This window comes from Amborella trichopoda, chromosome 1 (assembly GCF_054954075.1).
Source record: "Amborella trichopoda isolate Santa Cruz 75 chromosome 1, AtrichopodaSantaCruz75HAP2 v2.0, whole genome shotgun sequence".
In the NCBI taxonomy this organism is placed as follows: domain Eukaryota; kingdom Viridiplantae; phylum Streptophyta; class Magnoliopsida; order Amborellales; family Amborellaceae; genus Amborella; species Amborella trichopoda.
In genome coordinates, this window is record NC_142336.1 from 56,076,524 (window position 1) to 56,148,612 (window position 72,089).

General features: G+C 34.9%; 3 protein-coding genes and 1 pseudogene across 6 annotated transcripts; all 4 read right to left on the reverse strand.

The window, feature by feature from the left end:
• Positions 1-6,666: 6,666 nt before the first annotated feature.
• Positions 6,667-13,317, reverse strand: LOC18440834 (coniferyl alcohol acyltransferase). Its single transcript, XM_020671232.2, has 2 exons — positions 12,831-13,317; positions 6,667-7,759 (listed from the first exon to the last, which is right to left on the reverse strand). The coding sequence occupies exons 1-2, from the start codon at positions 13,233-13,235 to the stop codon at positions 6,824-6,826; spliced, it is 1,341 nt and encodes a 446-aa protein (XP_020526891.2). The 5' UTR covers positions 13,236-13,317; the 3' UTR covers positions 6,667-6,823.
• Positions 13,318-19,083: 5,766 nt separating this feature from the next.
• On the reverse strand, positions 19,084-22,812 carry LOC18440831 (coniferyl alcohol acyltransferase). The gene is made up of 6 exons (XM_020671231.2): positions 22,738-22,812; positions 21,792-21,906; positions 21,542-21,709; positions 20,856-20,870; positions 20,181-20,254; positions 19,084-19,804 (listed from the first exon to the last, which is right to left on the reverse strand). Exons 1-6 carry the CDS (start codon positions 22,810-22,812, stop codon positions 19,439-19,441), a joined length of 813 nt encoding a protein of 270 aa, XP_020526890.1. The 3' UTR covers positions 19,084-19,438.
• Positions 22,813-27,785: 4,973 nt separating this feature from the next.
• Positions 27,786-32,322, reverse strand: LOC18440829 (coniferyl alcohol acyltransferase pseudogene; annotated as a pseudogene).
• A 6,214-nt stretch (positions 32,323-38,536) lies between these two features.
• Positions 38,537-43,307, reverse strand: LOC18440828 (malate dehydrogenase, chloroplastic). Of its 4 annotated transcripts, none has more exons than XM_006850965.4 (3): positions 43,282-43,307; positions 39,927-40,121; positions 38,537-39,851 (listed from the first exon to the last, which is right to left on the reverse strand). In XM_006850965.4, exons 2-3 carry the CDS (start codon positions 40,072-40,074, stop codon positions 38,764-38,766), a joined length of 1,236 nt encoding a protein of 411 aa, XP_006851028.1. In that variant the 5' UTR covers positions 40,075-40,121; positions 43,282-43,307; the 3' UTR covers positions 38,537-38,763. The 4 variants fall into 4 exon arrangements, with proteins under 4 accessions (XP_006851028.1, XP_088702794.1, XP_011625799.1 ...); XM_088846668.1 differs by having other exon boundaries at positions 43,191-43,307; XM_011627497.3 differs by having other exon boundaries at positions 43,125-43,307.
• Between the last annotated feature and the right edge of the window lie 28,782 nt (positions 43,308-72,089).

Genomic DNA, 72,089 nt, shown 5'->3' on the forward strand with positions numbered 1-72,089 from the left:
CTACAATCATAATTTATTTGTTTATTTTTCTATTACATCGAAACATGATTACAAATTCAGTCTTTGGACCATAATGCGAAACCAACCGGTTTGCGGGATTTTGAGAAATCATGTTTAACAAAATTTATGATTTTCTGAATAAATGTGGGGCTTTTTAAGCGTATAGTTTATTGATGCATATTGTGTGTGGTTCAATCTTTTTCTTATTCTTTCTCAAAATTTATGTTATTATTTTCCATTTTCTTAGTGAAAATATTGTTTCTTTGAAGAGTTTGTTTTTAATGTCATAACAAGGGGTTTTACATTTATTTTAAAAGGAAGTGATTTCTAATAATTTTTTTGAGTCATTTTTTTACTAATGTTATAATATAATAATTAATAATCATACATTAATAATCAAATATTATATTTTATTTATTAATTTATTTATATTTAAATTACATGATATATTATTTTTTGTTATAGTTGTAAATAATGTGTTTTTAAAATTAGATGTCATTACAAGACATTTTAAATATAATAAAATAATTATGAATATAAAGTAATAATTCCAATCTAAGTGTATAATATTAGAAAAAAGTTTATATAAGGTTGCAACCCTGTAATTGATCATCTCGGCGGCAAGAAAATTAATTTAAAAAAAAAAAAAAAGATTTCGAGTCCTAAAAATATTGTATCTTGTAACACATTATTTGGACTGTCTATTTTCAAGATTTCAAGCATATATATCTACTTGATTTGTAACATTTTTGGAGTTTAATATTTTATAATTAGAGATGAAAATAAATTCTCAAGCCATCCTAAGAATCTTTGATACTAAGATTATATTTATAACAAAATTTGGAGGAGCGCCTTAATTTGATTGTTTAAGGTTGCAACCTAATACAAACCGTACCCACAGTATTATAGTTGGTTAATTGTGATAATTTTGGTTGAGTAGAGAGAATTAACAAATGTTTGATTGGATATTAATTTTACTTTATAAGGGGGTTTTGTTTTTTAAATATTATATATGAAAGTATTGTTTAGTATTTTTTAATCAAGTCTAATGTAATGTAATATAATATTATATTATAATTAATAATTATGCAGATATTCAAATAAAAAAACAACGTTTCAATATTCATGTATTTGTGAAAAATAATGAAAGTACATAATATAACTACTACAATTGTTTTGAAACTAAAAAACCTATTTTTAGTGATTTTTTTAATTTTATTTTAAAGTCAAAACCGGTCGATTCTCCGATTCAGATTGCCAATGTACCGATCCGACACGATTTTTAGATAGTCGATCCGGATCACCAATCCGTTTTCCTTTTAGCCTTGCTCATACGTAACATCTATCGTTCATCCTTACTTCAAAGTTCAAACATAGGGAGATGAGTCGCTTCCTATTTCCAGTCACTAGTTTTAAGTAAAAACAATTTACTTATATCCACCATTAGAGGGTGAAAATGAACAATGGATGTGCGCACTCAATATCACACACTTTTAAGTATAATATCTGGAATAGGATGTTGCATGATATATAGCATGGTTTTAATAAAAACCAGTTTAACTTGGAAGAGCCCAAGTTGAACCGGGACCGGGAGCCACCTAGTCTGCGTCCCGTTATGAATCGGGAATAGCACCTAAGGATTTATAAACAACGTTAGAGAGAGTTTTATTATAATAAAACTAAAGTTTTTAGAAAAATTTGAATTTTCTATTCCTTCTTTAAACATTTAAGTTCTTTAAATTTTTTTACATTTTTTGTTTGATCGAGTCAATTGAACCAACTCTCTGACTCAGCCATTTTGAGTAGAGCCAACAAGTTCAACCACCAAAGTTTTTAAACACTGGTGTGTACACAAATATTACTTGCTATATATAAAGGCATGATTAGATGTTACATGTAAATACTTCATGCATTACACTCTCTTGCAATAATTATTAACCTAAAAGTCACTGCATATGCCTGTCTTGCAAAAATTATTAACCTAAAAGTCCTTAAAAAAGCGTGTGGGCACTTCTCACTCGGAAAGTGGGGCTTAATTCGTGGTCCAAACCAACTCCAAATTTGGACCTTGCATTTGTTGTTGGAAAATCGGTTGGGTGGAAAAGGGGCAAAAAGATATTATAGGAAAAAAGAAGATTGAATCTTTCTTGTTTTTGGAACGCAAAAGATAATATTTGCCCCTTTGCAATATTGTAATAGGTGTGCATAAGAAACAAAAAAAGTCACTTTTGATGTTCCAAAGCTCTATGCACCCGAACTTGAAGCCCACAATAGACATCAGAGTCTTGTGTTTTTTTCGAGAGAGAAAGAGAGGAAAGCAAGTAGAGATAGAGATGAGTGCTCTATTATGCTACCTAGAATATCGCAGAAAATGGTGTGAGAAAAAGTATAAGAAAAGAGTTGTCGGAGTCTTAATCCTAAGGGAAAAGGGACCGATGTCCAAGATGCTGCCCATTTACCGTATGAGTGGTTATATGCGCCACCAACAATCACAAGTTACATGGCCAAAATTTAAAAAACATTTTTTCTTGAACTTTATTACACCGAATTTCATAGTTAACGATTAAGGGCGACTATGACCATCAATGTTCACATAGTATAGGATCCAGTTTTAATTGGGTTTAAGAAAGTTCTATTAAATATTTAAAATAACAATCAATGGTCACTGGTTACTATAAGAGTGATGAGCACATCTGATACAGGCTCTCATAATTCTCAACTACAGATTAAATAAGAGTGGAGCAGTGTTCTATACTGTTCATTTTAGTTAGAAGTTATAAGTTTAGCACTTTTTAAGATAATCTCGAATATATATGCTCTAATTAAATTGGATAGAAGTTATAACAACCTAACTTCCATTTATGCTTTTTATAAACTATTATTGGGTAGCAATTCGATGTTATCGCTTAAATTGATTTGAATTAAATTTTGCAGCTCAAAACCATGTGAACAAATATTGGGGTACGAACCTTACTCTTTTAGAGCCAACCCAAATAGTTGCGAAAAGACTGCAAAGATGATGATAATGAACCTTACTTATAGATAACGTTTCCTGTTGACATTTGCAAAATCATACTCATAATTTCACGTGCCAAGGATAAATCATGAGGAGGTATAATTGCTTGACCTAATATGAGATTAATTGGGCACATTCATATTCCATAGCTTCCTAAGCTGTGAATTTTGAAATTTTGGACACCACTACCTTTGGTGGAAATTTATGGTCCTGATGCACTTGGGCATAGGATCATTCCCCCCCTGATTTTTCAATAATAAATTTATAAGTTTACACTAATTATTAAGCAAGATGAATTCAGTAAATGTCTGTCCACCTCAATAAATACTTTAAGAATCCAGTCCATCGCATTCGAACAATTTTAATTATTTTATTGACTTAAAATGGGACCCTCCAACACACTATTTGCAAGCTCCAAGACGGCTAGTTGGTTCTTTAGGGTTTTTTTTCTAGGGAAAATTACTGAAAACCCTTAAGATATACTTTCTAAACACTCTACCCCACCCTAAACTTTTTTCAATTTTTTTTCTTAAAAACCATCTTTTCTAACTAATACCCCCAACTTAAAAAAAATAAAAATAAAAATAAAATTATCCCCCCTTTTTAACTTCTACATTAAAAAAGGCATTTGCGTAGGCAGTTCGGCGTTTGCGTAGGCAGTCCGGCATCTGCGTAGGCAGTCCGGTATTTTGTGACCGTCGATTCGAAGTTTGCATAGGTCGTCCGGCATTTTGTGGGTGCGGTCTGGCATTTTGCGAACTGTAAGAAAATCACTCCGGCGTTTTGATGCAGTTGTCCGACAGTGTATGTGCGCGATCCGGCGACATGTTTACTATAATGTGGGCAGTCTGGCGATTTGAAGTAGTACTCCGGCAATTTACTTATTGGAATGGGGTCAGTCCGGCGTTTACAATGTGTGGTTTGGCATGTGTTTCTGAAATGATGTTAAGTCCGGCATTTCACAGCTTCGCTCCAACGTTATGGTCGATCTATCCAACGCTGGGAAGATGCAGTGTGGCAATATCTTACTTGCGGTCCGACGTTACAAAACTTCGCTTCAGTGATTTTACTACTGGAGACGTAAGTCAGGCATTTCATGGTCTCGGTCCGGCATTTTAGATGCATGAGTAGGGGGGTCCGGTGTTAGTAGTCTACGGTCTAGCGTATCACTGCCTAAATTAGCAGTCCGGTATTATAGAAATGCAATTCGGCATAAGTCGTAAGTCTAGCAAATAACAACCGCGGTCCGGTGAAAGTATTATTGCGGTCTGTCCGGCCAAATGATTTGTTCGTATGGTGAAGATATGAGAAAGGGTATTTTCATCAAAAAAGATATCGCTTTTTGAGTTGGAGGTATTAGTTAGAAAAGATGGTTTTTGAGAAAAAAAATTAAAACAAATTTAGGGTAGGGATAGAGTATCTAAAAAATATATTTTAAAAGTTTTCCCAAAAAAAATGAAAGACAGCGGTTGAGCTGGTGAAAACTGGTAGGAAATTGGGAGTTTTAGACATAGAGTGTGTTCCAACTATGATTGAACCAAAAATTAAAAAATTGTTGAGCCGATTTTGTAGGTCATCACATTGAGCCTCCTCTAGACTCGATCGTATTGGCTTGGAAAGCCATCGTTTCACCTGAAGAATTGCTAATTTTTTTTGGGTAGTTTTGGCGAGCTTTAAATTTGGACCATCCAGCCAATAAATGACGGATTTTGAAGAATTGCTAATTTTTTTTGGGTAGTTTTGGCGAGCTTTAAATTTGGACCATCCAGCCAATAAATGACGGATTTTGGGTGTTTATAAGTTCAAATATTAGGGGGTGGTAATGGAACTGGACTCAACCCGGGACCCGTTGGGAAGACCCGCCTCGGGTCCGGGTATGGGTCTAGCATTTGGACCCAGTGGGTAGGGTCTTGGTCCATCTCTAAGACCCCAAATAGATGTGGGTTATGTACGGGTTTCAGTGGATCGGACCCGAAATTATTATAAAAATATATGTATATATTAATTTTATAGTTCTTTTCACACACTTTCTCTCTTCCTAACCCTATTTCACTCTCTCTCTTCCAAATCCTATTTCACTCTATCGCTCTTCCAAACCCTATTTCTCTACCATGTGAAAGCCCATTTTGGATTTTTCTCTCTCTATTTTCCCTTGCAAAACCCCACCTCTGAGTCTCTCTCCCCAGCGACTGTGAGAGCTCAACTCTCTCTCTCTCTCTCCCCCTATTTATCTTCTCTTAGGCTTGCCAAACCTTATTTTTCTTCCAAGCTCGATGTTTGATCACCAAAAGGGCAAAGTTTAATTTTATAGAGTTTTTCTACCTAAAACTTGAATTTTGAGATAGTTTTTCTCTCTCTTAAAAAGTTCATAGAGTTTCTTGTTTAAAAAACTTGAAATTTATGGTAATAATTGTTTTTTAAAATGATATCTCTCTAGGAATTTTGAGATAATCTGTCTCTGACAATTCAAATTTCAAGTTTTTAGAGAGAGAATCGCGAGTTTATACAAGGGCTATTTTTGTCCAAAACGAAGCTATTGTCTTCAAGGGTTGCAAAAATGAATAGCAGTTAGGTTAGTTATGTGATTTAAAGAAGTATTGTCCAAGGAATATATAATTTGTCCAGGGAGGTATATATGAGCAATGATTTCATGTAACCGTTGTATAGTAATATGATGTAATAATATTTAAAAACCATCTTATGATCATTTGTTTGATCCAAAAGTTGAAATATACACTATTTTCATTTTAATGAACAAACGTAAAAAAATAAAAAATTGAAAACACAACCTAGAAAGTATTTTTTTAGCCCAATTAACATAGACCGTTCATTTTGGTGAGATGCTTAGATCTAAGCCTTAGAATGACTTGTTCATTTCCAATTTTTTTGGATGGCTTTATTATCATTAGATGAACAATGTTAAAAAAATAAAAAAATGATATTGGATTTATAAAGGCTAAGATCTTGAAATTTACAAAATGAATGGTCTAGATTCATTTTTGGAAGGGATTTATTTTGACAATATCTAGGGTTCAAATTGAACTATTTTTTTTTGGATGATTGATTATTGAGATGAAGAGAGTATGTGCAAAATTTGGGGTCTTACAAATACCACAAACATGATTTTCTAAAAATGTCGTTGCATTATACTATGATACAACCGTTGTATTGGATCATTGCTCGGTATATATAATTTCCACTTACAACATAAATGCGTTGTGTGATCTAAAAAAGTGACATTGAGTGTAAAATATAAAATCTAGGAGTCTACTATAAATTTTGAAAATAAAAGACTATTTTTTCATAAATTTCCCTTATGTTGGATATTCAAATAACCAAAACCCCAAATTAATCGATTCCAGATTATCACACTCTCAAAGTTGAAATATGTGACATCGATAATCCAATAACAAACTCAAATAATCAGCTTGCAATAAAATTGGAAAAAATACATAAGGAATGGAATACCCCAATCTTTTTTTTCTCTTTTTTTAAGAGGAATACCCCAATCTCAAGATGAAATCAACCACTACCAAATTTGACATAAACGACAGTTTGCCCATGGTGATTTCCTATCACCCATAGCATCATAGACATGTGATTATGGTCAGCTCTGGAAAAAAGAAAAGAAAAGATGGAAGTAACGGACATTAGAAGAAGGATGTAAAAACGTTGATTAAGCTGGTGTCTGCATCAAGGCCAGATCTCGCCTTTACAATCTTAATTTTTAAACATCGAGCAATAAAATGTTTGAGACATGCCATGATATTCCTAACATCAATTAGTAAAATGAGATTTTCTGGTTCTTCAATCAATCAACTTCAGATAACTTGCGGTCATGGGGTGAAGGACTTCACCAAGTTCTGCCTCAACCACCTCCATTTGGCCCTCAGGCAAGTGCATAAACACAACCCAGTCGCCGTCGCCGAGTGCGCTCATCACAGGCATAACGTATCCCGATGTTCCCCCCCACGGGAAATGGATTGACGCAAAAACTGGCCCCCCCCAACTGAAATCAACATCACTCACAGGAAATCGAAGCCCTGAAGAAAGCAGCACCGCAGGCACCTCAGCCTCATTCTTGAAGTAAACTGCTGGTAACATAGGCTTTGGCCAGTGCATCTCGACCCAATCCACCAAACCTTTAAAAAAATCATTATTTGTAACACCGATCAAGAATTCATGCACGAGACCAGCCACTTGGTTAAATGGCATGGCTCTCAGCTCTGAGGCCTCTGCTTCCATAAAAGGTGATGCTAACACATTGCCAAAATAACCAGACATGCCTGGTCCTAGCCTGGACCGACCATCCACCATTATCCCCAACCCACACTTTTTGTTTGAATTTCCAGCAAGTTTGGGTTTTGCCGCAAGGATTTGCCAAAGTAAGGTGGCAAAGGACTCGAGTTTTGTTCTATGTTGCCCATTAGAGCTGGCCCTGGCTTGGAGAAGATGGATATCCTTGGCTTTGATGTAGTATATGCGACTACATCGACGGTCATTAGAGAGTGTGGAGATTGGTTGGAAGGATTCCTCCATGAACATGCAATCGTGGGACACAGTATACGATCCTTGACGTCGGGGACTGAGGAGGGATCTTTCGAAACTTGGAAGCATGGAGGGGGGATTGGATTGAGCAGTTTGAGCCCATGAGATGAGGAACATGTTGGCCGAGTAAGCGTCTGCTACACGGTGATCGAAAGTGCAAGCCACCACTATGCTCCCACATTTGAGTTTTGTCAACTAAATGAGAAAAATCTTATGCGTTAGCCTGTAAGTGGAACTTTTTACATGAAGGTTGGATTGTGGAATATGTTTTGGTGAAGTTCATCAATGTGATTAAGGAAAATTTTAAAAGAAATCTGATTGGTTTGGACTCATTATCACCCCACACAGTATAAATCGACAAAGGCACACCTGAACCATCAACTATTTAACAGTTCAGTGCAGTTTGTATAGAGCCTAGGCTCTAAACATTCAAATTAGAGCCTACCTTTAAATAGTGTCGAGAAATATGTTTCACTACTGAAAATCTTTGTGATAGCCTTAAAATATATTTTCATCTGAAATTATAAAGTTTAAAGCTTCAAAAATAGTTTAGATTAAAAGATCTATGAAAACTTGAAAATTGACCATAAGAAAATGTGTTACAAAATACGCTATTACCAAAACTTGAAATCCATTTTTTTCTCATGTTCATGGATCTTGATGCCGAGATGATCAATTTGAAGATATTTGTGCAAAAAAACAACCTTGAAATTTTTGAGGCAGGCTCCAATTTGATAGTTTAGAGCCTCCGCTATATATAAAATTTACCCTTTACTTATTGGGTGTGGTTTGTATAGAGCCCAAGCTATTTTCCATCAAATTAGAGCCTACCTTTAAGTAGTGTTGAGAAATATGATTTTAATATTGAAAATCATTGTGATAGACTTAGAATATATTTTTATCTTTATTTATAAAGTTTAAAGCTTCAAAAATAGCGTAGATCCACAAATATATAAAAGCTTGGAAATCTTGAAAATTGACAGTCCAAAAATACATTACAAAATACATTATTTTCAAATTTTGAAATCCATTTTTTTCTCATGTCCATGCATTTTGATGTCATGATGATCAATTTGAAGATATTTGAGCATCAAAACAACATCTTCTAATGAAAGTTTTGAGGTGGGCTTGTTTAGAGCCTACGTTCGATATAAACTTTTCCCATACTTATTTATGAAGACACATCTCAAATAACAACCATTATAACTCGCAATCATGTCTCCTTTGATTGGCCCGGGTAGTTTTCGTCATTTGCCTAAGGTATCGAAAACAGACCGTGGATGCCTTTATTTGGTAAGCATGTACCAAACACATGGTGTACGATAAGTGTGCGCAAAATCGAACCGGAACGGAACAGTTAGAACCAGAATCGTACTAACCGGTTAAACGGACTAACCGGTCTGGTGGATTTTTATTTTTATTTTTTTAAAAAAAGGTAAAAAACCAAAAAAAGTAAAAATAAAATTTAGATTAAATGTATATTACCTTATTACCTACATTTATCCTACAAAAAACAAAAAAATTGAAACAACTTTTTACAAAAATTAATATATGTATACTATGGAGATATGCAAAACAATTTATAATTTGATATTAATTTAATTGATGGAGTTACAAAGTCCAACTAATAATGGCTAGTAGTAAGGAGGGTCTGGGTACTTTTTGTGTTTTTCCAATGTATTTTCTTTGTTTCTTTATTCAAATAAAAGGTTTGAAGCAATGGTTTAAAAACCGGATCGGGCTTTTCAAAAACCGATCCGGATCGGTGAATCGGCGATCCGGATCGGCGAATCGGCGATCCGGATCGGAATCGGGTGAATCGGTCAGAATAAAGCTTAAAAAAAATCCGAAAAAATTATTAAAATTCATTATAAATATTGGTTTTTAGGAATTCAATAAAAAATGAGGGTACTCCATTAAGAATTTTCATGTTTTTGAATGAATATGCGAATATTGATATGTTCTTTCCCTGCATGAACCGCCATTCAGCATTTAATTTACAGTATTTCGTGCTCATCCCTACACTGTTGCTGTTGGGACTCGATATGTGAATAATATGGCTGGGATAGGGTGGCCTCAGAATCATCATCTCTCTCGTTTTCTCTTTGAATAATATGGATTAAAAAAAAAAAAAAACAAATTTTCAAAAAAATCTATCATGGATTAAAAAAAAAATCACAAATTTTCAAAAAATTCTATCATGGATTACAAAAAAAAATTCGATCATGGATTAAACAAAAAAAATCACAAATTTTCAAAAAATTCAATCATGGATTACATAAAATTCGATCATGGATTACATAAAATTCGATCATGGATTACAAAAAAAAACAAACAAAAAAAACAAAAAATTCAATCGTGGATTACAAAAAAAGAAAAAAATAGTTCGATCATGGATTACAAAAAATTCAATCATGGATTACAAAAAACTCTATCATGGGTTACAAAAAAAGCAAAAAACAAAAAATTCAATCATGGATTAAAAAAAAACAAACAAACATTTCAATCATGGATTACAAAAAAAAAACAAATATTTCGATCATATATTACAAAACATTCGATCATGGATTACAAAAAATTCTATCATGGGTTGCGAAAAAAAAAAAAAAAACAAAAAAATCGATCATGGATTACAAGAAAAGAAAACAAACATTTCGATCATGGATTACAAAAAATTCTATTATGGGTTACAAAAAACCAAAAAATTCGATCATGGATTACAAAAAAAATCTATCATGGATTACCAAAAAAAAAAAAAAAAAAAAAAAAAAAAAAAAAAAAAAAAAAAAAAAAAAAAAAAAATTCCGTACGTAATCGCCGATTCACTGTTCGGACTCGCCGATTCCGTACAGAGAATCGCGATTCACTGTTCGGACTAGCCGATTCCGTACAGTGAATCGCGATTCACTGTACAGAATCGTCCGGTTCTCTCTAGAACGGACGATTTCCGATTTTCGGGCGATCCGGTTCCTTTTTCACTATTTCCGAGTCGAACCGGGCGACTCGGCGTTTTTTAAAACGCTGGTTTGAAGTAATCATATTAATACTTCATGATTACATTTATCAATTGAGCAGCAAAGTAAACTACTATATCAACGGTCCTTATGACAAAATAAGAAAATGGTAAGAAGTAACTAGTATTATCGATCCTATGTAAATATCATAATCCAAGACAGTTATTTAAAAGCAAGATCAATTTTTTTTGATAATAAAAACATTTAAAATTATGAATGCCTCTGCCAACACAATTATAATCCCATTGCCATTACACAATTACAATCCCGATTCCATTATTACAACAATTATAATTACAATCCCAGTTCTATTATTACAAATATAACTATATCATGCACTTAAAACTAGAAAGAAAAAAAATCGAACAAAAAAATTGAAGCAAAAGTAAGACTGACAGTATCATGCACTTGTTTTTTTGTTTGGAAGAAAAAATATAACATTTAAAAAAGAAGAATCGATTTTTTTTGTCATATTCATCAAAAAACATATTTTTATCATAAAAACATAATTTTATCAAAATAAAATATAATTGTAGTAAGCAAAATAGAAAAACACTCCCCATATTCATCATAAAAAATAATTTTATTAACTTAACAATATTAAGTGAAATTAATTTTTTTTGAAAAATCGGTTTCTCAAAAACCCCTAACATCGAGCAACATTTTAAGAAAAAATGACCCTCAATGTTTGGAAAATCAAACAAATCAATACAAAAGCTTTGTAAAGGCTTCCATCATATTCAAACACACCAAATCTAATAAAAAACATTTAGTATTTTTTATTTTATTTCAAAAGTCGTAGAAAATTTAGACCTATGAAATTTTCATGATGTCAATCAAGAAATAAATGCATATAAAAAAATTTACTCAATTATAAATGAACGTACCTATTTTATATGACGAATGAAGCCTTGATGATAAAAATCCATCAATCAATTTGATAAAAAAGACTATTAAATTGATCCAAAATCTGTTTTTTGGATCGAACGCAAGTTCTTCGAGCAATAAATTTTGAGACCAAAATCAACCCCAAATATCTTGGTTTTTGAACAAATTGAAAAATGGATATGGTAACCAATTCGATTATGATTCAAATTGAAAAATTGAAAAATGGTTTACAACACTAAAGCACCAAAAACGTCAAAAAATAGCAAGAAAATTGAATAAAAAAAGAAAAGAAAATTTGATTCACAGGTCTGCTGCAAATAACGGGCTCCATTTAAAATAAACGGCCGTTATTTCGTTTTGCTCGTTTTTGCCAAAAATTCAAAACCCACCGGTTAGACATAAATACGGCTGTTTCGACCCCTAACCGGCTGGTTTTGGTCTGGACATTTTATGGGGTAATAACCTAGGTCCTTTGAACCCTAGCGGTTCCGAGCTAACCGGCAGGTTCCGGTTTTAACCAACCGATTATTCAAACAATGTTTATGAATTATTTTCCATAGTAAAGGACTCTGGGAATAGGTGCCAGGGTCGTGGGTATCACAACATGGGGTTCCATGGATTCACCCAGAAAAAGTAGGATATACTTTCTATGTGAACGAGAAACATCTAGCCGCCTGTGATTTTTGTCGTTTATTTACTATTTTTTTTTGGAAATAATGGGAATGCAACTGATGCATTTTTTTATTAAATTACTTTTTACCACATTGGACACATGTACCATCCAATTTGACATTCATGTGGAAGCAAACTATATACTTATTCCCTTGGTTACAAGGCACACTCAGGAGTATTTTCCCCAATCTAAAATTTTGCAGTCCACCATATATGCATTTTTAAAATGAAAAGAAAATGGCATTTGAATTCTAAAATTAGGTCTCTGTTCAATTTTAAAACGCTATTTCTAATAAATATATGATAATTTTTTAAAGGTTTAGTCTCCCAAAAACAATCACGAGAGCATGTAATCTCTTAGCTTGAGTTATACATCTACCTTGCTGTACATGCATCCAAATATTTGACTTGTTTTTTGAACATTTCACAAGGGAAACCTCCCATTCTTGAAAGTGAGTGATTTATGAAAAAAAAACGGAAAGGAAACAACACTGCTAATCTGAATGCCACTCCCTAACACATTTCAGTATTGTTACGGTCAAGATTTAAAAACAAGGTTAGTAGAACCCAAACTGGTGTATTTTTTTAACAAAGTTAAATATATATTTGACTAAAAGGCCCAAAGTAGTGACCCACAAAATAGGAAAGAAACAATGTTTGGAGTTTGGGAGTGAGAGTGAATGAAGGATCACCTGAACACAAAAGACTCCCCATTTCTTAGTAGGAATTATCTTCCCTTCAACGCTTTCATCGGGTTTATGCAAATCTAAATCTTTAAGCTCAATCTCAGCACTTGCCTCCAAGAACTCCACACCCCTGCTACCGCATAGGATCTCAGGCTTCCCACCATTGTTCACCACAATTTCACCTGACAACACATAGTAACTTACTAAAACCTCGGACAGAGACTTTTTAAGCTTACCCGTAATCTCGCTGTACCCATGCTTCAGTAGTGGTTGTTTATAACAAAAGAAGACCCCAAAATCAACAGGAGGAATGAATAAGTCTAGGTTAGAGAGGGGAACCCGAGATTCTTCGAGGGGCAATGCCGGAACCACGGTATCCTGTTGAATTATTTCCACCTGAAAATTGGCCATGGCGATGGGGAGATCCACTGTTTAAGTCCACACAAGTTTCAAATGTTTGTTGTTCTATGTCTATGTATTCATCATGCAATGGAATTGGTTTAAACAAGCATCAGAGCATATTTTTGACATTCTTGGCAGATGTGCATCTGTCTCTGAGTGAGAGACAGAGATTCAAAGAAGAAAGAGGGACAGCCATGTCGATACAAAAACAAATAGGAAAATATGAAATGGGTCAATTTTAGGCCAAAATCACATAAAAGGTCTTTCAACTCCATAGTCAGCAAGTCCCCATTTTAAATACGACTTGTTTAAAAAAACTGAGTGTTTTAGAAAAATATTTTAATCTGCGCATATTTCAATAAATCGTAAAAAAAAAAAATAGTGTTTTTTATGAAAAAGTTTTAAACGTGTTTTTTTAAAGCTTTATAAAAAAATTGGTTAAATTTTTTTGCCCCTTTGTTGCCTATATATATTTTCTTTTTTCTGAATGATGAATATTTTTTTTCTTATTTTATGAAACTTCTATTTTTCATACCTTTTTTTTCAAAAGATAAATACTTTTTTCTTATTTTGTGTTAACTTCTATTTTCATACTTTTTTTCTATTTTTCGCTTTTCCACTTTATAACTTCCACCCATTAATATTAAGCAAGAAGTGAGACTTTTAATTCCCACTTCAAAAAAAACTTCGAATCATGAAACATGCCCTTAGAGCCTTCATGTAGAACCTCATCTCCACGTGCTTCGCGTGAGGGTGGCGTCGTGGGCCACCAACTCATGTCCGTCACTTGTTGCAGGCTTGCTCTTTCCTAGTATGGCTGACGTGGTGGTTAATATTTATACAGCGTATACCGGGTGTAAGTGTGAGTGTGAGTGTATGTGTGAGTGTTATGGAAGCTTCGTAAGTTTGATGTAAACAAATTTTCCTTCTTTTTGTATGGATTGAATAATTGGGGCGTCCCTACTCTCACCTACTTCCACGTAGGTGCATAAATGAGGCCAATAGATGAATAAATATTGATGTAACTGACACCAACCCACGGAAAATTTTTTTAAAAAATTTGACAACTGTATCATGGAGCACCTTTCGTCTATGTGCCTATTTCATAATTCATTTTCAAGTTAGCTCTATCTATTATTCACCATCATCATAGGATTTTTTTCATTTAATTGGGATCCATACCCATTGTGAGGCCATAAGTCTATGTATATTTTTGGAGAACTTCTGACCATGTCTTTTTGGGCTCACCCCTTACCCTTTTCTTCCTTTCACTTGAAACCTTCTAACATGTGTTGTATTGGGCCGACGCCATACATAGCCAGCCTACTTAAGTCTATTCGTCTCTACTCCTATTATTACTAAACTTACATTCCATATACTTTGTCTTAGTCTGGTTAATTTTAAAACCTTTAAATTTTAAACTATCCATCCAAAGTTCTAACTTTGTGTTGATGCCGCTTTAGGTCTCATTTATCAAAATTATGTCATCTACAAACAACATATACCATAGTACCTCATCCTGTAGGTGCCTAGTTAAGGCGTCTATAACTAAGACAAATATGTACGAGCTCAATGCTGATCCTTGATGTAGACCTATGATCACTAAAACTCACTCGTCTCTCCACTAGTTGCTCGCAAGTTAGTTAGCGCTCCATTGTACATATCTCTCACTAAGTCGATGAAGTGTTTGGAGATTCCTTTCTTTTTCAACACTCTCCAAATAAAATATCTAGGTACTCTATCATAAGCTTTCTTAAGGTCAATAAAGACCACGTGGAAATCTTTTCCCTTCGCCCTAAACTTCTCGATCAGTTACCTAAGTAAAAAAATAACATTGGTTGTTGACCTTTTTGGCATGAAACTAAATTGGTTTTAAGATAAACTCGTTTCATGCTTTAGTCGTTGCTCAAAATCACTCTCACCCAGAGCTTCATAGTATGACTCCTAAGTTTGATCCCTCGATTGCACAATTCTGTATGTCTCATTTGTTCTTGTAAATAGGTATTACAATATTTTTCCTACATTCGTCTAGCATTTTCTTTATTCTCATCACCTTGTTAAACAGTTTCGTTAGTGCCAATCTCCTCCATGCACTTCCAAGCCTCTATAGGGATACCATCTAGTCCTAAAGCCTTTCCTATCTTCATTATTTTCAAAGCTATCTTCAAACTTTTCAAAGCTTCTTTCACTTCTGAATTCTTAATCCAACTTCTAATCCTACAAATGTATGTATGATATACCATCCTATCTTCATCCTTTTCAAAGCTTCTTTCACTTCTGAATTCCTCATCGTACAAATGTATGTATGACATACCATCCTATCTTCATCCTTTTTAAAGCTTCTTTTTCGGTTTTTTCTTTTTTGATACGTAAATGACTCAAGATAATTCTTATGCCCTGTCATTTTGCTGGGTAGAAGGGATAGAAAGTTGATAAGAACATTTGTGGAGAGAAGGGAATGGTATAGGGCGTCGCTGTGGAAACCTCATCTCCACGGGCTTCGTTGCGAGCCACGAACTCATACCTTCCACTTGCTTGGCTTATATGTCGCCATTGACTGCGATATGGGACCAGTCTTCCTTCTTCCCACCACGATTTCTTGGAAACCTCGTCTCCACGGGCTTCGTTGCGAGCCACGAACTTCTATAAAAGCCCCACATTTATATTTAAATTACATAATGTATTTTTTTATTTATAAATATGATTTTTTAAATTTATATGACAATATAAGAAAAAGTTTAAATTTATTCTTATTTGTTCCTATGATTAGAATTTCACTATATAGTATTATAGTTGGTTACATTGTAATAATTTTGGATGAGTAGAGAGAACTAACAAATATTTGATGTGATACTAATTTCACTTAATGAGGGGTATTATTCTTTTAAAAATCTTATAATAGGGAAGTATTTTTTTAAAGGAAAAAATTATATAAGTGGGAGGCACTAAACAATCAAATTAGGCGCACCTCAAAAATTTCGTTAAAAGAGGTTGTTTTGATGCCCAAGTATCTTCAAATTGATCATCTTGACCTCAAAATGCATGGACATGATAAACAAATAGATTTTAAGTTTTTAAAATAGAGCATCTTTTTATACATTTTTGGACCGTCACTTTTCAAGATTTGAAGTTTTCATAGACAATGCTCAATCTACACTATTTTTGAAGCTTTAAATGTTATAATTAGAGATGAAAATATCTTTTAAGGCTATCACAAAGATTTTCAGTATTGAAACCCCATTTCTTGACACTATTTGAAGGTATACTTTATTTTGATGGTTTAGAACCTCGGCTTTATACAAACCACGTCCTTTTTTTTAATCATGTTCAATGCAATATTATAATTAATAATTGTATTGATATTTAGACTTGGGAACAGTTCTCTTATTGTTTTTATGTGAAAAATAAAGTTTTCCCGTCCAAATCACCGAATTTTGAAACACTCGGCTGTATACCGTCTCCAAAAATCTGCCGAAAGTTTCGGACACGAACATTATTGAAAGTTTCGGACGCTGGGAGTACAGCACATTGAATTAAAGTTTTTTTTTAAGTAATTCAATAGGGAAGACAGGCCCTTTCCCTTTTGGAAAAGAAAGTTTATGTAGTAAGCGTGCTCATGCTCTAGGATTGCAGTGTCGCTATTCTTGCTGTTTGTGCCTCTTTTTGGTACTTGCATATTTTTCAGCCGCTACCCTTGTAGCTTTGTTTTGTGCACCTTGTTTTTTGAAGTCTGCGTATCATTTGTGTGTTATTGTTGTTGCTTTTCACTTTCTCTCTATGCTATTCTTTTTTCCCTTTGAAATATTTTTCAGCCGCTACCCTTGTAGCTTTGTTTTGTGCACCTTGTTTTTTGAAGTCTGCGTATCATTTGTGTGTTATTGTTGTTGCTTTTCACTTTCTCTCTATGCTATTCTTTTTTCCCTTTGAAATATAAAAATCAAAATTTAAAATTGCCTCCGGTTGATTTGGGAGACACAAGCAACAATAATGTGCTGGGTTACCTAATAATTTTATTTTTGGTTCTCATAGAACCTGTCAAATTTTCCACCTAAAATGTCTTTTTTTAGAGATGAGGTTTCCACTGATATTTAAAGAAAAAAAATCAGACCGGTGGGTTGAACTGGCCTCCATCTGGTTTCAAACTTGTTTAGCTCATTATGTGGGTCATCGCATTGAACCTCCTCCAAACTTGATTGTGGTGGTTTAGAAACTCATTGTTTCACATGAAAACTTGCTATTTTTTTGGATAGTTAAGTGGGGATGAGGTCTTATACCAATGGTAGGAATGAAACTCAAGACGTCATATTTTTGCAAGCTTTAAATTTGGACTATCCTGCCATTAAATATTAAATTCTGGGTTTTTATAAGCTCAAATATTGGTATGCATACTTCTCACTATCATATACCGAAATACAAAATATTAATTTGAAGGATATAAAATTACCAAAACAACCTTGAATCTTGGGTATTTTAGTTATTTTTTTATCATTTAATTACCTTCTTATATTTTGTTCAAGTATGCGAGGGCATGAACTCGGAAATATTGGACGCCCCAAATTTTAACTTACAATGCCCTACAAAAAAGAAAAAACTAAGATTAGGGAAAATTATGTATACCCCTTGGACCATATTTTTCAAGCATTGGTCCCTAATACTTTTTTAACCACATAACTAACCCAATTACTATTTTATCCATCCCTTTCAAGTATTTCAAAATTTTATAGAGTTTTTCTCCCTAGAACATGAATATTGAGGCAATTTCTCCATTTAAATTTTTTGATAGAGTATCTCTTTCCTAAAGAAAAAAAAGAAGAAGATAATACATCTCTAAATTTTTTGAGGAAGTCTCTTTCTAAGATTTTAAATTTCAAATTTTTAAAGAGAGAATCATGAGTTTATACAAGGGCTATTTTTGTCCAAAGCAAAGCTATGCCCGTCCATGGTTACAAAAATAAATAGCAATTAGGTTAGTAGTGTGATTTAAAAAAGTATTATCTAGGGAGGTATATATAATTTTGGATAAATTATGGAAATCTCCAAAATGAACTTTGTAGACATTCTATCCCCTATACTTTTAATATCACACTTATGACCCAATTACTGTAAAAAATTTATTACTTCAATGACTACACTATCCTTCCCCTTCTTTACCTTACCCATTAAATCTCTCTCTCTCTCTACCTACCCTCTCTCTCGACCCACCCTCTCTCTTTCTCTCTCTACCCGCTCTCTCTCTCATTTTCTCTACCCGTTCTTTCTCTCTATCCACATTCTCTCTTTCTCTACCCTCCCTCTCTCTCTCTAACCACACTCTATATTTCTCGCTCGACCTATCCTCTCTTTTTCTCTCTCTACCCAAGTGAGAGAGGGCAGGTAGAGAGGAGGTAGAGAGAGAAAGAGAGAGTGAAGGTGGAGAGAGAGAGTGAAGGCAGAGAGAGAGAAGGAGAGAGTGAAGGTGGAGAGAGAGAGAAAGAGAGAGTGAAGGTGGAGAGAGAGAGATTAAATGGTTACGTTAAAGGAGGGGCAGGGTAGTTTAGTTTTTTGAAACAATGACTTTTTAACTCGGGGTAAAAGCAAGAAAAAATAATAACATATTTATGGGTGTGAAACAATAAGTATTGGGAGTAGAATGTCTATAAAGGATATCCATAATTTTTTCATTTTTACCTTTACGATCAAAACATATTGTGTGATCTAAAGAAGTGACATTGAGTGTAAATATGAAATCTAGGAGGCTACTATAATATTTTAAAAATAAATGATCGTTTTTCTATAAATGTCCCATGTTAGAGATTCAAACCCGAAATATGTAACATTTTCCATTAACAAGCCCAACTAATGGTTTGCAATAGAGTTCTGAAAAATAAATACGTGATGGAATTACCCCAACCGCCACCAAATTTTACATAAAAGGCAATTTGCCCTATGGTGATTTTCTATCACCGTTAACACAATAGACATAATATTATGGTCAGCTTTAAAAAAGAAAAAAATGAAAATAAGGGACATTAAAGAAGGATGTAATAACGTTGATTAAGCTGGCGATTGGATCAAGGCCAGATCGCCTTGACAAAGCTTATTTTTAAACATGAAGCAATAAAATGCTTTAGACATGCCATGATATTCAAAATAGCAATTAGCAAAATGATATTATGCAGGTTCTTCAATGAGAACCCCATTCAGATAACTTGCGGTCATGGGGTGAAGGAGTTCTACCTCAACCACCTCCATTTGGGCCTCAGGCAACACAACCCAGTCGCCATCGTCCAGCGCACTCGGCATAGGATGTTCCGCCCGGCCCCACCGGAAATTATATGACCCAAAAACCGGCCTCCCCCAACTGAAATCAATATCACTCGAAGCCCTGAAGAAACTAGCACTGCCGCCTCCTCAGCCTCATTCTTGCAGTAAATTGTTGCTAACACAGGCTTTGGCCTTTGCATCTCAACCCAATCGACCAAACCTCGAAAAAATTCATTATTTGTAACACCTGTCAAGCATTCATGCACGAGAGCAGCCACTTGGTTAAATGCCATGGCTCTCAGCTCTGAAGCCTCTGCTTCCTTAAAAAGGCAATGCTAACCCACTGCCAAAATAATCAGACCTGTTTGGTCCTAGCCTAGACCGACCATCCACCGCAATCACCATACTACATTTTTTTGGTTCTTTTTCCGCAAGGATTTGCCAAAGTAAGGTAGAAAAGGACTCTAGTTTTGTTCTATGTTGGCCATTAGAGCTGGCCCTGGCTTGGAGAAGATGGATATCCTGGGCTTTCATGTAGTATATGCGACAACAGAGACGGTCATTAGAGAGTATGGAGATCGGCAGCAAGGATGTCTCCATGAACATTGGATCGTGGGACACGGTATAAGATCCCGGATGTCAGGGATTAAGGAGGGATCTTCGGAAACTTGGAAGCATGGAGGAGGGTTTGGATTGAGCAGTTTGAGCTCATGAGATGAGGAACATGTTGGCCGAGTAAGCGTCTGCTACACGGTGATCGAAAGTGCAAGCCACCACTATGCTCCTCAGCCTTATATAAACTTTTGTCATAAATATATAATGAAATTTTCTTTTTTTTAAGGTTGTTAGTCTCTAGATTGAACTCAAAATTTGGTTTCCCAAAAACAATCATAATAGCATGTATTCTTTTAGCTTGAGTTATACATCTGTCCATGCATCCAAATATTTGACTTTATTTCTTACCCTTTCACAAGGGAAACTTCCAACCATCCCTTCCTTACGCACTTTATCAAATAAGAAAGGGAACATTTTCCCTATACCCCATTTAGATTACACTACTAATCTGAATATCACTTCATTGACCCCAATCGCCTCTCTCGATTTTCGATCTGTCGGTAGATTCTGGATCCCAAACCAGTCATTTAAAAGTTTTAAATAAAAGTTTTAAAATTTTGAAAAATAAAAGTTAGGCTGTTCTATTAGAGAAAGGGCCAGATTTAATGGGATCCGATTAATTTATGGGGAGAACCAACCAGTTCTCGATATTCTAAAGAATCAGAATCAATCAGACATATTCTCAAACCATATCAGCTGATTTGGTTCCTGATCAGCAACTTGGTTAGAGTGGCTTTTTTTTTATGCGACAACTAATTTGTGATATTAGGGCGCATTTGAATTTCGCTTTTGAACCTCATTGAAGTGTGTACGCCTTCAAAAGACACCATCTTGTTTGAGTGAGATGACAACAGAAAACAAGGCAAATGTGCCAAGTTGAACCTTGCCCTGACATGTCAACCCAACCTAGGTCCGGAACTAGACGCAGATATTGGATCCGATCGATTGTCCCCACTCCATTTGACCTAGACCGTTGGGTTGGTCCAGGTCCAATTGGATAGGGTCCACATATATCTATCCGGACCCATTTACAACCCTAATAAAAATACAAATTTTCATATCAGTTGCAAGTTTTGGAAATAGTGTATTTTGTAATGCATTTTTGGACAGTCAATTTTCTAGATTTTTAATATTTCATAGATCTCTCGATTGACACTGTTTTTGAAGCTTTAAAGATGAAAATATATTTAAGGCTATCAAAAAGATTTCCAATATTAAAACCACATTTCTCGACACTATTTGAATGTAGGCTCTAATTTGATTGTTTAGAGCCTAGGCTATGTACAAACCACACCCTAAAAATATATTTATTGCGGGCACGTATTTTTACAATATGGGGCACTAGCCGCATGCTAACCGCAACCTTGACTAAAACCCGCGTTGTAGGCCAACTACTGACCCCCAAAAATAGAAATGACAAAAATCTTTTGAGTTTGGGAGTGAGAGTGAATGAGGGCTCACCTGAACACACAAGACTCCCCATTTCTTAGTGGGAATTATCTTCCCTTCAACGCTTTCATCAGGCTTATGCAAATCTAAATCTTTAAGCTCAATCTCAGCACTTGCCTCCAAAAACTCCGCACCCTTGTTACCACATAGAATCCCAGGCTCCCCACACATAGTAACTTACTAAAACCTCAGACAGAGAACTTTTAAGCCTACCCCTAATCTCACAGTACCCATGCTTGAGAAGGGGTTATTTATAACAAAAGAAGACCTCAAAATCAACAGGAGGAATGAATAAGTCTAGGTTAGAGAGGGGAACCCGAGATTCTTGCAGGGACAATGCCGGAACGACGGCATCCTGTTGAGTTATTTCCACCTGAAAATTGGCCAAGGAGATAGGGGGAGGGGGAGCAACTGTTTTAAGTCCACACCAGCTTCTATGTCTATGTATTCATCATGCAATGGATCAGAGCACATCTTTGGCACATATGGACATGCACATGTTAACTTTTATGTCGCGCCTCAGGTATCATTGATGAGTGTGTGTGCTATTGGGTATAGTGAAGCCATGGTGGGAAAGGATTTGTATAAATCATTATTTCCTTATTTTAAGGAAGTTGATACATTCTATTACATATACTACTTCATGGTGGATGTAAATCTTTTAAATTTGGATAGTGCGTGATCACTAGTGGAGAAGGAAACCTTTCCTAAACCTAAAAAGTACAAAGTGAAACGAATATAACAAACGGCAATCACGTGGACGAACATACGGTTGGCAACAGGCCGGGTTCGACTGGACCCAAATCTTTATTCGAATAGTATTTGAGTCCAAGTTTTAGACCCGGACATGACCCATAATACCAGTTGGGTCTCGGGTCTATTCTATCGGGCCTGGATATGGTCAGGTCCATTGCCACATGAGTTTTTTTTTTTTTTCCCTTGTAATTACCATCATAAAACCATATATATTATTGGCAACAATGTTACAATCGCCTACCATTATATTTCAAGCTGACTGATTTATCTTTTAATAACTAAATATGATTACGATTTCTTATTGTATATGTTCCTTAATACACGTAGTTGAATAGGGCTTGAAGTATTTTATCTCCAATAGTTTACGGGTGCATGTCGGGTCTTATCGGACCCGGACCAGGACCCAAATAGTGTTCGGGTCCAGGTTTTGGATTCGGACCCGACTCACTGGGTCCAAATGTTGACCTATACCCGGACCCATGTCGGGTATACCTGGCGGATCCCGCGTAAGGTATGGGTCCATTGCCACCCGTAGATGGACATGGATTCTACTCTTTATAAAGGAGTTCATAGTTTCATTAAAGGGCTTGGCTTAAATTTGCTTTTCCGGTTGAGATTGAAGGTTGATAGTTGATCTCGTGCCATCAGATGGTAGTAACTCGGTGTGGGATGTAATAAGCCCGGTTGAGGTAATATCTGACACTCTCTTTTTGTTTCTTATCATATTTAATTATATTGTTTTTAGATTCTCATGCATAAGAATTGGGGATATTTTATTTGTTTAAAGAAAGTTGGTTTAATGGAATAAGATTTTTAAGATATTAGATTTGTTAGTTTTATTTTCTTTGAAGTAAGAGTTATTGTAATAAGATTACTTGTAAGTGATCTTTGTCAAAAAGAAAAGAAAAAGAAAATAAAATAGACGAAAAGAAGAAAAAGAAAAAAATATATCCCCCGGCAATATCGTATTAGTCTTTCTTTCAGCGATCACTTATCAGTAGTTACTATAAGAGTGACGAGCATATCTGATACAAACTCTCATAATTATCAACTACAATTTAAATAAGGGGCAAATTTGTAGCATCCAAATAAAATTGATGATACAAATTACAATAACCTAACTTCTATTTTTGCCTTTTATAAACTTTTATCGGCTAGCAATTTGATATTAGCTCTTATTTATTTGACATAAATTTTGCAGCTCAAGACCGTGTGAGCATATGTTTGGGTATGAACTGTGTGAGCATATGTTGGAAAAAAGCTTTGATGATGATGAAGAAGAACATTTACTTTTAAGATTTTGAAAAGCATAATCGTAATTTCACGTCACAAGGATAAATCATCAGGAGGTATAATTGCTCGACCCCCAATAGATGATTAAGTGAGCACATTCATAGTCCATAAACTCCAAATGCTATCTTTGGGGGAAATTAATGGTCCTGATGCACTTGTGAATAGGATCATTCCCGATGATTAGTTTATATTTTACACTAATTATTATGCAAGATGGATTCAGTAAATATCTCTCCACCTTTAAAAATCCAGTCCATTGCCTTTGAGCAATTTTAATTATTCTTTGAACAATTGTTTCATGCGGGCTGGACCGCATTTGTACAATATGTGGTCCAATTTAAAGCATTCATTTTAAAAATGGATGCAAATAGGTGGTCCATTTAAAAACAATTGTAACTAATGGTTCAAATGTTTGAAAATATAATTATTATTTCTAATTTACAAAATTTATGTATTTTTTCATATTCATGATCTCCATGGACTCACAAAAACGGCGTCCGTCTGCATATCAAGCTGCAGTTATTGTGTTAACATTGTTCCTTTTCATTTTCTCTCTGTCAATTCTCTTTCCTTTGAAATATGAACATCAAGATTAAAAATTGACGCTCGTTGATTTTGGGGACACAAGCAACAACAATGCGCTGGGTTAGCTAATAATTCCATATTTGGTACGCATGCGTTTCATGTCAAAATTTTCCACCTAAAATGCCGCTACTTTTATATCTGAGTTTTCAATTGATGTTTAACGAAATCAGACTGGTGGGTTGAATTGGTCACCATATGTTTCAAGTTTGGAACCGTCTAGACTCGAGTGTTTAAAGAAATCCAACGGACGTTGAAAGAAATTACTCAAAGTTTTTTTCTATTGAATTGAAAAAAAAGGAAAAGAAGAAATAGCATTTGAGTTGGTCAAAGCTAGTATGAAGTTGGCGGGGGGGCGGGGGCGGGGGGCGGCGGCAGGGGGGGGGGGATACAGACGCCTCAGCCTCCGTCGGCCTCCGTAGGTGTAGAGGTTCGGTGTTTTTCAAATTTTATCATGGTATATAATTTTGATATAAAATGTGATTAGGATTATCTCAAAATCTATTTTTATTTCTAATTATAAAATTTTAAATTTTAAAAATAGTTAAAATCAAGTAGATCTATAAACATATGAAAATCTTGAAAATAGACGGTATAGATAATATGTTGTAAAATGTACTATTTCTAAGACTTAAAATCTTTTTATTTTTCATAATCATACATCTCGATGTCGAGATGCTCAATGAAAGGGTTTTTCAATATTAGAACTATCTTTTCCGATGGATTTTTGAGGGGCATCCATTGTTCTATATTATAAGGTAGCATCCTCATATAAACTTTTTCCATTAGACAGCGTTTCAACTACATTTGAACCAAGGATTAAAAAATTGATGAGCCGATTTTGTGGGTCATCACGTAGAGCGTCCTCTAGACTCGAGTGTGTTGGTATGCAAATCCATTGTTTCAACTGAAAAACTGCTATTTTTTTGGGAGTTTAGTGGGGATAGAGTTACCTACTTGTGATAAGAATAGAATTCAAGACATCATGTTCTGGTTAGCTAGAAATTTGGACTATCCAGCTAATAATTACTATTTTTCAGTTTTTAGAAGCTCAAATATGGGTGTCCATACTTCTCCCTATCATATACTTGTAGAAATACAAAATGATTAGTTTGAAAGACATAAAATTTCCAAAATAGCTTAAATATTGAAGTATTTTGTTCAATTTTTATTATTTCATTACTTTTTTATATTTTGTTAACTACGTGATAGTAGGAACTGGTAAATATTGGACTCCCCAAAATTTAACTTAAAATGCCCTGCACAAACTTAAAATTAAATAAAATTATGTATAACCTTGGACAATACTTTTCAGGCATTGGTCTCTAATACTTTTTAAATCCCACAACTAACCCAATTATTATATATATCCTTGTAGTCAACTTGCAAAGAGGGAAATAGCTTTGTTTTAGATGAAAATATCCCTCATGTATAGACCCAATGTTCTTTTCCAATCCTTTTAAGGATTTCCCCCAATGTTATTTTCCAATCCTTTTAAGGATTTCCAAATTTTATAGAGTTTCTCTCCCTGAAACTTGAATTTTGAGTTAGTTTCTAGCTCTTAAAAATTTGAGAGAGTTTCTCGATCAAAAAATTTGACATTCGAGACAATTCTTCTCTATTTAAAAATTTTGATATGGTTTCTTTCTCTTAAGTACATAAATTTTAAAACAAAATTTTTGAGAGAATCTATCTTTAAAATTTAAATTTCAAATTTTTAGAAAGAGAATAGTGTGTTTCTACATGGGCTAATTTTGTCCCAAACAAAGCTATGTTCTTCCATCGTTGCAAAAATAAATAGCAATTGGGTTAATTGTGTGATTTAGAAAAGTATTGTCCAAGGACGTATATATAATTTGGGATTGTCTACAAATAAACCATTTATCTTTCGTATATGAAGGTCATAATCATTCTCACTCATTAGATGTCAAATTGGATGGGTTTGTGTCAGCGTTTTAAAAAACGCCGAGTCGAACCGGACTCGCCCGGTTCGACTCGGAAATCGTGAAAAGGGACCGGATCGCCCAAAAAATTGGAAATCGTCCGGTTCTAGAGAGAACCGGACGATTTTGTACAGTGAATCGCCGATTCACTGTACGGAATCGGCGAGTCCGAACAGTGAATCTGCGATTCCGTACGGATTTTTTTTTTTTTTTTTTTTTTTTTTGTTTTTGTAATCCATGATAGATTTTTTTGTAATACTTGATCGATTTTTTTGTAATCCATGATCGAATTTTTTTTGTAATCCATGATCGAATTTTTTGGTTTTTTGTAACCCATAATAGAATTTTTTGTAATCCATGATCGAAATGTTTGTTTTCTTTTCTTATAATCCATGATCGATTTTTTTGTTTTTTTTTTTTTTTTTGTAACCCATGATAGAATTTTTTGTAATCCATGATCAAATGTTTTGTAATACATGATCGAAATGTTTTTTTTTTTTGTTGTAATCCATGATCGAAATGTTTGTTTTTTTTTTTGTAATCCATGATTGAATTTTTTGTTTTTTGCTTTTTTTGTAACCCATGATAGAGTTTTTTGTAATTCATGATTGAATTTTTTGTAATCCATGATCGAACTATTTTTTTCTTTTTTTGTAATCCACGATTGAATTTTTTGTTTTTTTTTGTTTGTTTTTTTTGTTTGTTTTTTTTTGTAATCCATGATCGAATTTTATGTAATCCATGATCGAATTTTATGTAATCCATGATTGAATTTTTTGAAAATTTGTGATTTTTTTTGTTTAATCCATGATCGAATTTTTTTTTGTAATCCATGATAGAATTTTTTGAAAATTTGTGATTTTTTTTTTAATCCATGATCGATTTTTTTGAAAATTTGTTTTTTTTTTTTTTAATCCATATTATTCAAAGAGAAAACGAGAGAGATGATGATTCTGAGGCCACCCTATCCCAGCCATATTATTCACATATCGAGTCCCAACAGCAACAGTGTAGGAATGAGCACGAAATACTGTAAATTAAATGCTGAATGGCGGTTCATGCAGGGAAAGAACATATCAATATTCGCATATTCATTCAAAAACATGAAAATTCTTAATGGAGTACCCTCATTTTTTATTGAATTCCTAAAAAACAATATTTATAATGAATTTTAATAATTTTTTCGAATTTTTTTTAAGCTTTATTCTGACCGATTCACCCGATTCCCGATCCGGATCGCCGATTCGCCGATCCGAATCGGTTTTTTGGAAGCCCGATCCGGGTCACCGATCCGTTTTTTAAACCATTGGTTTGTGTTTATTCAAGACACTCTTACAACCACCCATTTTAAAATTTAAAGGACAAGAATGATGGTGACCTCCTCATACAAATGGCTTCTTTGTAGACAATACCATATAATTTTCCCTTAAAATCAAAGTATACCGTGTGATATAAATAAGTGACATTAAATGTAAAATATAAAATCTAGGACGCTATTATAAAATTTTGAAAATAAAAGACTACTTTTTTAAAAAAATTTCTTTATGTTGGAGATTCAAATAATCAAAACCCCAAACCTGAAATATGTTACATCGATAATCCAATAAAATGCTTGAGACATGCCATGATATACATAACATCAACTGTGAAAATGATATTATGTAGATTTTCTGGTTCTTCATTGAACAAAATTCAGGTAACTTGCGGTCATGGGATGAAGGACTTGACCGAGTTCTACCTCAACCACCTCCCTTTGGACCCCAGGCAAGTGCATATACACAACCCAGTCGCCATCCCATCGCCCAGCGCACTCGCCATAGGCATTACGTATCCTGATGTTCCGCCCCGCCCACGGGCCTCCCCCAACTGAAATCAACATCACTCACCGGAAATTGAACCATTGCGGGCTCCTCAGCCTCATTCTTGCAGTAAATTGTTGCTAACACAGGCTTTGGCCTGTGCATCTCGACCCAATCGACCAAACCTCGAAAAAACTCATGGTCTGTAATACCGATCAAGCATTCGTGCACGAGACCGGCCACATGGTTAAATGGCATGGCTTTCAGTTCTGAGGCCTCTGCTTCCTTGAAAGGCATTGCTAACACATTGCCAAAATAACCAGACATGCTTGGCCCTAACCTGGACGGACCATCCACAACAATCCCCAACCTAGATTTCTTGGTGGGTTTTCCGGCAAATTCGAGTTTTGCAGCAAGGGTTTGCCAAAGTAAAGCGGCAAAGGACTTGAATTTTGTTCTATGTTGTCCATTAGAGCTGGCCCTGGCTTGGAGAAGACGGATATCCTTGGCTTTCATGTTGTATATGTGACTACAGAGACGGTCATTGGAGAGTGTGGAGATTGGCAGGGTCCATGAACATGCGATTGTGGGACACAGCATAAGATCCCGGACATCGGGAGCTCTGGAAACTTGGAAGAATGGAGGAGGGTTTGGATTGAGCAGTTTGAGCCCATGAGATGAGGAACATGTTGGCCCAGTAAGCGTCTGCTACCCGGTGATCGAAAGTGCAAGCTCAGACTTGAGTTTTGTCAACTAAATGAGAAAAATCTTATGCGTTAGCCTGAGAGACGAACTTTTTACATGAAACTTGGATTTTGGGATGTGTTTTGGTGAAGTTCATAAATGTGATTTAAGGAAAATTTAAAAAGAAATCTGATCGGTTTGGACTCATCATGGTCACACACATACATTATAAATCCACAATTGTGGAAGCACACCTGAAATATCAACTATTTAACATTTTACCACACACCTGAAATATCAAACTTTTATAACTCACAATCATGTCTCCTTTGATGGGCCCAGGTAATTTTCATCATTCATCCAAGGTTCCAACAAGTTCAAGAATACCATATTTATAGTTGTGTCTAGCTCACATTTTATTGATGGACGGCAGAGATTAATTGTACCCGATGGTGTAATCTTTACTGTTCACGTGGTTTATGATGTATTTTCCATAGTAATGTACTCAAGACATAGTGGCCAAAGTGGTGGGTGCATCATGACATATTGAATTTCATGACTACTACAGGTATCTCTATGATTTAGGCAGAAAATTATAATATACTTTCCGTGTAATGCATTTTGAATGAGAAACTTTTAGCCGTTATTGATTTTGGTTCTTGATTTATTAATATATATTTTTGAAATAATGGGTATGCGACTTATGTATTTTTTTTATTAAAGTAATTTTTACCACGTTTGACTTTGAAGAGACCATCATTCAATTTCACATTCATGTGGGAGCAAACTATGTATTTATTCCCTTGGGTTCAACCTAAACTTTAGAATCACTCTTTTTCTAACCCGTCCTTACCGTACCTTTACTTCTCTTTCTTTTTACCTATTAATATCCGACTTTTTCTAATCAATAGTTCTTCAGCCTATTTAATCTGTCCAATGTAAACTTTTTATTTGATTTTCGAATTGCTTAGTTTTAATTATTAAAAAACTAGAGAGGTGGGTAGAGATATAGGAGAAAGCACCCCTATTTATAGTGAAATTTAGGTTTAGGGTTTCTTTAGGGTTTCTCATAGTTTGTCTCTTTTTTTAAATTGAATATGGACTGTTGATCAAGGTGATTTATGGGGTGAAAGATCTGAGCCATCCATTCCATAAATGGGCTATCAACATTATGGAAAGTGTTTGAACCATTATCCCCCTTTCCTTAAACCATTTTCCCATCAATATATTTAAATCAAATAAATACCATGCATTCCATAAAATTGTATGATCCTTGTCACATATTCCATAAGGATATGTCAAATATTATCAAGTAAATAAATACTACCAAATATAAATAAGATAAGATCAATATTTATTATCTATTCAAATTGACCATATCTCTTTAAAACAAACTTGCTATAAAACAAATAAAGCCATGGTCAATATTTCCCTTCTAAGATTTGACTACATGCCACAAATCAAACTTACCTTAACTTAAAAACTTGAACATAAATCAAACAAGATAATCCAAAGAGGGTGGGGCGTGCCACCCTTTTGTAACACATGTGGGCCCACACCCACATGCCACATGGTGGGCCCATGTGAACTTTGGGCCCCTCATGAAATTTAATAAAAATGATTAAAATTAAATTAAAATGAATTAATATATATTTGAATTTTTTTATGACTTTGTAAAATCAATAACTGTATTTTTATAAAACTAAAAATTACAAATAAAATATTGAGAGAAACTAAATTCATTTTAATAATAAAATGAACACAATTAAATTAATATGATGGAAAAAAGATCCATGCGGTTTTAGTAATTCAATATGTAAATATGGGGTACTCCACCTCCAACTATGGACTATAGACCACACTAGCTTTATCGAACCAACCCAGTGTTTCCCATGACTCACAGTCCAAGCAAGGCTCATTAGCGGGTCACCAAAGTCATGTTGATGAATCAAGGGGTCGCAATCACAATATGTGGATTACAGGTCCTCCCCTAGAGACAAGTTAAGGTCACAACGACCTGATGCGACCACAGCTCTATGGCGCATAGGGGTATCTCTCGCACATGCATACGTTTCACCCAAAGGTGGATATCTGGCTTTCCCTAACGATCTATCAATATGCATGCCGTGTGATGGAACATGGATGAGGTTTTGGCACACGTTTCAGTAGGCCTATCATCACAAACAAGGGTCACACGGTTCCTCGGTTAACTCATCTAGGCATATGCTCCGACCTCATCAAAGGCTAACTCAAAACCCTCCTCGGTTAGTTCTTTATGCCCTGGTACCTTGGGTTTTCCAACCGACTGGCCTAGATCGATAAGCACAGTTCAGTATAAGTAAACATCATTCACTTAGTATAGTCCTCGAGGAACCACACTCCCACTGAGTTTATGTTTCACTATAATAAAAAATTTCAATACACACTCACAAGTCCTTTAAAGTTCACATAAACTCAACATTTTCCAGCAACATTTTGTAAAGTGAGAGAAAGAGAGATAGAGAGAGGGTGGATAGAGAGAGAGCGAGAGAGAGAAGGTGGGTAGAGAGAGTGAGAGAGAGAGAGAGGGGTAGAGAGAAAGAGAGAGGGCAGGAGAGTGACGAAGGAGATGGGCATTTTAGTCCTAAATATTTTGAATTTTTGACTGAGATAAAAGTAATAAAAATGGTGTTTGCTTTCTATAAATTTTAGGCGGTATTTATAATTTTCCCTAAAACTTACACGGCTATACTGAATATGGTGTTAAAACTTTCTATAAAAGCAATTAAAATGGTGTTAAAACTTTCTATAAGTTTTAGGCGGTATCTATAATTTTCCGTAAAATTTACACGGCTAATCTGAATACCGCTCCATAATACACTTTCCTATTGTTAGAGTCAAGGTTTAAAAACACGATTTGTTGACCCCAGTCACCTCTTTGGATTTTCGATGCGATTCGGTAGATTTGCAATCCAGATCCAGCACTAGTCATAAAAAAAATTGAAAAAATAAAGTGGGGACGGTTATAACCGGCATCGGTTGATTATGTTCCAGATCATCAATTGTTCAAACGTTGGTTAGATTGGCTTTTTAAGCGACATCTAATTTGTGATATTTCACTTTTGAAACTCATTGAGGTGTGTTGGCATTGAAAAGAAGATGTTTAGAAAATTAAAAGTATATAGACTAAAACATTGTAGCGAAAATACTAACACCCCCACAATAGGAAAGAAAAAAATCTTTTGACTTTGGGAGTGAGTGTCCATGAAGGCTCACCTAAACTCATAAGACACCCCATTTCTTAATAGGAACTATCTTCCCTTCCACGCTTTCATCAGGCTTATGCAAATCTAAATCTTTGAGCTCAAGTTCAGCACTTGCCTCCAAAAACTCCACACCCTTGCTACCGCATAGAATCTCAGGCTTCCCACCATTGTTCACCACAATTTGACCTGACAACACATAGTAACTTACCAAAACCTCAGACAGAGACTTTTTGAGCCCACCCCTAATATCACTGTACCCATGCTTCAGAAGGGGATGTTTATAACAAAAGAAGACCCCAAATTCAACAGGAGGAAGAAGTAAGTCTAGGTTAGAGAGGGGACTTGTAGGGGCAATGCCGGAACGACGGCATCCTGTTGGATGATTTCGACATGAAAATTGGCCATGGAGATAAGGGAGAGCAACTTTCTTGGTCTCTGTCTTGATGAAGCAATGGAATGGGCAGAGCATGTTTTTCACATGCATTTCTGTGTGGGTGTGATGAGAGAGTTTCAAATTGTCATTTCTTGAGAGATTCACGCATACCCAACCCCATCTCCACGGTCTGGTCTGGCCGGCCACATGACCCAGTAACTCATGTACTCCACTTGCTTTTTCCTCACGCCCATATTCCCTACTTTTAACTTTATCTCGCGCATTACTGTCTTCGCATGTGCGATATTACCCCACGGGTAGATCTGATTTGAGTCTTGGACCCGAATACTATTCAAGTCAGGGATCGATTGGGTCCGAATCCGGGTCTGGGTCCGGCAATATTTTTTGAGTCTCAATTTATACAATATATTTAAATATCGTTAAAAACATAGATATTTATTTTTTGGGGTCAGGTCCAATCAGGCTTGCTTTCGGGTTCGGGTCTGGGTCCGATCTGGTCGGATCCTAGACCCTGATCCAACCCAACCCGTTGCCACCCTTATTTCTCACTACGACCTCTATAGGGTAAAAGACATAAAATATAGGTGTGCATATTTCTCACTATCATATACATATAGAAATAAAAAAAAATTAATTTAAAAAATATAAAATTACCAAAATTGTCCTAAATCTTGAAGTATTTTGCTCAATTTTTACTTAAATTATATTTTGTTCAAGTACGTAGTGGCAAGAACTGGGAAGTATTGGACACCCCAACTTTCAACTTAAAATACCCTTAAAAAAATTAAAGTTAGATAAAATTATGTCTATCCGCTAGACCACATTTTTCAAACATATTTCCCCAATACCTTTTAAATTACACAATTACTATTTATCATTGGAGTCACCTTGCAAGGAGGAATATTTTGTTTTAGATGCAAATGCGCTCCTTTAAAAACCCACGTTGCTTGTCCATCCCTTCAATAGATTTCAAAGTTTATGTACAAATACGTACAGTGAGTCCTTCCTTTATTGGGAGGAAAAAGTTTATATAGTGTTGAGGCTCTAAACAATCAAATTAGAGCCCACATCAAAAATTTCACTAGAAGAAATGGTTTTGATGCTCAAATATCTTGCGATTGATCATCTCAACATAGAAATGCATGGACATGAGAAAAAAATAGATTTCAAGTTTTGAAAATAGTGCATCTTGTAACGTATTTTTTGACTGTCAATTTTCCAGACTTTCAAGTTTTCATAGATCCCTTTGATCTACTCTATTTTTTAAGCTTTAAATTTTATAATTAAATATTAAAATATATATATTAAGACTATCACAAAGATTTCCAATATTAAAGCCATATTTCTTGATATTATTTGAACATGCGCTTTACTTTGATTGTTAAGAGCCTCAACTCCATACAAACGGCATTAACAAAACATTGTAGCCCACATTAACCATCATTGCTGTAATTTCCTAATGAAAAGTGACCATCACACATTATAAACCACTTGCTGCACTAAAAGTTAAGACAAACTTATCACAGTGATGGACAATCTCTTCCAATATCAGAATTGGAGATATTTAGGTTAGTACCTATTAGAAATTTTCCAAATAAACAGTGATGGTTAATGTGGGCCACAATGTTTTTGTTAACGTTTTTTTTTTAAAAAAAAAACTCTCAAAAGAAAATGTTTTGTTACTTTGCATACCGGAATGACGTCAAATTTTGAACCTTGCATTTGGGATTATTTTCAGAGGGCATAAGTACACCATTACACCAATGGTGTACGGTGTATGGTACATGATAGAGGAATCTGCTGTCCATTCTTGTGATGAACGGTGGAGATTACCCATACTTGTGTGGTTTTCCTTGTGTGCATTATTGTGGTTGATATCCACCATTCATCGTAGAGAAAGTAGACAAATACATGGTCCTTTACTATATCATATCTAGTGTAGACCTTTATTACAGTAACTGTAGTTCACTTACCTTCTCGAGGGAGATGCCAATGTCGCATTTATTGCCATTCATTTCCTCTACAGTCACATTCGTTTAGGAGCACAGTCATTTGTTGTTATGTTTATAGATAAACTTTTAAAATTTTGGATAACGGGAAAGAGAGTACTTGGACTTTTAAGATTATATATGAAGAGACTATTACTTTTGATACAAAGAGATCACAACTAACTAAAAAAATTTGATAGCTTCAATATGTCATAATGTTCAAAATTTTTTTTTTTGAACTTTGTGCTCAATCAATGCAATAAATGTAGGCGTCCAATTTCACTTCCAATAGTTAAGATTAATTGGGGCCACCATTTTGTACCAAAGATAAATGGTCTCATTGTATACTTTTCTTAGGGTCCCACTTTAATTGATAAAAGTTAATATTGAACTTTTGGGACTATATTCATCCACTAATTATTAAAGTATAGAATAAGATTTTTTATCTAGAAGAAGGCCACAATAGTTAGAATTTGGTGGACAAATTTGAGATGTACATCCGAAGTTTTATGTGATTACTGCATACCATTGGAATTGAAGATGAAGTTCTATAGGTTAACTGTAAGACTAATTATACTTTATGGGAAGAAATTTTGGGTAGTTAAGAAACAAGATCTTCATAGGATAAGCACATTTGAGATAAAGTTGTTGAGATGAATACATACGAGAGAAATTAGATGCGGCTTCAATCAACGATAAGATGATAACAAGTAGACTTATGTAGGCTAGTCATGTGCAATACAAACCCCATACAGTACCGATTAAGACGTTCGATTTGAAGGCCCCAAAAAAGCAAAATAAATGCCCAAAAGGACATTGATAGAAGTAGTGAGAAAAGTTATGATAATCTTTTATCTTATTGAAGGTATGACCCTTGATAGAAAAAATAAAAATACATGATTCATGTAGCCGACCTCAAATAATTGAGATAAGGATGTTGATGAGATGTGAAATCGAGTGACTAAAGGTGTGTTACTGACTAGGCTCAAACTCCAAAACAAAATTTATTGGACTTTGTAGCATTGATTTTGACATCTGATGATTAAGAGCCCCGGCTAAAGGGTCTTAAAATATACGATCCCATTTTAGTTAGGTCACGAAAAAGAAAAGTTTTAGGGAAAATATCAAAATACTTATAGGAAATGTTTCTTTAATACTTTAAATTTCGTTGTCACTTGTCACTATAAGAGTGATGAGCATATCTAAGACAAGCTCACACAATTGTCAACCACAGTGTTAAATTAGGGTGCGGTTCATGCAAGATGGCACCCATACTTGTAGAACTAAGGTCATGGTATTCTACACTATTTATTTGAATTTTGATTTCCCACTCCTTCAGAGACAATGTCAAATCTCATTGTCAAAGCTTTTTTCCAACTAGTTGGGGTCGGTTAAACAAATCTTAATATGTCATTTTGCTCTGTTAAGGGTCATACCATCAATGAAATCATAAATCCCTATATTTTTCTCAATACTTTTAATCATATCCTTTTGGGTTTAACCCTTGCCATTTTTTAGCCTTCCACTTGAACTAACTCGCACCTCCTAACAAGTGTTGTACTAGGACTACGTCATACATGACCAACCTACCTACGTCTATTTTTTCTTATGTTATTTTACAACTAAATTTTCTCAAATGTATTCATTTTGAATTCTATATTTTCTTATCTTGCCACTCATTCTTCTCAACATCATCATCTCCACTACACTCATTCTATGGGTATATTATTTTTTGATCGCCCAACATTCCATCCCATAGAGCAACACTACTTTCACATTTGTCTTATAAAATTTTCCCTTCAACTTCATTAATATGCAGCAATCACATAAAATTCTGGGAACATATCTCTACATCACCCACCCAACTCTAATTTCATGTGCGGCAACTTCCTCAATCACTTCATTTATTTAAGATTGTCAACAATGTTAAATCTACACCAACTATTGGTAAGTTACAATCACCTCACTTCTACAATGTTAAATCTACACCAGTTATTGGTAAGTTACAACCACCTCACTTCTACAGGTTGCCACCTTGTATAAACTTCATAGCAATTTGAGATTAGCCCTTGAATCGTTTTAACCAGATTTTGCAGCTCCAAATCGGTGTAGAAAAAGTTGAACCGGAACGGTTAGGACATGGGATCAGAAGCGGTTCAATCGGCCTAACCAAACAAGTGCCCGGTCGTTAAGAAAGTTTTAAAAAAAATACAAAAAAAATTAATAAAATATGAATCTTAAACATGATTAAACAAAACACATCCAAATATGGGAAAATATATTTTAAATAATGGATTTGTACCCACATGTATTTTTTAAATATTTGGGAAAATGTAAAAATATGTATTAATAGCCAAAACAATTTTCAATCTTTAACAAATTCGTGAAAAACATTTTAAAAAAATGTATTAGAAACAAAATCTCTTATTTTTTGAGATTTTATATAATTCTTTTGAATTTTTTTTTAAAATACATGACCAGTTCACCAAAACGGATCGAAACTAAAATCGACACAGTGATCAATTCCAATCTAAGCGGGTGGTTACGATTTGAACCGCCCAATTTTTCCTACACTGCTCCAAACCGTGTGATCATGTGTTGTGATATGCTCATTACGGTTAGAGCGTTCTCTGTTGAGATTTTCAAAAGAATATTCTTAATTTCACACGCCAAGGATAATTTTCTAGGAGCCCTAGGATTTCTTAATATCAGGTTAAAGTGATTAAATAAGCGTATTCAACATCTATAAACTCCAAATGCTCAGTACATTTTGAAATTGCGGATACCATTATCTTTCGTGGAAATCAATGGTCCTGATGCTCTCATGTACGGGATCACTCCCCCATGATTTACTTAAACTAATTATGAAGTAATATAAATTCACTAAACATCTCTCCAACTCAATAAATAATCTAACAAATCCAATCGTACCCCTTTAGATTGGGGTCATAAAGACGCTGTTTGCAAGGTCCAACAAGGTACATGGTGTATGCAATGTACACTATGTTCAAAAATAGTGTGGAGGCGGGCCCACATTTGTTCCTGGACGTCTAGAAACAAGGAAACCCAAGGAGCCTGCCTAGCCATTTTGGTTGTCCGGTCATCCGGGAACATTCACGGTTAGTTCCAGACAATAAAAAATGGAGATTAACTACATTGAACATCAGTATCCCAAGATAAGCTTTGTTTTATGGAGCCCAATGTTGGGCGGTCAAAAAAAAACATATCCATAGAATGATGTGTAGCTGAAGTGAAAATGTTGAGATAGATGAATAGTAAGACAATAAATGATAGAATTTGAAATGAACACGTTCAAAAGAACTTTGGTGTGGCTTCAATAGACGATAAGATAAGAGAAAATAGATTTAAGTGGGCTGCTCATGTGCAGCGGATACCCAATGCGCTACCCATTGAGAAGTATACTTTAGTTCAAGTGGAAGGCTCAAAAAAGTTAAAAAGCGGCCCTAAATAGATATGGTTGGAAATAGTAAAAAGATATTGGGATTTATGACCTCACTAAAAATATGGCCTTTAATAAAGCACAATAACGCATCAGGATTCATGTAGTCGACCTCAAATAATTGGAAAAATATTATTACCATCTTCGTTCAGCATGTATGGTATTGTTCTCTCCATTTTTAAGAATGGAAAGCGGATGTTCCAATGGTTTACCATATACAATCTACATATGTTTTTTGAAATTCGTCAAGTTGGCTCGAAACCACCCGACCAACTTTGAACAGTGGACCTCCAACCCCCATTTTTGCCAGGGTTCCCACCAAATCTTAGCATTTTTTTTCTATTTTAAATCATTTTCTATAAATAAAAAAAACTGTAAAACCTGTGGGCCGGCTCGAGACTAGTAGATGATTGGTTCAACCCACCAATTTGTTTTCAAAATCATTGATCTACACTATGAACATATGACATAACTTTCTTTATTACCGCATTAATCGGTTCCCATGGACATCCTTTCATCTTTATGTCTCGAACAACAGCGTGCTTTAGGGAGCCAACAGCCTTGAAGTGGAAATCATCATCATCATAGCCTTATCCCAACCATTTGGAGTTGGTTACACGAATTTTATTTCACCATTCCGTCCTATCAAGTGCAGCCTTGAACAGAAAATAAAAGAACAAACAAAAGAGGGAGAGCACTTGGGCCATTGAAGCCATGGATTAAAACCCAAAAATAAATACAAGCATCCGTTGTCTACGCAGCGATAGGTCCTGGGAGCCCTAAAAACATGTTTCTCCCGCAATTATTTCTATTGCATTATCAGAAGACATACCAAGCAAATTCAAAACCCACTTTCATGAGACACTGTAAAACACAGTAGCAATTTTATTCAAAGCATACCTCTGATACAGACACCTCGCAAAAATCTCAATCATCAAAACAAGATTACTGCATATTCTGAAACTCAAAATCAAGCTGTTGTTACTCTCTTTTAAGTCTCCCTTGCAGATAAAAATCTCTTTCTTACGCTACAAAAATGCTCGTATTATGCTAAAACCATGACTCTATTATCACCTCAGTTCAAGTCTATGCAGACACCACAGCTTGCTTCTCTACAAAGGCCAGACCCTTCTCAATACTAGCCCTCAACTCTGGCTTCAAAGCCTCCAAGGCCTTCTCCTCATACTCACTCAGCCCCTCAAGATCCGACTTCACAAAGGCCTCAATCCCTTTCCTCCCAAGCTTGACTCTCGAAGCAAAGAAAGGCAGCTCAGTAAGCTCTGATTGCACATATGAACACTCGTAGACATCCCCATCTCCATCCAAAGCCCGAAGAGACGACTCTACAAACCTAGCAGCTGCATAGGCCATCGAAAGAGTAGCTGACCCACCTCCTGCCTTTGCCTCCACAACCTCGGTCCCTGCATTTTGAATCCTAACAGTTAACTCTCCTATTTCTTCATCTGAGAATTTCACAGAGGGCTTTGCCCTTGAAAGCAGAGGCAAAATGGTAATTCCGGCATGCCCCCCAATTACTGGAACATCTACATCAATGAGTCTTAACCCTTTCTTCTCAGCCACAAATGTGTTTGCTCTCACTACATCTAAGGTGGTGACCCCAAATAGTTTCTTGGGGTTATAAACCCCTTTTTTCTTGAGAACCTCAGCAGCTATTGGAACAGTTGAATTTACAGGGTTGCTTATTATGTGTATGAAAGCTTCAGGGCAGTTATCTGCAACTGCCTCAACTGAACTTTTGACAATTCCTGCATTTATATTGAAGAGATCATCTCTTGTCATACCAGGCTTCCTTGGAACACCAGCTGGGATAACCACTACATCAACATCCTTTAAAGAGTTGGCTAACTCAGATGGGCCGGTGAAGCCCAAGACTTGAGCAGGGGTGTTACAGTGGCTCAGATCAGCTGCAACTCCCTTTACATTAGCTATATCGTAGAGGTGCAAGGCTGAGATGAGAGGTGACATCTTGATCAAGAGCGCCAAAGGTTGGCCAATTCCCCCTGCTGCTCCTATAACAGCTACTTTGAAGGAAGCCTGAGGTTGGAAATTGTGGTTTGAGCTTCGGAGTAGTATTTCTGGTCTCCGATTTGATGCGAGAAGAGTGGCATAGATTCCTTTACCCAAGAATGAAATCTCTGATTCAAGAGTTATACCTGTTTATATTTAGAGAATTAAAAACAATCTAAATATGTTATAATCATAATGGGTTACAGTTTCATGGCTTATACCTTTTGCTGCTTTTAGACCGCTATAACTCTTAATATGGTGCGCAGAATTGACTCTCATGCCATAGGACTTCAGTTTTGATCCTGAATGAGATACAGTTCCAAAAGAAGCAGCTGATCCTAGGGAAAAGGATGCTGTTGCCGCCGCCATTTCAGGATACAAGTGCTATGTAAAGCGTGGTGGCTTCTAATACCCAACTGCATGCAGAAAGAGATTAAGTTAGTTGAGAATATGCTGGCTTAGCTGATCACTCTCTAGCAACTATATGCAATGCCATACTATTTTGGATAATAAACTGAAAGTGCTAGCAATAAAAAACAAGAAGTGATGGCCTTAGTATGTAGCTTTTGAAAGAGAGAAGTAAAAGCAAAATGTTTCAGTTTTCTGAGAGGTTTTAGAAAATGAAACTTGGGATACGTTTAAGTAGTAGGCCGAGAATGGGTCGAATTGGGTCCGGATCCACCAGTATCCAGATTTGGATCCGAAAAGTATACATGGGATTCGGATCCAAAAAGTATACATGGGATTCGGATCGGGATCCACATCCACATACACATCCAAAAAATATATTTGGGATCCAGATCAGACCCAAACCTGATCGGATCCAAAAAAATTATTTTATACTTATTTTTATCTATAAAATAATATAACAAAAATACTTTAAAATAGCATATAATACATTAATAACTTGATCAGATCCACCTGTACCACGATCTGATCCGAATTACTATTCAGATCCAGATCCGACCTGATGGAGATCCGGATAGGATCTGAAATTCGAGTTCCCAATCAAAACCAGGTAAATTCTCAGCCCTAAGCAGAAGCCATATAGTAGGCTGCTTATGATATAATGGGAAATATGTACAGTGGATACTGCAACACGACAAATTTTTGTCTATCTGGTCATAGTTAATGATACAATAAAACCGTGACCCTATAATTCTAATTGTACTTTTCACTTTTTTTTAGCGTTCTGATAAAATTTCACTACTTAACAATCCAACAGCAATCCCCTACAAAGTAAGATACCAATAACATCAAAGCATATAACCATGATCTTAACCTAGTTTACCGCTTAATATACATGCAAAGACATAGAAGTGGAATTTCTACATAGCCTCAGTATAATGGTTTGCCGGGCATACACTTCTACATTCATAAAACCTTCTTTATGCTAGTGTGCAACAATATGTATGATAAAGGTCTTACACACACGTACTTATTTGTTTGGTAAGTAAAAGTTATTGCCTATGAAAAATTTCTTCAAAAAAATCCAATAAATGCTCTAACATACAAATAGCATTCAAGAATTGATAAAGTGCAGAGGATACATGTTTATGATGACTGCATATGTAAATTGGTGTTTACATGTGCTTGGTGAATGTGGACCATCGATCCATCAGTCTATATTCATGTGTACCAATCTGAATAGCAGGTGAGGAGCACAAATTTCTAAATAGCAGTCCAGCTGCTATTCAAATTGGGGGGCTCATGGTAAAAAATCTAAAACCTATTTGTATGGTGTGTATGAACAATCTCTAGATTCTATGTGCACCCATTCCCCGTAGAGCTTTTCTATGAGGTTGGATAATACTTACATTTAAAACATAGGGGAAATGCTTTTTAGAAATGATCCTATGCACCATTTATAGTCACATATTGATGCAATGAGTTGTATGCATACTAGTTTACGTGTGCCAGCCAATCCATACAGCAGGTGGGACCGCATGTATAGTGTGCAACTGAGCATCACCAGCTCTTTGATGTTTAGTAGGAACTGATGATGCATATTGGCTAGATACATGGATAAGTGCCATATATGTGGCCATAGAACCCCTTTCTAAAAACATTTGCACAATTGCATTCGCACAAGAAATCAATTTGTGCAATGTTACAAACACCTTGATACAATATGCCCATTCCATTGATTAACAACCATTCCTGACATTCCTCCTAAAGTGATAAAGCATTTTGAATATTTTCAACATAAAATGAAATTAAATATAGGCATGTAACCTTTATTAAAGGTACAAACATTAGTCCAGGCCCACAATATTAGAGAGGCCCTGCATGTGGGGCAGGGACCCCTTCCTCCTTCATGCCCTCTCCCCTCTCTACACGTCTGCATTTTTTTCTGTGCTTTTGAAAAACTTGATGTAATTGGTAGAAACTGTGAAAAAATCATAGGATTGGAAGAATTTTTTTTATTCTATTCTTTGTTAATATTATATCTATTTCTCAATATTTGGTGTACTTTCTAAATAAATGAACTATTTGGTAGAAAAACACATAATAACTAATCTTTGGCTTTAATCTTCCAAAGAATATAATCAACGAAAAACGTTATATTCAACAGCATCAAAAGATTTAAAACATATTAAAAAACATACACCATGCACATAGTTAATGTGAGATATTTCTAGTGGTGCAATGAGTTTATCTGATATCTCAAAAAATGGGAAGTTAGGAAGAAAATAGCATCGAAGATCACCTAACTAAGAAAGGATTATCATCAATTAGAGATGCACCAAAACTGAGTCTTCCATCATCAGTCAGATGCTCAATGTTTTCTCACCTCATGTTCTACTACTAAAACTTTCCATCAATTCTTTGTATTTAATTTTGTAAACTACAGTTAAGCCTAGAAATACCCAAATGTTTCCAAGATATAGAATATTCAATTTCATGAGATGGGTTCAGTTACATCACCGTCGAAATCATAGTCACCCAACCAACCAAATTGAGGATAAGCTTCAAGAAATCACAAAAAGAAAGAAAGAAAAGAACAAGCAACCCCATTTATGGCATCTCCAAACAACAGCATTCGTATCAAAAGACAATATACAACATTTGGGGAGAAAAAAAAACACTCCATAATTGACGGAATCGTCAGCACATTCAGCCTATTCCGTCCAATATTTCTAATGATCTTAAACAACAGTAATTTACTGGAAATATTATGAGACCTTAGCAAATTATTTTTCAAGAATAAATGGGTACCTGATAAAACTAACTTAAATTCAATACCTACAAAATACTAATGAAGATAACACGATACATGCCCAAATCCACAAATACCAAAAGCTATTTCCCAATAAAATAATCAAAACTGTAGCAGAAATGTCCCATCAATGAATAAAAACAACAAAACTGCAATGAAATGCATATCATAAAGAGAATTACAGGTTAGGGAGATAAACCTCTCATGTCAAGAACCCATATACTAAAAAAAACAGAGAACCATAGTCAGAGAGAGAAATTCACACATTTGTAAGAGATGAGCAGAGAATTAAAGCTGGAGAGAGAGGGTTAGAGAGAGAAACATAGAACCAGGGTACGGTTAGAGGAAATTCCCACCTGCTTTCTCAGAGCGCACAGAGATCTGAAAAATATGGAGGCGCAGAGACTTTAAAACCAGAGACTCTTGCCTCGACCCCTCTGTGTTGGTGGGGTTCCTTCGAGCAATCGTTGCCGCTCATTAACTTGGACGGTCCAGATCGCGTGGAGAGGGCGCTTTGATTTAATCGACGGCCGACAAAAGCGTCCACCAACTCCGTTGAAAGCGAGCGCTTTATTAATTGCGCACGTGAGGCAACAAATATCTCATTTTCTTCCCGACGAAAAAAAAGAAAAAAGTGGAGGTTTATACAAGGTGCCCATCTTATATTATATAAGTAAAATATGCCTTTAAAGTTTACTGAAAGATAGTAGTTTTGGTATTGGAAAATATATAATACCATGAAAATCCATATTTAAGCGTAAGTATGAAATTTAAAATTTTTTAAAAAATACAGATTAAGCAAATTTATAAATACTTGAAAATTTTGAAAATAGACTATTGAAAAAACTTGTTACATGCATTATTTTTAGAATTTTTTAAAAAAATTTCTTCATATCCATGCATATCGAGACGACAAGTTTTAAGATTTTCCAACTTTGAAATACTCTTTTCTGCTGAATTTTTGAGGTGCAAATTGCATCTATAATTTAATGTTGTAACCCTATATGACGTTTTTTTTAAAAAAAAAAATTCTCCCTCCAAAATATCGTGAAATTGATATTTCTCAAATATTGAGGGCTCTTGTAATTGGGTGTGGCCTAGGCCTATAGCTTTTTAGTTAGGAAAAAAAAAGAAGGTTCAGTTCAAATTCCACTAGAAAATGCAATTTTAGTATTGAAACCGTGAGCACATAGATATCTTTTTCGTCCTTTATTATAAAATGTGAAGCTCGAAAAATAACCTAGATTTCATGGAATGTAAACACTTGAAATTGGAAGGTCAAATTACATATACGAAATACAATAGTTTTAGGGTTGAACATCCGTTTGTTTATGGAACCATGATTATTGGGATCGAGATCATCAATTTAAGGGTTTTTTAAGTCCCATAATTGCATTTTTCCAACATAGTTTTAAAGAAAAAGTTTACATAATGGCGAGGAGGCTTTAAATACAATTTTAATGCTTAAGATTATAAAAATAGACCTTATTTAATTTTTTATCTTATATCTAAAACCTGGCCCTTATATATGCTTTTTTCGTTATAACCATACCCCATGAACATGAGGTTATCACGCCTTTATCAATGGGTTTGTTGGCTTGGACAGGCATGAGTGGTCACGAACCATGTAAATTGCAGTTCCTACATAACTTATATTTTTTCATAATTTTTCTAAAAATTAAAATTTTTCTCTTAGAGAAATTATGAAGTTCAAAATATTTTATATGAAAAATAATTGAAATACATAGCGGGTTTTTTTAACTTTCTATAATATTTTTAATTTTTTATGTTTATTTGAATTTCAGTTAAAAGTTATCAAATAAGGCCTTAAAAAAGTCAAATTTAAACTACATTAAACAATTACTTTGCCTATCAATTAACAAAAAGAGAGGGGACCCAGGAGAAACTATTTAGGAACAAATTTTCAGAATATTTTGACTAAAATGCTATTGGACATTTAGGTAATTTCAGCAATTTATGAAACAAGCCAAAAAATTCATAAACTTTTGAATTGTCTAGTCAAACGTAGGCCTCAACAAAACATGGGCCAATTATTTGTCGTTATTGAGCCGATTATTAAGTCAAGGCCAATTTGGACAATGAGAGCTCGAGAGCCGCATCACTCCCAACAACACAAACAACACAGGCCAAAAGATATTGCTCTCTCACGGGAGTAAACTATCCATTTGCTCCATGGAGAAAATGCCCAGGAATGCCTTTTTAGGAACCAAAGTTTTGGGGATGTAAGCTCTTCAACCTCTAGATTAACTCAATAAAAGAAATTCCCTAATTGCACCCCCTTGGAAATATAAATGGTCTCCATGTTTAATCGAGACCATCCAATTTTTAAAAGGTAAGTTCTAAGTGTTAGGAAACTCAAAATTCTCGTAGCATAATAAACTAGTGATTTTTAAGGGATTCCAAAATTTTTATGTTGAAAATAATCCTCCATAGTAGGTCTTCCTACCGAGGGAGTAGATATACATTATGCTTCCGCCAGAAGTATACACGCTCACAACACAATACACATGATAAAATATCGCTAACCCCATATCATTTACCTTTTGGCATAAACTCAAGGTGCTAGATTAGCAAAAGTAAATGAATTTTTTTTTCAAATTTTGTATTGCACTCTTGATAGTTAGGATTTATATGTGATAGCTAAAAATGATTGTCACCTTCCAGTTTCAAAAGTAAACTCTGTACAATCCTTTATAGTAATAATGCCTCATAATGTCATCCGTAAAAGCGCACTACTTAATGGAAAATGTTTATGTAAGAGTGAGGCCCTAAACAATTAAGTTAAGGCGTGCCTCAAAATTCCACACGAGGTTTTTTCAAGGGAAATTAGCATAAGCCCCTCAAAAGTACATTTTCTAAGAAATGTACTTCCACCTCAAGTTTTTTAACATATTTTTCTCCAAAACCAATTTTTATAGCAAATACCCCCAATGCAAAAAGTTTATATTTTTTTACGAAAATACCCTTCCGTACATAACAAATCATTTTCGGATCCCAATAAAAAGGAATGCCAGACCGCGGTTGTAAAATGTCGGGCGCATCCATTCTACTAGACTGGAACTGTACACTGCCGGACCACTTATTCCAGACACAATTGTGCCGTACCGTAGCTCCTAAATGCCGAACTACACTTGTAAAACACTGAACTGCCCATTACTCCAGAAACATAAGCGCTGGACCACCACTTCAAAATGGTGGATTGCCCATTACTCCAATAACATAAGTGCCGAACTGCCACTATGAAACGTCAGACCGCTCATTACAGTAACATAAGTAACTGACCGCCCACTCCAGTGACATAAGCGTCGGACTGCTACTTTAAACCACCGGACCGCCTACACTCCAATAAAACATACTTCCAGACCGTCACTTGTAAATGTCGGACTGCCTACTCCGATAGAACATACTGCCGAACCACCACCTATAAATGTCGGACCACCTACTCAAGTACAACATAATGTCGAACAATGACCTATTAATGTCGGACCACCTACTCCAGTAAAACATACTGCCGGACCACCTACTCCAGTAAAACATACTGCCGGACCGCCACCTGTAAATGTCGGATTGCTCCGAGGAAATTGCGGAGCGTGGCTTTGAAATGTCGGACTGCCCCTTCTTCTAGTAAGATTTTTGATGGACTGCCATGGTGAAGTGCTGGACCGTCCCATTTCCAATGACATGTGCCGGACCGCTACCTAGAAGTGCTGGACCGCACATTAATTTCATAAACTTTTTGCCAAGTGAAGTGCCGGACCGCGTTCTGGAAGTGCCGGATCACCATCTTTGATTTTCGGCCTCCCTTGTTTGTTAGCTAATGAATTTTGGTAAAAGGATTGGATGTTAATAAGGCTCATCCTTCTTATTATAGTGGCTTTAAGAGTGGAATCTGTACTTCTTTTTTAAAGATCAAAATGCTTAGAAACGTTTCTCAAAAGAACTAATATCAAGTATTATGAAATGAACCCAAGCCATCGTATTCCTTAAAGCAATCTGAAACATTTGTTATATACTTCGATGGATAGAACTCCTTCCACTTTGTTCTTTTCATTTTATGATCCTTGAGTTACTTTATTTTGCAGATTTCAACTCCTTCCACTTTGTTCTTTTCATTTTATGATCCTTGAGTTACTTTATTTTGCATATTTCTTTTAGAAGGATATTGATATTAGATTTTGCTTCCATATTATATACTGATAATAAAAAGAATAGATATTTCATTAGCAAGCTATTATGACAGAGTAGCTTCAATTATACAAAAGAATGGATATTTCACTCTTTCAAATTCACTACTTAATATATGTTTCAAACATACATATCAAACTCAAAAATGCATATCAACTGAAAAATACATCTCAAAAAATGGTTCATAGCCTTTGCAACTTGCATTAGTCACTTTTCAAATTACATATTCAGGTATCATCTCAAAAATGCATGTCAAACTGCAAAATACATATTTTTCACTTTCTTCGCCTCAATCATTTTTTTGCCAGCTTGTAATACCCTTCCCTGTTATATCGGGTTGCTCTCTAGTCATTTCCTCATGGACATCTCCCTCTCTTAGTAATCATAAATTCCACTTTGATTCCCCATGCAATGCCGGTACAGCTTCTCATGGTTTTTGCTCTAGTTATTTTTTCTCTTTGTTCTCCTCTCATTTTCCCCATCAGCTTCACTTTTCTTATTTCCACCATCTCTATCCTCACTCTCTTTTTCCTCATCTCTACCATTTCCCTCATCAGTCTCGCTTTCCTCATCTCCACTATCTTCCTCATCACTTTCGCTTTTCTCGTCTCCAACATCTCTCTCATTGCTCTCGCTTCCACCATCTCCCTCCCCTATCTCCTCTACACCAGCCTCTAAAGGAGTGTCTTTGCAATAGCAAATCATGGGTCACATGTATGTGACGTCTAAATTCCCATGTCAATACTTTACCACTAAGTGTAGCTTGTAGCATCTCTATACAGGCTAAATGCTACAAGTAGACAATAAAAAACAAAATATATAATTAGTTTAAATACATATTAATTCAATAAAAACTAAAATACATAAATTAAATAATATACGAATCTCATGTCGTCATCATGGTCTGCAAGGGGGCACATTTGATTGCGACTGCAAAAAGGGGCACATGGGGTATTTCTATATCTATGGGTGAACATGTTGTACCAAACCATATAATCTTTTGTAGGAATTCCATCATATTTATCCACAGCTGCCATGACAATATTGTGTTTTCGTTGCTGCCAGTCGCTTACCTCGCTACTCAACTTGTGAAGGCAAGTTAATACCGAGTCTCTCTCTTCTTACTCTTCCCTCGCGTTCCTGGTTTATATATGATTCCATGTCTCATAAAAAAATGTTTCCATGGATTGAGGAATCCCAAAAACCATTGTGTTCTGCTTCCTATTAGGGTTTGGAACAGGGTTTGTTCTTTATGTGTGTGTATATTTTCTCTCGTATTTTAATTTGATATCATACACGGTGTGATATATTATTTTCTCTCTTATATATTTTTCTTCCCGTTTTTTATAATACACGGATTGTGTAATGTGTCCACCGTTGCATGCATATACGAGAAGATGAAGAGGTCATTGAAGCCCATAAAACTATGAATCAAACCCTAAGTCAAAACACATCAAAATCCCTATCTATATCAATTGTGAGGTTGTTTTTTTTTTTTAACATATCAATTGCGAATTGGACTCTGGGATATTAGTTTTAAAATTTACATATAACCAATATTTAAGAAAACCTATTGATGGGGTAGATCATCCACCCTAGATCCCAGTCTACATCGGTTGAATCATCGAAAGGGATTGTCTTGGAATTGTCTGGATCAGTATTCTAAATAAATTTAAGAAATAAATAGAATAAAATTAAAATTAAAATATAAATTTATGAGGTGGATATTTTGGGGGACCACTCACAATATTAAACAAGCTTAAAAAAAATTGAAAATAAAGGTTTTTTTGGGGTAACTGGGCCACGATCTATACAATTCTGCAACTAAATCCGTCCTGGCCGATTCTGCATCTGGATCGACAACCTGGATCAGAAATTATTGGGTTTTAAAACACTGCATATAACAATAAAAGCATAATCTTCCTTTCTTGATGTAAATCTATAATGTGATATCTCAAAGCATTATCCGATCTTTAGTGTAGTGTGTACACAGGTTCTTCGGTCAAATTTGTCTTATGCTTGAAAAAGGAAAAGAACATGTACGGAAGTGGAACCAAAAAAAAAATTCAAACCCTAAAAATGTCACAGCACATTATTTAGATTGTTTATTTTTACGATTTTATATAGCTTTTGGAGCTTAAAATTTCATAATTATGTGTGGAAATAGATTTTCAGAGCTTTTTGCTCTACTTCTGACATCAAAACTGCATCTTCCCGTAGGGTTTGGAAATATGGCTGATGCCTCATATAAACGACACCATGTAGCATTGGACAGTTACATAAGATGGCATTGAAAGCAGCAGCTGAGTTCCAATTTTCATCGAAAATTGTGAATCGCCATTGGACTGTCTAAAAATAAATAAAACAGAAGGGGAGGGGGGTAAATTGAAACTGTCTTCACAAATGCAAAACTTTATATTCCAAAAAAATTGGTATCCACACTAAAATTTGTGTTAAGAGTCTCGTTTGCCGTTTTAGGGTACACGATTGATCAGAGGTCCAGATCTCATCAAATGGCATATCGGATTGATTGGCATGCGAGGCTTCAGGTGCATGTTATCGAGAATAAACGGTATATGAAATGTTACCTCTCTTTTTATTTAGATGATGTACGTATGTGTTGTGTCTAAAATTTGATGAGTATTTTTGACATCATATATGTGTAAGTTACTAATGCATGTATTGTTGGGATTATAGGGCCTCTAAAAGTCTTGTGAGTGTATAATAAAAAATATTTACTATAGTGGAATATAAACTCAGTGGGAGTGTGGGTCCTCAAAGACCATACTAAGCAAATGATATTTGTGGATAATAAATGATATTTACGGATAATGGACTGTGCTTGACGATCTAGGCCAGTCGGTTGGAAAACCCAATATACCTAGGCATAAAAAATAAACCGAGAAAGGTTTTTGGGTTAGCTCTTGATGAGGTCGGAGCTTATGCCTAGATGAGTGAGCCGAGAGACTATGTGACGTTTGTATGTAATGGTAGGTCTACAGAGACGGGGGTCAAAACCTCATCCATGTTACATCACACGGCATGCATATAGATAGATCATTCGAGAAAGCTAGATATCCACCTTTGGGTGAAGCATATGCATGTCCGACAGATACCCCTATGTGTCATAGAGCTGTGGTCGCATCAGGTCGTGGTGACCTTGACTTGTCTTTAGGGGAGGACCTGTAATCCACAGACTAAGGCTTGCTACTCCTTGGCTCATCGACCAGACTTTGGTGACCCGCTAATAAGCCCCTGCTTGGACTGTGGGTCATGAGAAATACTGGGTCGGTTCGATAAAGCAAGTGTGGTTTGTAGTCCACAGTTGAAGGTGGAGTACCCCGTGATCATTGATTGAATTCCTAAACCATATGGATCCACTTCCCATCATATTAATTTAATTGTGTTGAATTTATTATTGAATTATTTTATATTTATTATTAGAATTTTTATAAGTTATTTGATATTTTATTTCTTATTTTTGGACTTATAAAAATGAAGTTATTAATTTTACAAAGATATAATGTTTTAAAATTCGTTTTGTTTAAATTTTAAAATATTTATTAAAAAATATAAATGGGTACCCATAGTGCACATGGGCCCACCATGTGGGTATTAGGTGGGGCCCCACATGCCATACATGGGTGGCGCACCCCACCCTTGGATACCTTATCTTATTGCTTTGTCTTCAAGTTTGTTAAATATGGTAACTACATCTTGTAGCATATGGTCAAATATTGATTAGGAAATATTGATCATATCTTATCTTGATTACTGAAGGAATATCTTGACTTGATATTATTGAAATATTGTTATGGAAAATATAAGATGAAATATGCAATTTATGGTATGCACTATATCTTTAATGGATTTAATTTATTTAAATATATCAATGGGAAAATGGTTTAAGGAAAGAGGGATAATGGTTCATGCACATTCCATAATGTTGATGGCTCATCTATGGAATGGATGGCTCAGATCTCTCACCCCACAAGTCACATTGATCAACGGTTCATATTCAATCTCAAGAAAGAAGCAAACTATGGGAAACTCTAAAGAAACCTTAGACCTAAATTTCTCTCCCCCATCTCAATAAACTCTCTCTCTCCCATAAACTCTCTCTCTCTTCCCTAGGGGCTACGCCCCTCTCTCTACTCTCTCTCTCTCTTAAAAAGGCCCATAAGTTGGGAAAATTAGGGTTTGAGCCTAATTATTTTGGACTTAGGGTTTTGTAAATATTTAAGGGTGGTTATCTAGTTTGGTCGAAATAAGATTGAAGCTAGACCGCTGATCCCGCGCCATTGAATGTGGTGACTCAGTGTGGGGTGTAAAAAGGCCAGTTGAGATAATCTCCTGCATTTTTTTCTTTTAATTGTTTATTCTTTTATTTATATTCCCAAGCACAATATTAAGTTGTATGAATGACATTAAGTAGTTGAGATGTAGTTTATTGATGTAAAAAGACCATCTGTGAGTGATCTTGTTGCCAAAATTATAAAGGGTGATTTTTTTTTTTTTTAAAAAAAATTATATTTTCCCGACAAAAGATTACATAGATCTTTCTTTCACGTATCGTGTATGCATATAGAAGCGCAACACATGCACTCCTTGCATCATCAACTTATGGTTTCTCTTTTTTTTCAAAAAAAAATATTTATTTTGGCAAGTTAGAATAGCCACCACATATCTGATATAGTTTGAGCAAAATTTGTGTATTTATCTACACTTTAAAGTTTCTAAAGCCTAAATTTTGTAGGATATTGTAAATTATAGTATGTATTATATAATGATAAGTATACTAGGTAGTCACAATTAATCTTGACCATTGGATGTGAAATTAGATGGCTGCATTAACTCTATTGACCAAGCTCAAACTTCAAAAGAATTTTTCTTGAACTTTATGGCACATCCAAGCTACCAAATTTCATATTGGATAGTTATAACTAATTGTGACTTCATTCTATCAAGGGGAAATGGTCTCATTATACAATCCCATTATGCAATATATAGTCTTGTGGCATGGATCGTCTCACATAGAGTTCCCATTCTTAGTGCTAGGATTACCAACCTTGAGAGTGGGAAAAAAGAGAGTAATATGAATATTGGTATATACCATTATGCATGGTTAGTTGGATTAAGAACATCAATAAAACATGGTTATGCGATTAAAGCATGAATAGAATCTTATTAATTTTACAGTAGTATCTCCTATAATTAGAAATTTTTAAAAAATAATATAAAAAAAGGTAGCAGTGTTTAAAAACGTCCTTCATATTTGCATTTATCGTTATGCCCTTTTTCTATTTCTGCCCAAGATACCCCCCATTTTGAATCACCCAGAAATCCAGTGAGCGCTGGACCATTTTGATTTTCATAGTGCAGCCCGGAACTATTAGTCCCGGACCATTTTAATTCCTTATAATGAGCAGTGCCGAACTATAAGTCCATCCAATAAGTGGCTCATAACTAAATGAGAAATAATTTTTTTAAAAAAAATTATATAAGGTTGCAACCTCAAAATGTAGAATTAAAGATGCACCTCAAAAATTCATCAGAAAATATTGTTTTAATATTGAAAAACTCTTTAATTGATCATCTCGACATCGAGATGCATGAATATATATATAAAAAGATTTTTAAGTACCAAAAATAGTGCATCTTGCAACATATTATATAGACCGCTTATTTTTTAGATTTTCATATATTTATAGATCTACTTGATTTTAACCATTTTGGAGTTTAAAATTTTATAATTAGATATAAAAATAGATTTTGAGATAATCCTAAAAACATTTTACCCCAAAATTCCATGTTATGATAAAATTTGAAGGTGCGCCTTAGTTGGATTGTTTGATATCTCCCCATGCTACGGTAGCAGATATTGTGAAAGTTAGAGGTGATAAGGTTAGTTGGAACATCACATTCTCTTATGATAAAATTCAAAGTAACATTTATCTACTGCTAATCAACATCTTGTAGGACCTCGAAAATAAGTTTATCAGGCCTCATTATGAGGACGAATTGGTATGGGAGATAGAAAATGATGGGTCGTTTTCCGTCAAATCTGTATACAAATTACTATTTAATGATAGAGTGCGGTGGAATCTTCTTTAGATCTCTTAGATTTGGAGGTGGTCTATTCATCATAAAGTGCAAGTTTTTCTTTGTTAATGGTTCAAGACAAATTTCTTACCGTTGATAACCTAATTAAGAGAGAGAAGATTATCAAATTTGTGCTTAATGTATAAGGAAGATGGGGAGTCTGGAGCACACATGTTTATTCATTGTTCATTCATATCCAAAATTGGATGGTGGTATTTTCAAATGACGGAGATAAATTTAAATTTACCACAATATGTTTTGGATTTGATAACTCAAATGGAGGTGCCTTTACCAAAAATTGGTGTATCTATTTGGAAGATTTTACGGGGTGTTACCTAGTGGGAAGTTTGGTTGGAGAGGAATCGGATAACCTTTGAAAGGGTGGTTTGGCGCTTTGATAGAGTGTTAAATAATATCAAACTATCGCTTTGGTCTTGGTTCTTTGTTACTAAGGAAGGGAGGGGTTTTTCTAATATTGATGTTATGAATAATCTCTCTAATCTTTTTCATTTGGATGTGCCTAGAAATAAACCCTGCACCAGATGGATGTCACCAGTTCAAGGTGTTTTCAAATTAAATTTTGATGGAACCTCTATGGGTAATCCAGACCTAGTTTTGGTGGAGTGGTTCAAGATTGGCAAAGAAATGTAATTGTTGCATATGCTGGACCGTGCGAGGTTATTACGGCAAATTATACAGAATTACTAGCTTTGTTCCATGGTTTGAAATTATTGGTGGCCTAAAATTTTAGAGTTGGGATTATTGTTGAAGGGGATTCGTTGAATGTTATTAAATGGTGTAAGAAAGAACAATGTAACAATCCTAAACTTTACCTTTAATGGTCCATATAAATAATTTGGTCCTTAGTGACCATCATTTTTTTTTGCTATTTTTACTTTTACCTTTTGTTTCTAGAGGACGTGGGCTTTAAGTGCTAATGTAACACCTTCTAAACACCTCATGTATGAGGTAGGTTAATAATATATTATAATAATATTTTTTTTGTGTTTAAAAAGAGGAGAACGAGTTGGATTCTCTCTCTGCAAAAACACTATCTCTTACGCCCCTCCGTCTCAGCAACGTTGAGCCGTCTTTGTGAATTAAAGAACGCAATGAACTCCTTCTCTCTAGCCGAATTTGATCGAAAGTTCCCAGTCAAATATTATAGGTAAATGATCTCATTATCCTGAAAAAATAGTTTGTTCACCATTTTTATACTGTAATTTTATGTGCATATGGTATCATTTTTTTTTTCCTGTTAAAATTATTATCATTACAAATTTAGACATTGTAAATTATTAAAAAAAAAAATTTTACCTATTATTATGACTTTTAGACACTGTAAAATTTATGTGTAAGTGATGTCATTTCTGATAAAATCATTATGTGAAAAATTGATATTTCTGCAATTAATTATAATACTGCCAATACTGTGAGATTTACGCATTTCTGCACTTAATTGTATTTTTGTTTGTCTATGAATTTTAGATACCATAAATTTTACCTATTCCTGTAAAATAATTAATTATGAAATTACATTCCATGAAATTATGATATTTATGTGTTTAACCTTGGATTTCTATAAAAGCTCTTAAATTGATAATCGACTGCCTATTGGATTCCATTTCAAATATACCGGTTCGATCTGTTACCTTTCTATAATTTTTATCCAAATTGTTTGATTGGTTACTTACAAATATTTCAATGAAAGTAATTGTTTAAATTACTTCAAGTGAATTCCTGTTAATGATTTCAATGATACTTTGAATATACGATGTTGATGCTTGCTGATGTTAAAGAGTTTCTAAGATAATTTAAGTATGTGTGGACATATCCAGGACGCCGATAGGGACTATTTGGACTCATCTGATACACCGATAAGGTACGTTTGGACCTGCAGGGATTATTTGGACCTATCCGGTTATGGCGCTAGGGACTATTTGGACTCATCGGGACGTCGGTGAGGTATGTTTGGACCTACAGGGATTGTTTGGACCTATTTGGCTACGCCGGTAGGGACTATTTGGACTCATCTGGGACGACGGTGAGGTATGTTTGGACCTGCAGCAATTGTTTGGACCTATCCAAGTCGCTGGTGGGGTATATAGGTGACCTACTTGGGACGCCAATAAGGTATTTTGTGAAATCCTTTGAGTTATGCATTGCTGTTAAAATATTTATATGCATTTTAATCATTTGGATTATGTTTAATTGTGCATTTCTGAAAGTGAAATTATTATCCATAAATGCTTTTTGGCTCGTATTGTTTCTAATAGACCTCCCTTTTTAAAAATGCTTACATCTTCTGACTATGATTATTTTTTAAAACTATGATGATCACTTACTGAGTAGCCAAACTCATCAAACTATGGTAAAAAAATTTCAGGGTAATTGCAGCCTCCCTAGTTGAAGGCACAACAGGACCAACTTTGGAAGAAGTCATAGTTATGATAAAATTTGCTCTTTGACTGTTGTTCAAATTCACTATTGTAAATTTTGTCCTATCAATAGATGTATATCTAAACCTGCATGTTAATACTAGTTATGAGTAGATTTTGTACAGACTCTTAGAAATGGAAAAATCTGTTTTAGTGCAATAAATGGTAAAGTACAAAAATTTCATTTTGTTAAAGATAAACTGTTACATAACAGGGATTCCAGTGTTATAAATCTTGGGGTGTAACAATTATGATATCAGAGCAATAGGTTTCGAATTCTTAGGAAATTTGAAAAGAATGTAGTCTAAGTCATATTTCTTGTATGTATAGATTAGTACAAGGTCAAGATCCTGAATAGTTGAAACTAATATGGAAGGAATTCATAAAGCCTTGGAAAATATGGTTGCCCTCATGCAACATCATATGGAAAACAATAATACATCAAGGCAGTCAGCTATGGGAAATAGTGGGTGTAATATCGACCAATTTAAGAAATTAAACCCACATTCTTTTAAAGGTGCTGCAGACCCACTAGAAGCTGAGGGATAGATTCTGCAATTGGAGAAAATATTCGAGGTAATGGATTTCCTAGTGATAAAAAGGTCACTTTGGCAGTCTTTATGTTGGAAGGTGAACCCCAACATTGGTGGTGGATGGCAAAAAGAGTATTAGTCTTAGAAAATAAACCCTTGACTTGGGAAGTATTTCTAGAGACATTTAATGAAAAGTGTTTTCCAGATTTTGTTCGAGATAAAAAAGAAATGGAATTTTTGGAATTAGTCCAAGGGAAATAGGACAGTAGCATAGTATGAGGTCAAGTTTCCTGAATTGGCCAGGTTTGCACCACATATGGTCAACAATGAGGTAGGAAAGGTAAAAAAATTTGAAAGCAGCCTTAGACCAGTCATCAGAAGTAGAATATCAGTCTTAAAATTAGGAACTTATGCCGAAATAGTAGATCGACCCCAAATTGTTGAAAAAGATTGCGAAGATTACCAAAAGAGAAAAAACCAGAGAAGTCAGAGTAGGTCAATGACATCTAATCGATAACAATTTGAAGGAGCAAACAAAAGGCCAAGGCCCACGCCATTTCAAAGCCCACTAGAGCCTTGTAAAAAATGTGGGGAGAAACATGGGATGAAACCTTGTTATTGGGAAACTGGAGCTTGTTTCCAATGTGGGAAGTTGGGGCACAAGATCAAAGATTGTCCTGCCTTAAAAATGCAGCAACCTTCGAAGCCTGAAGAGGCAACCCAAAAACCTCAGACGAAGGGAAGAGTACTCGCGATCACTCAGCAAGACGCTCAAGCCTCAAAATCGGTGATCCAAGGTACTCTTACTATGTTTCAAAAAGCAACTCATGTTTTGATTGATCCTGGATCTACTCATTCATTTGTGTCACCACACTTTGCATGACATTTAAGGCTAGAATCAGAACAATTGGAATACATTTTAGAGGTAGCCACACCTATAGGGAATTTAATTAATATCAATCTAGTATACAAATCTTGTGTGATAAGGATAGAAGAAAAGGAACTTTTAGTGGATTCAATACTCTTAAAAATTCAAGACTTTGATGTGATCATAGACATGGATTGACTCTCTGCATACCATGCAAGTATTGATTGTTACAAGACAATGGTTACCTTTTGTATTCCAAATCAACCAGTATTTTACCTTCAAGGTATCAAAGAAGCCTCCCCACGATTTTTAATCTCCTTCATTTGGGCTAATCGTCTCATTCAAAAAGGATGTCAACGTTTTCTTTCTATATTAAAGAAGATAGAAAGGAAAAGATAAACTTGGACACCATTCCGGTCGTCCGAGAATTTCTTGACGTATTCCCTGAGGAATTGCGAGGGTTACCACCTGACAGGGAAATTGAATTCTCTATTGAGATACTTCCCGGGACAGCCCTAATTTTTAAGGCCCCTTACCGAATGGCACCAACAGAGTATAAGGAACTTAAACAACAATTGGAAGAATTACTAGAGCAAAGTTTTATCAGACCTAATGTGTCACCTTGGGGTGCTCCGGTATTGTTTGTTAAAAAGAAAGATGGAATCATGAGGTTGTGTACTGAGTATAGACAACTAAACCAAGTTACAGTGAAAAATAAGTATCCACTACCTAAAATTGACAATTTATTTGATCAATTACAAGGATATCAAGTATTTTCAAAAGTTGATCTTAGATCTGGGTACCATCAGCTTAAGATTAAAAGTGATGATGTTCCCAAGACAGCTTTCAGAACAAGGTATGGTCATTATGAATTTTTAGTCATGCCTTTTGGATTAACTAATGCACTAGCTGCATTTATGGATTTGATGAATCGAACTTTTAAGCCTTTTCTGAACATGTTTATTATGGTATTCATCGATGATATTCTAATATATTCCAAGGATCGAGAGGAACATGAACAACATGTAATAATGGTATTGCAAATACTAAGAGAAAATAAGTTGTATGCCAAACTAAGTAAATGTGAATTTTGGCTTGAACAAGTGACATTTTTAGGACATGAGATATCAAATGAAGGCTTATCAGTTGATCCTTCAAAAGTTGAAACCGTAGTTAATTGGAAACAACCAAGCAATGTAACTTAAATTTGAAGCTTTTTGGGATTGGCAGGATATTACAGAAGATTTGTATAATCATTCTCTCGAATTGCAACTCCATTAACTCGATTGACATAAAAAATGTCAAATTTGAGTGGACAAAGGAATGTGAAGAGAATTTTCAAGAACTAAAAGCTCGATTGACTTCAGCGCCTATTTTAACTATTCCTGATGAAAGTGGGGGATTTGTGATTTATCGTGATGCTTCACATAAAGGCTTGGGCTGTGTATTAATGCAACATAGGAAGGTAGTGGCATATGTATCCAAACAGTTGAAAGAATATGAGAAGAAATATCTAATTCATGACTTAGAGCTAGCTGCAATAGTATTTGTTTTTAAAATTTGGAGGCATTATCTATATGGTGAGCAATTTGAAATATACACAGATCATAAGAGCCTGAAATACCTCTTTTCCCAAAAAGATTTGAATATGCGGCAGAGAAGATGGATGGATTTTCTAAAAGACTATGATTGTACAATCCATTATCATTCAGGAAAGGCTAACGTTGTGGCCGATGTTCTAAGTAGAAAATCTGCAGGAGTTTTAGCTTATCTAATGATTCAAGAAATGACGAAGAAATAGTGGAGTGGTATCCTGCTCTGTCTTTTAATGGTGTGGTAGGTATGATTGCCAATATTAAGGCAGAGCCCCGATTAATTCAACAAATTCGATTGGCACAAAAGAAAGACCCTCAGCGTATAAAAATTGTAGAAGAGGTAAAGTTGGGAAAGAGAGACGAATTCTCTATAAGCAATGGTGATATATTGAGAATTAGAGGTCGGATTTGTGTCCCGAATGATGAGAATGTAAAGAAATCTATCTTGGAAGAAGCACATCACTCCCGTTATACTATGCATCCCAAAAGTACTAAGATGTATTAGGACCTGAAGAAAACTTACTGATGGAATGACATAAAAAAGGAGATAGCACTATTTGTATCCAAGTGCCTAACATGCCAGCAAGTAAAAGCTGAGCATCAGAAGCTTGCTGGGTTGTTGCACCCTTTACCTGTGCCAGAGTGGAAGTGGGAGCACATTTTTATACATTTTATCTCTTGTTTGCCTAGAACAAGTTCAGGGCATGACAACATTTGGGTCATTGTGGACCGGTTGACTAAAGTTGCTCACTTCCTACGGATCCGCATGACTTATACTTTGGATCGACTAGCCTAGTTGTACATTAAAGAAATATTGCGCTTACATGGAGTTCCGATCAGCATTGTATTGGGCAAGGATACTTGGTTACTTCTAAATTTTTGGCTAGGCTACAGTCAGCCATGGGGACGAAACTTACTTTTAGTACCACCGTTCACCCTCAAACTGATGGACAATCGAAGAGGACCATCCAGACCTTGAAAGATATGCTAAGGGCCTGTGTTATTGACTTTAAAGGAAGTTGGGATGACCATGTATCCCTGATTGAGTTTGCATATAATAATAGCTTCCAAACTAGTATTCAAATGGCGTCATATGAAGCCCTGTGTGGAAGGAGATGCAGGTCACCCGTCTGTTGGGACAAGGTTGGTGAAAGAAAGCTTTTGGGGCCAGAATCGTCCAAGTAACCTCAGATAAGATAATATTAATTCGAGAAAGGCTCAAGACAGGTCAGAGTCGGCAGAAGAATTATGCCGATAACCGACGGAGAGACCTTGAATTTGAGGAAGGTAATCGGATCTTCCTAAAGGTGTCGCTAATAAAGGGCATCATGAGATTCGGCACAAAAGGAAAGTTGAGCCCCCGTTACATCGGACCCTTTGAAATCCTAGAGAGAGTCGGAGCCGTCGCAAATAGACTTGCCTTACCGCCACAATTAGCAAACATCCATAATATCTTCCATGTATGTATCCTCATTATTAAAATATCAGCCTGACTCATCTCATGTCCTGAAATATGAACATTTATCGATCAGGGAGGACCTGACCTTTATTGAGCAGCCAAGCTTGATACTGGATAGGAGGGTACAGGTATTGCGCAACAAAGAGATTCCTTTGATCCGCGTATTGTGGCAGCATCATTTGAGAGAGGAGTCAACTTGGGAACGAGAAGACGAAATCAGAGAAAAATACCCCTATCTTTTTCAGCAATCAGGTACACAAATTTAGAGGACTAAATTTCTTTAAGGGGGGGAGAATGTAACAATCCAAAACTTAAAAAAAAAAAAAAAAAAAAAGCAAAGAAAAAAAAAACCGTTTAGCTTTGATGGTCCATACAAATTATTTGGTCCTTAGGGACCATCATTTTTTTTGCTCTTTATACCTTCACCTTTTGTTTCTTGTGCCACGACCTCTAAGGACGTGGGCTTTAAGTGTTAATGTAACACCTTCTAAACACATCATGTATGAGGTGGGTTAATAATATATTATAAATATATATTTTTTGTGTTTAAAAAGAGGAGAACGAGTTGGATTCTCTCTCTGCAAAAACACTCTATCTTACGCCTCTCCCTCTCAGTAACATTGAGCCGTCTTTGTGAATTAAAGAACGCGGTAAACTCATCTCTAGTCGAATTTTACCGAAAGTTCCCTCTCAAATATTATAGGTAGATGATCTCATCATCCTGAAAAAATAGTCTGTTCACCATTTTCATACTGTAATTTTATGCGCATATGGTATCATTTTTTTTCTGCTAAAATTATTATTATTACAAATTTAAACATTGTAAATTATTAAAAATAAAATTTATGCCTATTATTATGACTTCTAGACACTGTAAAATTTATGTGTAAGTGATGTCATTTCTGATAAAATCATTATGTGAAAAATTGATATTTCTGCAATTAATTATAATACTGTCAATACTGTGAGATTTACGCATTTTTGCATTTAATTGTATTTTTGTTTGTCTATGAATTATAGATACTATAAATTTTACCTATTCCTGTAAAATAATTAATTATGAAATTACATTCCATAAAATTGTGATACTTATGTGTTTAACCTTGGATTTCTATAAAAGCTCTTAAATTGATAATCGACTGCCTATTGGATTCCATTTTAAATATACATGTTCGATCTGTTACCTTTCTGCAATTTTTATCCAAATTGTTTGATTGGTTACTTACAAATATTTCAATGAAAGTAATTGTTTAAATTGCTTCAAGTGAATTCCTGTTAATGATTTTAATGATACCTTGAATATACGACGTTGATACTTTCTGATGTTAAAGAGTTTCTGACCCATCCAGGACGCTGGTGGGGTATATAGGTGACCTACTTGGGGCGCCAGTAGGTTATTTTGTGAAATCCTTTGAGTTATGCATTACTATGGAAATATTTATATGCATTTCAATCATTTGGATTATGTTTAATTGTGCATTTATGAAAGTGAAATTGTTATCCATAAATGTTTTTTGGCTCGCATTGTTTCTAATAGACCTCCCTTTTTTAAAATGCTTACATCTTCCGACTATGATTATTTTTTAGGACTATGATGATCACTTACTAAGTAGCTAAACTCATCAAACTATGATAAAAAAATTTCAGGGCAATTGCAGCCTCCCTAGTTAAAGGCACAATAAGACCAACTTTGGAAGAAGTCATAGTTATAATAAAATTTTCTCTTTATGACTTTTGTTCAAATTCACTATTGTAAATTTTGTCCTATCAACATATGTATATCTAAAGCTTCATGTTAATACTAGTTATGAGTAGATTTTGTACAGACTCTTAGAAATGGAAAAATCTGTTTTAGTGCAATAAATGGTAAAGTAGAAAATTTCCGTTTTGTTAAAGATAGATTGTTACATCTCAGGGATTCTAGTGTTATAAATCTTGATGTGTGATAAACAATGTTTCCCTTGGCAACTTAAATCGATCGGTTTGTAAATATTTGACTTTATCTTTGGCACATGTGTATAGGGAGGCGAATGATTTAGCAGATTTATTGGCCAAGTGGGAAACGGAATTGGATTCTCTTGTGGTATCTAATAATGTAGACTCCCTGATGTAATCTTCACTTATCTTTAATAAATTCTGAATTTTATCATAAAAAAATAAATAAATAAAAAGGTTGCAACCTTATAGAAATTAAACCCTTAAAAAATACTAAAAAACATGAGCGTGAAGTATAATAATATTAAGAACATCTTAAAATCTTTAAAAAAAAAGAAGTTATTTTGATGTTGGAAAAAAATCTAATTGATCATCATGACATCAAGATATATATATATATAAGGAATGATTCATAAAAATAGCACTTCTTGCTATATATTATCTGGACCGCCTATTTTCAAGATTCCATGTGTTTATTGATCCACTTGATGTCAATCGCTTTCGGAGTTAATAGTTTTATAACGAGTGATGAAAATAGATTCCCGCATCATCTCAAGAACTTTTGACACCAAAATTACATCTCATTACAAAATTTACAAAATTTGTAAGGACACCTTACTTTGATCGTTTGAGGTTGTAATTTCATGGACACCACGCCCCTTCTCTGAATACTGCTCCACGAAATTTTCCATTTTAAATTTTGCAAGTAAAAACACGATTTAGTTTTATTTTGGGTAAAATAAGTAAAAGCGCGAATTGGCAACATCTTAATCCACGACAGCTACATTTATTTACCAAAAAAAAAAAAAGAAATTCGACGACAGCTTTCACATGCTACCCGTTACAGACTACAACATTTAATAGATGGCAGTTTGAACGATGTGGAAAGACATCTCAGCATGTGCCGACTAGGACACTAGTCACGTGAACCCAGGTGAGCGAGAGCGCAGTCCTAACGATCAAGTGATGGATGGACAGGATCCTGACTCACCAAAGCAAGAGACAGTGGGGCCCTTGTTCGTTCATCTCTTGATTGGACGGCCATGGCTCACCTCGTGAGCTCACGTGATCATTTCCTTTTTAAACATAAGTTTATCCCGAATAAGCCTTTAGAACAAAATAAATAGAAGGGAAAGATCACCCATTCACCCATTTTGAGATGCTCAAACATATACATCATACATGCATTTTTTTTTCCGGTTTTTGTGAACTTACATGCATTATTATTAGAGTGAAATAAAGAAAAAAAAATATTATATAAATACGATGCTCTAAACAATCAAATTAGAATGCACATAAAAAAAATTCACTAAAAGATGTTATTTTGATGCTCAAATTGATCATCTCGACCTCCAGATGCATAGATATGAGAAAAAAATGGATTTCAAGTTTTAAAAATAGCGTATCTTGTAATGCATTTTTGGACCGTCAAGTTTCAAAATTTGCAAGTTTAGATCTGCTCTATCTACAAAACTTTAAATTTTATAATTAAAGATGAAAATGTATTTTAAGTTTATAACAAAGATTTTCAGCTATTTGAAAGTGCCTTTTACTTTGATTATTTAGAGCCTTGACTCTGTACAAACCGTACCCATCAAAGAGACCCATTTTATGTACTTCTTATACATATTCAGTTTCTCTCTGACATAAAATATTATAGTATTTCTTACCTCGGTGGTCCGGCCTGGCCTAGGGCTATAGAAAATATCATGAGGCCCAGCCTGGCGTAGGGCTAACAACAGGTTGAGCCTGATCCCCATAGGACCGAGCGAGGTCTGGCCTAGCCCTGAAGAGGCCAAAGAGGCCCTAGCCCAACCCAACCGGTTCCAATGAAAAAAAAAAAGAAAAACAAACAAACAGACAGACAAAAGGGTGAGGCTAGGGCGACTGAGTTGGCCTTGGCCCAGACTCGGCCCACTATGAGGCCGGACAATGGCTGGCCCTATAGAGGACCAGTCCGCTCTCAAGCCAGGCTTGTTGGTCCGGGCCCGGGCCAGCCCTGTCCGTTGCCGGCCCTACGCCTCTCTATGCTGAGCTAATAGCAAAACACATCCGTTGGTACTTCCACCATCCCTCCCTCTATGAAAATTTTAGTATCATCATAATCATGAATGACTTGGAATTGGAACATACACAGCCTCTCCACCATGCAGGAAGGAAAGCTTAACAATTATGATAACTCAGTGACGACCTTGTTGGCTCACACCTCTACCCATATCATTACTATTTCCTCTTCTCTTTCAAGGCAGAGTGGAGTCCAGTCGAGTCGAGTCGAGTCGAGTATGATGGAGAGGTAATGGCAGTAAACAAATCCGCAGCAGGACATTGGCGCGTGGGCATGGACCTCGTAGAGTGAGGGACGGCGCCTGAGCGCCAGTTCGTCAGGGCCGAGGCGCCTTGCACCACCGTGCTCTTCACGATGCGCCACCCATTCTTGCCCCCTCTTCACTTAAAATAAGACACTGATCCAGGAGTGCTCTACTTCTTTGAGCACTCATTTTGTCTTGGGATGGTGCTGCTTGAATTAAGTATGTTCACTTTTCTTTTTTTATAATTTCCATGCTCCCATTCCAAAAGTCACAAATACCTATACAAAATTACTTTTATGCCTCAGTGTTAGAAAGTGAAACTCGGACTCTTACTCCTGCCCTGACCCCATCACTCGGCCGGGCCGACCTCAGGTAACTCGACGGATTAGTACTTTAGCAGCAAAAATAAGTTGAAAAAATTATTAAAATTCAAAAAATATATGTTTAAAGTAAGATCAAGCAAAAACACTTCAATATGATGTCGAAAAAGAGGTAAAAAATAGATTTTAAAAAATCAACTTGTGATCATTTTTTCAATAATAAAAAGATAAAAAATATAAAATAAGTATTTATGACCAAAATACTTTCCACTAAAATGATAGGAAATATACAAAACATAGCCCAAATAAATTCTTTATTTTAAAAAATTTTATATTAATTTTTTAAAAAATTTTAATGTCCCCAAATAGGACACCCAACTTGGGACAACTTAGGCTCGGCATTGGGCCACGCCCAAGTAACCCTGCTGAGTAGAAACCACTCGGCCAATTTTGCTTAAAACACTGAGTTAGAGAGGGAAAGAGGATATATGCATGTATTGCTTTAATTAAAAGGAACGTAATTAGTGTGAGTTTCCTAAAATGACCAGAGATTTAGAGAGAAATACTTTATGCACAAGTACGTAATACACGTACATATAATGACCACTTTAAATGCTAAAAAAGGTACGGTATGTATAGAGCCAAGGCTCTAAACAATCAAAGTAAAGCATACCTTCAAATAGTATTGAGAAATGTGGTTTCAATACTGAAAATTTTTGTATAACCTTAAAATATTTTTTCATCTTTAATTATAAAATTTAAAGCTTTAAAAATAGTGCGGATCGAGCAGATCTATAAAAATCTTGAAAATTGACTATTCAAAAATACATTACGAGACGCATTATTTTTAAAACATGAAATTTTCTCACCTCTATGCATCTTGATATCAAGATGATCAATTGAGGATATTTGGGTATCAAAACAACCTCTTCTAGTGAAATTTTCGAGGTGGGTTTCAATTTGATTGTTTAGAGCCTCAGCTCTATATAAACTTTTTCCAAAGCTAGTTAGTGCATTATTACTTGTAAGTTTCCTAAAATGAACAAGGTGCCTAGAGAATATTATGAAAAGAAAATGAATATCTGTAAGTTTTTTCATTGTAATGGTGGACACAAATGTTTAAAAATTTATAATTTGAAGCTCAATTAAGAGCAAATTGTTTCCATGTGGACTTTATTTCCTTTTATTCTCAAAATTGCATATTCCCCCAATCTAAAAATAAATTAATATGAAAATTTTTGATATGTACGGACACACGTGCACTGCCTATTTATTTGAATCTAAAATGATGTAAAAATTAACAAACAAAGCAAAAAAGACTGGTAATGCTGAGAACCTTCCTTTATATTAATTTTCTTGGCACCTGTATGGTACAAGAGACATGTAAAATATTTCAAATAAAAAAGTTACGATAGGGTACTTGCATTAAATAAACAATACACCAAAGGCCACGCCCATTCTCGAAGTTAACCAGCTAACCCTTTCCACCTTTCCATGCAACCAAACCCTAATTCAGATTCCAACCATGGCCACATTCACCTCATTTCCTTTTCTTCTTCCCATATCTCAACGCATTGATATAATATTATGATGATCAGGTATGCTGTACTCCAGCGGGAGCACAGTGTAAACTTACTCCTTCGGGCAATATAGCTGGTCATGAGGATTTTTTGGTCTAGAAATAGATCCAATTTAGAATCACCAAATGAGTACTGAAATAAGTTTATATTAGATGTCAATCCTTGTATTATAAAACGTAAGACATACCTAAACAACCACTAATAAAAGTTGTTCTACTATCGAAAAACCATCCAATTGATCACCTTGACATCGAGATGTATGAAAAAACAAGATTTTGAATCCTAAAGTTATTCGATTTGAAATTTTTTTAGAGTTTTAAATTTTATAGTTAGAGTTAGAAATGGATTTTTAGGCCATCATAGGGGTTTTAGGCAGTGTAATCGCATTTCCTGGCAAGGTTTGGAGGTGTGCCATTTTTTTTCTTTGTTTAAGCTTGACACCAAATATGAACCACATCCATGAGTATTTTCAAAAAAACAAATTTGGATTTTGAGTTCTTAAACACTTGTATCTGAATTAGAAAATCTCAATTACTTTTTTCAATAGCATCTAGTGTGCATATGAATTTTTACTTATTTTGTTTTGAGATTTTATATTATGAGAATATTTATCATTATTACAAGAAGGTCACAGTTACTCGTAACCACTAGATGTCAAATTGGACGGATTGGATTGTGTAGTAATGTTCAAGAAATTTTTTTTGAACTTTAAATCTAGTCAATGGCTTTCTTACAACCATCCAATTTAAAATCCAACGAACAATAGTGATTGTAACCTTCCTAGCAAATGGCAATGGTCTCTTTATATACTTTTCTTTTGTTTTTGATGATGGTCGCTAGGTAGAGAACATTACATATCCAAACTTTAGGGTCCTAAAAATATTCATAGCGTAGTGAATGGATATTATGCTCCCGCAAGAGCATATAACCTTTTGGCATATTTTATTCATGCACGCTAAAATACAGTTTTGCTTTCCCATGTACACAAATATCCACAACTGTATTTTAACAAACACACGCATACAAATGCTACAAAGACTTTGGTACGAATCCCCTCAAATCAAATCCTTATATTAACCCCTAAGCTTCTTAACAAACCTCACCTTTCAGAGGCACAAGGCCTTTTGATTAGGGAGGGTCACGGATCCAGATTTTAGTCATACTAATCAAGAAAAATGGCTCATGGGTACTCTTCTTCCACACAAGAGTTGGCCTATGTGAGCCACAGTAAGAGCCGGAGGACGAACGGGTTTACGAGGCGGTGTGCACGGCTAGCCAAGGAGCAACGAGCCCGGCTTTACATCCTCCGACGATGCGCCACCATGCTACTGTGTTGGTACATCCAGGGAGATGACTGATCTTCTATTAAGCTTATGCTTGAGCTTCATATAGTCTCTAATCTGGTGTATAATGGAAGTTTTTTTCTTAACTCTGTAAAGCAGTAGGGGAACCAGGGGGAAGGGTGTATATGACGTGCTTATGTTTTGGGGTGCGGTGCATGGGGTTGATGGAGATCAGAATGGCCATTGAAGTAGTCCTTCTTTTTTGCCGAATTTTTTAACAGCTTAAAATAGGGCTGTTAGGGTTCGGTTTTTCGGCCATGAAAATTTTTCCATTGCCCATGTGGTTTTTCTTTTTTTCTTGTTTTTTTCTCTAACCCGGACCAGGTCGGATCGAGAAGATGAAGAAGAAATGGAGTGGGAATATTTTTTTTAATTCTTTCCCTTTTTTGGCATTTGCTAATGTCTTTTTATGTTGAACTAGAGATGGTGTCAATTTGTTGTAACGTCCCGCAGTGAATTTGTAATGAAGAATAATCAAAGTTTTTGTCTCTCACTTTCATTTGTCTTTGTTCCTTTTTCTTCATATTGTCTCAATGACTTTAGTGCTTCTCATTGTTACTGGTTTTTTTATGGTGTCAAATGCCTATCATTATTGTTGTTGTATTTAAATGTGATAAATTATTTTTACACTTGACTGCATTTTATCTCAAAATCTTGTTTCTACGATCCCTTAAATGTCATGGAGAAAAGTAAAACAAGAGATGTGAGACTACTAGTTTAGAACTACATTTCTTATGTTTCAATCTTTTCCGCTCCATCTACCATTCTTTTTTCGCACATCATTTCTCACAAGTTTTCCATTCGCAGTGTTAATTAGCATGTCAATCTTGCTTCCAAAAGTATACTATATGCTTACTCCTCGGACAAACTATCTACATATGGTAGGAATGAAACTCAAGACGTCATATTGCCTATTTCTAATATCATGTACTCTAAATAAAATTTTTACATAAGTGAGAGTTACTTGGGGGAAATATGTATCTTTCGGCATATTACATTTGCATCAACTAGTGTGTAATCTAGATGGACTCTAGACCCAATTCGATGTGTTGATAATCTCGACCATGCAGATCATCAATATGAAATATAAATAAATTTAAAGTTTACAATAATGTTTTTATTTTTTAACATTTCATTTAACTTCCTCATAAATCATCGTATTTGCATTATTTCTAAAGCTGTAAAAAGACAGATATATGACGAAAATGTAATTTTAGTAATTTAATATATTTTATATCCTAATTTTTTTGAAAAACTTGGCTGGGTTTGTGAGCAGAGACTTAAAGCAAACATTTTCCATATAATTGTGCTAGGCTAGAAAAATGCTAAAACTTCATGAATGGAGGGAAACATTTTATTTTAAAAGTCCGTACACCTAAGGAACCGGGCATGGCACGTGGGATGGACGTCACAATATTCTTCACTCGTTGGAAGCACGTGCATTTCTTCACTCGATGGCACTATGATGATAGCATGCGATCAACGGAATTCATTGAATTATTATTATAAAACAAAATACTTGATTTTCCGTATATAATGTTTTTAGGAAAAAATTTATATAAAGATGCAACCTTCTAATGTAGAACTACGGATGCACTTTAAAAATCCATCGGAAAAGGTAGTTTTAATGTTGGAAAACCTTTTGATTGATCATCTCGACATCGAGATGTACGACCATAAAAAATAAAAAGATTTTAAGTCTCAGAAATAGTGTATTTTACAACGTATTATCTACACCATCCATTTTCAAGATTTTCATGTGTTTATAGATCTACTTGATTTTAACTATTTTTTAAATTTAAAATTTTATAATTATATATCAAAATAGATTTTGAGATAATCCTAAGAACATTTTACATCAAAATTATATATCATGATAAAATTTGAAGCTACACCTTATCCCTACAAGATGCATCTGTATGCCAAGGGCACCTATGTTTTTATTATAAACTTAATAAATAGGTTTTCTCTAACGCTGTTAACACATGGTTTTATTAACACAGTTTAGGAGTGGCGTCTAAGGTAGGCCTATGAATGAATAAACAAATATTGCTGTTTTTTTTTCATCTTTTTTTAAGCTATTCTTCTAGTGTATATATAACCATCCCCAAAATTTAGGATAAAGAAAACCAAAAAAATACAAAAACAAAAACAAAACATAGATTGCAGTTTGCATAGAGCCTAGGTTTTATGTTAAAAAGTAAACCCGTGCTTCAAAAACTTGGGGTAAAATACAACTTTGGTATCAGACAGATTTATTATGGTCGGAGAGCTTTTTTTTCTTTTTTCTTTTTGCTTGGGTGCAATCACACCTGCAGTAATGCACCGGATCTCATTAGAACTCCAATAAGTGAGTAATGCACCGGATCTCATTAGAACTCCAATAAGTGAGTAATTCTAGGATGACCCGGAAAGTCCTTGTCACACCCCTATAAGAAAGTTAAAAAAAATAACTCAAAAAAAAAGAGTTTATTTTTGCAGTTGATTATGAAATTTACACCCCAAAAAATTACGCTTGTAAACACGAAAAAATGTTGGATCAAGATATTGTACTACATGATACACTATTTCAAACTTTTTCTTTGACTTTTTTTTTTTTTCCCCCAAATCTATAATCATAGTGATTGGAATAATTAATTTGATGCAAGGGTTTAAAAACCGGGTCAAGATATTGTATTGCATGATACACTCGAACATTTTGTTTGACATTTATTTATTTATTTTACCCATATCTATAATTGTAGTGATTGAAATAAGTAATTTGATCATTTGATGGTTTTCCAATGTCAGACATGCGTTTTCTAGCGGCTTTACTTTTTCTCGTAAAACATAAGGACGGATGTCAAATAAAAAGAATTTGTTATTCATAAAAATTACCAGTTTTTTAAATTGAAAAAAATACAAAGCTTTTTTTTTTATTCTTATAAAGTCATTTGGGTTACACAAGTATTTTATTTTAGTCCCCCACTATGGATTTGTATTACTTTGTCATAAATCTCTCGCCTCACCAAATGGTCTCTCCCATCTCCCTTTTTATCTCTCCTTATCTCTTTTCTCTCTCTCTAAATTTTGGTTCAGTGTATGAAGCTTACCCTCGCTCTAAATGTAGGGTTTCTTTTGATTCTGATGAACCGTAGGGTTTTTTGCGAGAACTTGTCCGTCTCTGTAAATTTGGGATTTGTGTTATTTTTTATGAACACTGCGGTTCTTTGCAAAATACTTCTTTTTTTTTTTGCTGGAAAACTAGGGTTTCTTCTTTCATATCTTTGGATTGTGCAGAGATATGTGGACTCTGATTAGTAACTGAAGGAGATATGGAGGTTGACTCAGAAGAACCATTGAACAGGCATGTCAAAAGATGGAAACCCTGAATCAATCATGAACTCAAGTCAATACAGATGCTTGGTGTCACTAAACCATTAGCAACACTAGAGGAGCTTCTTAGAGAGATAGAGAGAGCGAGAGAGTTGGGTAGCAAGGTGCTAGAGAGAGAGTTGGGTTTTTGGTTTGCAATGAGAGAGAGCAAGAGAGTTGGGTCATGGTAAATAGCTAGAAAGCTGGATGTGGGGTTTGTAAGGAGTGAGAGAAGGCCGTACTTTCGTCCAAAAAAATTCAAATCTAATTTAATTTTTTTTGAACGATAACTTTTGCCTTGACATAGTAGTATTTTTTTTTTCAATCTAAAAATCTAGCAAAATTGTGCGGTTATCCAAACGGTTCAAATTCGGTTTTACAAGATTTTGGATTACAATCCAAAAATATTCCAATTTTGGGTGCATCCAAACTGGCACTAAACCTTATATGAGCTTTTTTTACAAGCAATTGACTAAAAACTAATGTTTATTGCGTAAGGGTGGTCCTAAGACTCCTAACCAGGATTAAAAAATATTATTGCATTCTTGAATAGCAATTAACATACAACTAAGCAGTAGTGCACGTCGCCAGTACAAAAAATATAAAACTCAATTATATCCTAATATTCAATTACGAATATCATTTTCTTTACTTTTTATGTCTTGTACATGTCCAATTTGTAATAAAAATGTGATTAATTCTTTTAAAAAATCGCTTATTAAGTTGTACAAGCCGTTGAATTGTACTGAAATGAAGTGGACCAACTGCAGGAACTGACTTAAATATTAAGTTAATGAATCCCTAAGCCTAAGGACTTATTAAATTATTTAGATCAATAAAAAAAAATGTAGAGAGTTTTGGAAAGGACGTGGAAGTAACATGGAACATGGACTTGCCAAAATACAGTAAAGGGAAATAAATCTTGGGAGCTATTTTGTATGGAGATTGACTATTGCCTTGTATTGGAGGTTACGAATTCGCACATGTAAAACGTTAATAGTTATCGTATGTCAATTTTTAATATATATATATATATATATATATATATATATATATATATATATATATATATATATAATATTATTTATTGAAAAATACTGAGATTAGTCCACTAGTTCATAT

What these genes read in the sequence shown, in the direction of transcription:
- LOC18440831 (XM_020671231.2), bottom strand. Translation starts at nt 22,812, where the DNA reads ATGGACCCATACCTTACGCGGGATCCGCCAGGTATACCCGACATGGGT. An exon ending in TGATTTTGAGGTCTTCTTTT is followed by an intron (nt 21,710 to 21,791) that starts GTTATAAATAAC and finishes GGTTTTAGTAAG; the next exon opens with TTACTATGTGTGGGGAGCCT. An exon ending in CCAACATGTTCCTCATCTCA is followed by an intron (nt 19,805 to 20,180) that starts TGAGCTCAAACT and finishes GCAGTGGGTTAG; the next exon opens with CATTGCCTTTTTAAGGAAGC.
- LOC18440834 (XM_020671232.2), bottom strand. Translation starts at nt 13,235, where the DNA reads ATGGCCAATTTTCAGGTGGAAATAATTCAACAGGATACCGTGGTTCCG. An exon ending in GGGGAGTCTTTTGTGTTCAG is followed by an intron (nt 7,760 to 12,830) that starts GTGATCCTTCAT and finishes TTTCTCATTTAG; the next exon opens with TTGACAAAACTCAAATGTGG.
- LOC18440828 (XM_006850965.4), bottom strand. Translation starts at nt 40,074, where the DNA reads ATGGCGGCGGCAACAGCATCCTTTTCCCTAGGATCAGCTGCTTCTTTT. An exon ending in CGGTCTAAAAGCAGCAAAAG is followed by an intron (nt 39,852 to 39,926) that starts GTATAAGCCATG and finishes AAATATAAACAG; the next exon opens with GTATAACTCTTGAATCAGAG.